Here is a 72,089-nt window from a genome sequence, read left to right as displayed (position 1 = left end):
TCATGTATCCATTTTTGTTCTTCAAGTCTTTTGGTCAGTCCATGGAACACATCTGATAATCTACAATATTTCTTAATTTAGTATAATCTGACAAAAATAGGAGAAGTACAAATTGTTATAGTCAAAGTATGGTACATGAGATTTACAGGTATTAGTGTTCCTAAAACCTAATAAACCCTGCCAAAAAGTACTTTATTTCAGTAAAATATTGACCTAAAATAATGGATTTATATTTCAAATCCAAATAAATTATGAAAATATATTAAAATTCAAAAAAAATTATGAGTTTGGACTTTTTTTAAGTCACACAAATGACATATCAAAAATTTTTAAGAGAAACTTCTAGGGAATCTGCTCACTATAGAAGTATATAAAAACTAATTTTTATTGCCTTAAGATAACTATAACTGTGACTATTGGTTTAATAACCTAAAAGAATTTGACTGGCTAATCTTGGCCAATATTTGATATGAATATTAACTATATACCAATAAGGCACAAACTTCACATCTTTAGCTCCCATCCCTCCCCTGCACTCCAGACCAATTTATCTATTTGTCTACTTGATATTCCCACATGATATGTGAGGGGGGAAAAAGTGTTCATATATTTTTTTAAGATTTTATTTATTCATTTGACAGACAGAGATTCACAAGTAGGCAGAGAGGCAAAGAGAGAGAGAGGGGGGAAAACAGGCTCCCTGCTGAGCAGACAGCCTGATGTAGGGCTCGATCCCAGGACCCTGAGATCATGACCCAAGCCGAAGGCAGAGGCTTAACCCACTGAGCCACCCAGGCACCCCAAAAGTATTCATATTTTATACACAACATGTATAAAGTAGAACTCTCAATTCTCTACGCATTCATATTCCACTTCAGAAATTTGTTGTACTTAGTCATTCAGTCATTCACTAAGTCATTTACTTAGTCATTTTAGTCAGCTAAAATAAAGGATTCATTCTTTATTCCTCACGTTCTTTTATTCTTCACACCAAGTTCAGGTTCCTTCCCTCTCATAACATGTTCCAAATACCTCCCCGTTCTCCATCTTGACAACTACCATGTCAGCACAAAGCTACATTTTCTCTCTCTGCATTTCTCCAATAACATCCTTGGTGGTCTACCTGCTTCCATTTTTGCTTCTCTAAAACCTGTTCTCATCAAAGAAGCAGAAGTAATTATTTAAAAAAAAAACAGACTCATAATCATTACTTGAACGAATGATATTCTACCATAATATAACATATTTATATTCTATGCTATAATTATATACCATAATTCATTCATTAAAAAATATTTATTAAACAATCACCATATGTTACAAGTTTCAGTTCAAGGCACTGAAAATACAGTACAAAAGAAGACATAGTTTTTTAGTCTCTGCCCTCATTAAGGTCACATTTAAGTAGGAGAGAGCAAACACTGAATTATCAATTTCAAATGCAATATAATATGAAGGAGGAATCATTAAGTGGTGCCATGGGTTTAAAAAAAAAGGTGATGGGATTATGATAGTTTGAAGATTTCATTTCCTAATATATTATCTTACACCTGTGATCTAGTATAGAGGTTTTCTAAGAAATGAAAATTAAAAGTCTCTTCATTATAGAGCATAGTATGGGTAAAAGAATTTTCTATTTGAGGAACTGAAAGAAGGCCACCAGATTTTAAGTGGGGCAAATATTTTTTTTAAAAATACATTTGCAGGGGCACCTGGGTGGCTCAGTGGGTTAAGCCTCTATCATCAGCTTGGGTCATGATCTCAGGGTCCTGGGATTGAGCTCTGCATCGGGCTCTCTGATTAGTGGGTAGCCTGCTTCCCCTTCTCTCTCTGCTTGCTGCTGTGCCTACTTGTGATTTCTCTCTCTGTCAAATAAATAAATAAAATCTTTAAAAATAAATAAATAAATTAATAAATTAATAAAACATTTGCAAGAAAAAAAGAAAATACATTTACTTTTGTTGCAGACTTTTGAGCTCAGGCTTTGTTATTGTAAATTAAGGCTTGAAAAATGAAAGCAAATTCTAACTAGAAAATTTGTCTTATTCTAAAGTTATGTAAATGAAATTGTATAAAGGAAAGAGTGCCAGGGCTCCACATCCTTCCAGAAACAGAAAACCTTTGTCTAGAGCCTTTTTTTAATCCATTTTATTTTATTTTATTTCTTTTTAGTGTTCCAGCATTTACTGTTTATGCACCACACTCAGTGTTCCATACAATACGTGCCCTCCATAATACCCACCACCAGGCTCACCCTACCCCCCACCCCCCTCCAAAACCCTCAGTTTGTTTCTCAGAGTCCACAGTCTCTCATGGTTTGTGTCCCCCTCCGATATACCCCAACCCACTTCTCCTCTCCATCTCCTAGTGTCCTCCATGTTATTCCTTATGCTCCACAAGTAAGTGAGACCATATGATAATTGATTCTCTCTGCTTGACTTATTTCACTCAGCATAATCTCCTCCAGTCCCGTCCATGTTGATACAAAAGTTGGGTATTCATCCTTTCTGATGGAGGCATAATACTCTATAGTATATATGGACCATATCTTCTTTATCCATTTGTCTGTGGAAGGGCATCTTGGTTCTTTACAGTTTGGCGACTGTGGCCATTGCTGCTATGAACATTGGGGTACAGGTGGCCCATCTTTTCACTCCATCTGCATCTTTGGGGTAAATACCCAGTAGTTTGTTCAGAGTCTTGACCTCTGTTAGTTATACTGGCTCCATGCAAGGTCAGCTCCTTCGGTCAGGCACCTCAAGCCTCAGGGTTATTCTTTTTTTATTTTTTTTTTAACATTTTATTTATTTATTTGACAAAGACAGACATAGTGGGAGAGAGAACACAAGCAAGGAGTGTGGAAGAGGGAGAAGCAAGCTACCCATGAAGCAGGGAGCCCAATACCGGGCTCCATCCCAGGACCTCGGCCAGGATCATGACCTGAGCTGGAGGCAGATGCCCAGGTGTCCGAGGGTTATTCCTGGTAGTTTTTGAAAGTAGACTAAAGTCCATAGTCCTCGATATTGTAATACAGAGGGAAGTGAATGTGATTTGACTTAAATATTGAAAGAGAGAGCATTTTGGTCTATTTTTGGTAACATTTTTTGTTCGATTGTATATTGCAAAGGCATTAGCAAAACTGTACTCTTACAGATACAATGAGGCAGAAACTAGTTGGTTCAAAATATTACCTTGTTTTAGCCATGGCCCAATTATTTAAGAAGTAAGATTTCAAAGACATGAATAGAATAGGATCTAAAATACAGGTGGAGGAAGAATTTACCTTAAATGAAGGAAGGACATTTAATCCTCTGACATTAAAAAAAGAAAAGAGAGAGTTGAGGAAAAATGGATTCAAATGTATTTGAAAGTTTGTGAGAGATGTGGAATTGAATCATATATGATGTTCTCAATTTTACTGATGCAGTAGGATAAAACTATGAAAAAGTAGAATTCACAGGTAATACTGAGTGACTTAACTAGCTGAACCATCCCCAGTTTTGCTCTACAAAAGGTTAACTTGTGCAGTTGTGTTATTTCTTCAGAACTAGGCCATGATTTAAGAAAAAGGTACATTTATTCTTGGTCAAGGCTATCTAGAAAAATAAGGATTTTACAATTAAAAAATGCTCCATCTATGTAGGATAATAGATTGGTAGCTTCTCTCTTCTTTGCAATACTTTAAAGATATCACAGGTCAATAGACAAAAGAAAAAAACACACACTATTCATATCTTTAAGAGGCTTTCAACAAAGATTTAGTCATTTGTGACTTTAGAATATTTTCTAATCCCAAATAAGTACTTTCTTATTTATACAATCTTTAGTTTACAAAGGAAAATGCTTGACTTTCTAAAAGATGAATTACCCTTGGGTTTTTTTTTTTTCCCCCTTTGGTCCCAGAATGGGTTTGTTAAGAAAGAAATCTGCCCATGTTTGCATTGGACTAGATTAATCAAATATTGTTGTACTAATTTGCACAATTCCAGACCAATTAGGCAGAGTCCAAGTCACAGCAAGCAACTGATTCTCCTTCCTCCTTCCTGGAACAACGCAAATTACTGCCTTGGCACCAAGGAAATGACCACTTGCTCTCCCGAACAATCGATTCTATTTATTTCTTGGAATATCAGTTAGTCTAACCTCAGAGGTAGGATGTATAAACATAGAAGGAATCATAGAGATTGTGTATTGCTCAATCACCACCTTCTACAAAAGCAGACTTGAGTTTTACTTTGCTTACACCATGTGTCTTACCTCCCCTTACATGTCCTAACATTTACTGAGTTTTTACTATATGACAAAGATTGTTTGCTTTATCTTTAATAACACATTTAATCCTCAGAAGAACTCTGTGAGATTGGTACTGTTATTTTCCTTATTTTTGCAAATGAGGATATCAGTTTCCAAGAGGTTTCAACATGCCCAATATCAATCCATTTGTAAGTGAAAGAGCCTGGATTTGAACCCTGTCAGGCTCCACAGCCTACGCTTTAAACATAATATATTCTACTTCTGTTAATACTAGCAATATTGCCTAATGAATTTACTCACATGTGTAAGATTGTACACAAATATTTTCACTACTATATCAGTGTGACTTAGTCACATTTTACCTCTTATCTGTCAGTGTTAAGAACATAATTTAAACTATACTTACTTAACTTTAATAAATATTGTATTTATAGGTTTAGACAATTATGAATCCCTACCCAATGTCTACTCATCCCACTGATGCCTTTATGAAATGTAGCAAGGTACTAACACTGAATCCATTACATATATTACACCACAAAGTAAGCAGCAGTGTTTCTTTAGAAATTTTATACTACAATATCTTCCCCCTTTTCTAGTCAGATAATAACAACAAATCTTAACTACAATCATTAAAGCATTTTTCCCCCAAAGCATAAACAAAACCCAGCTTATTTCTTTCCTTTGCTATTTAAAAGGATGATCTCCATTGCCAGGCATATAGCAGGCACTCAATAAATATGACAAATTAATGCATGGAGAGAAAAGAACAAATTCATGCACATCACTGAAATCTGAATTTTTTCCGGTGTGATTACAATCTGTAGAATCTTCCACCTAAATGGTAGTGAAAAATATATATCTGAAAGTGTCATTATCTGCAGACAATATTACTCAAAGGAATCATTTGAAATATTCCTATAAAACAAGTCAGCAAAATATAAAATGAATATTCAAAAATGGTAGTGAAAAATATATATCTGAAAGTGTCATTATCTGCAGACAATATTACTCAAAGGAATCATTTGAAATATTCCTATAAAACAAGTCAGCAAAATATAAAATGAATATTCAATGGTCTTCATGTGCAAAATAAAAGACCTCTTGTGACATATAATAAAAGATACCATTTTAGTAGTAACAAAGAATAAAATAAAATAACTCAGAATAAACTTAATAGAATAAACAGAGTAACTTATTAAAATATCCCTGAAGGTAACAAAGGAGACTTGATGATTGAACAGACATGCAATGCATTAAATGGGAAAATTCAACATTAAAAAGCATCAGTTCTTCCTAATTTAATGCAACTCCAATAAAACCGACAACAGATTTTTCTTTTATCCTGGAAATAAGCTGTCTCGAAAAAGGTTATGGTAAAAGAAACAGTCAAGATGAGTCAAGAAAACTCTAAAAAGCAAAAGCACCAAAGTAGGCATGGAAATTAGAGAGAAGGCAAGCATGACCAGATATTAGAACATATTAAAATTTTTGATCATGTAAGTGCGTGCTTGTTTATTTTGCATGACTGAGTAGTTAAACTAAAGGAAAGGAAGAGAAAAATAAGAAGTAAACTAATGTATGCATGGAAATTAAGTACTTGATATAAACAACATCCAAAAAAGCAACAAGGTAATAAATACTTGAGTTAGAGAACTTTCTGAAGATAATTCATAAAAAACAACAGCACAGTGAACCATAGGGGAAGGGAGGGAATACTGAATGGGAAGAAATCAGAGAGGGAGACAAACCATGAGTGACTCTGGACTCTGGAAAACAATCTGAGAGTTGCAGAAGGGAGGCGAGGTGGAGGGATGGGTATGGGTAAAGGATGAAGGGGGACAGGGTGGTGGGTATGAAGGAGGGCATGTGTGGTGATGAGCACTGGGCGTTATACACAACAAATGAATCATTGAACACTACATCAAAAACTAATGATGTACTGTATGTTGCCTAATTGAACATAATAATAAAAAAATAAAATAAAAATAAAAAAATAAAGATAACTCAACATCTAGAAGCCAAAAGAGAAAAGATTTTAAAATTCATCTACATAAAAATAAAGGTGCCTGCATCATTTAAAGAAAAAAAGTCATAAGCAATGTCAAAGACAAATGAAAACATCACAGCACATTTCTTTTGGGTATAGAGATTTTCTTTGGGTATAGAGAATTACCAGAAATGGAAAAAATCAGAACAACCCAATGAAAAAAATAAACAAAAAACGTTAAACCAAAACTTAGCAAGTAAACAAATACACATGGCGTTTAAACATATGAAAAGATGTTCAATTTCACTCATCATAAAACACAAACCAAAACTACTATTTTCACCTACCATATTGGGATGAGTCTCAAAGTTGGGCTGTACATTCTATTGACAAGGCATTGTACATTCTGTTGACATCTAACAGGCATCCCTAGTGGCAATGTTAAATGCTACAGCACATATGCAGATAATTAACCAGTCTTTATTCCAATAGATATTACATTAACTTTGACCTAGTCAATTCCACTTCTGGCAAAGTTTTCCAACCGATAACACTTGTCCATGTATAAAAAGATTATATTAGAAGTTATTGTAGCACTGTTCCTAGGGGCAAAATATTCGAATTAATCTAAGGGTCCAGATAATTATATCTCTGCTTTTGTAAAAGCCAATGATGACGCACTCCATGTAAGATTTCTAAAACAGATTAGCAAATTAAAAAAGAAAGAAGCAAAACAATGCATACAATATACAAATATTACTGGTAGACAACTGTCCACAGGTTTCTCTGCACATTGTGGGAATAGAGACACTAATAATTTTTTCTCCCAGACTGTCTTTTCAAGATACAGTGGACAGCCTTGGATAATACAGACCATGTCTTCCTCCAGAGCAGAAGGAAGATTCATTTGCTGTCCAATATAATAAAAGTAAAGTCTCTTTTATTTAAAAAACATTATTTAAGCTATTTTCAGTATTTAAAAAGAATAACCTTTGTCTGAAGCAAAGATCAGGTAGGTTTGTTGGAAGCCTACTGTAAAAGATCAAAGTTACTCTTTTTTAAGAATTTATTTATTTATTTATTTATTTGACAGAGAGACAGAGAGAGAGCACAAGCAAGCAGAATGGCAGGGAGAAGGAGAGGAAGAAACAGGCTCCCCACTGAGCAGAGAGCCTGACACAGGGCTCAATCCCAGGACCCCAGGATCATGACCTGAGCCGAAGGCAGACACTTAACCAACCAAGTCACCCAGGTGACCCAAGATCGAAGTTTCTTATGGCTGGGGCTGCTGAGCTGTGACTCACACCCACTACCTATGCAGTATCTCTCTGGGTCACCCAATGTTGTCCCAATGGAACTGGGAAGGACCATGGAAACCAAAGTGAATATGTGATTTAAACTGCTTACCATGAATTATAAAGTTGTTTGTTTCTGCTCCAGGAGTCTAGTGTCTTCTGTGGGCATTCATGAAATAGATAGCTAACTTTCTTAGCTTGAAAATAGGATAAAACCTCAGATTCTTCACAGTTATTTGACACTTTTGGAGGATGAAAATGGGATACTCACAGGTCATGCCCTCTAAAAGAGAAAGAACAAGAATTCCATGGGTCAAGCTAGGACAGTAACAGAAATGTTCAGGTGGACGGTGGTTCCAGCAAAGAATCACATAACTATGAATACTACATCGTATTATCATTCTTATGCATTCTTCTTCCATCTCATCCACCCCTCACCTCAGCCTTTGTCTCTAGTAAAGAAAAGGGTTGTAGAACTGAAGGTGTCTGAACCCCCATATGGGTGGTAGCATTTGGTAAAGACTCCATTTGACAATTGTCTGTAAATTTATTTGTCTGTTTGGGGGGATTAATATTATTTAGGAGTGGTAGCGGGTGTTTAGGCAAATGGAAGGATAAAACTGCCCTAAATGATCTTGAATAATCTCATCGTCGACCCTGATGATTTTTGTTTGCAGAGTTGAAAACTATGGCTTTGTAAGCCTAGTCATATCATAAGTATTCACGTGGCCATTCATCATCCATCTGTTTTTCCCCATTACTTTTATTTTAATCACTTATCCACAGGTGGGTATTGTGTGGTTAGAAATTTCTTGGCAACCTTAACAACCAATCAGTGATGCAGAAGATAAACATCTGAGAACAAGAAGGGCAATTTCACTTGTCAAACAGGTTGTTTTAGGAGGAGAAGGTGATTTCCTTTTCAATGGATTGCAACATCAGGAACTGAATAGTTTTATTTTAAAACATAATTAACTGTCTATATATTACTGGTCTTGAGAAATACTCTTATATGTAGTGTTGACTTAAACATTGCATAAAAGGGAGCCAGAAGTTCAAGATTTTCTCAGGAACTCTGAAATATTTTAAATTTCTGACACTTAAATTGACTATTATTAATTACATAGCTAAGAAAATCAAGAAAATTTTTCTTGTGGCTCAAAGAATTTGTGCGACATATAATGTCAAAACATTTTAAGGCATTGCCTCAGATCCACCTCAATGGTGCTAGGGAAATAAACCAATATTGCCCCATGCCTGATAAATATCACTCAGCTGAAGTAGCAGAAAAGCTAGATCTTCACCAGGATTTCTGATACCATTGGCTACCTTCCTTCTCTTTGTTAATGATTTTCCTCTGGAACTTTAGCAATCCATGAGATTTAACATCATATATGTGATGTAATGATTTCCAAATCTATATTCACATCTCCAACTTTTTTCAGGCCACCAGATTTATTATTTAAACTGTCTACTGGGTATCCCATCTTTATTGCACTGTAGTTCCCTCATGTTTAGTATATACCAAACTTAAATCATCATTTCATCTACATATTCATTTTGTCTTTTCTATCTTGTCTAATTGCAATGTCACTCAACTGGAGTGTAAAAAATGTTTCTTGAGGAGATACTGCCATTGTCCAGTCTCTTACCTTTGTAACTTACAATAGTCTTTGAGAAGACTTATTTATGGCTCTCTTGCCATATTTTTACTCCTTTCTGTTTTCCATGGAGTACAGTCATTATATCCATTACCCTTCAAGATAACATTCAGTCTCCTTAGCACAAGAAAAAGACTTCTCACAAGCCAACCACAACCTTTTTCAATTTCCTTATTGAATGTCATTGCATGCCACATTGCTTTCTCCACTAGTAGGACCTATCATTTTAAAAATATACACAATATTTGATTGTAGTTTTATAGTTTTCTTCAAAAAGCTGTTATTTTAGAAACAACAAATGTTGGTGAAGCTATGAGGAAAAAGGAACTCTCATGCATGGTTGGCGGGAGTGCAAGCTGGAGCAGCCACTGTGGAAGAGTGTGGACACTCCTCAAAAAATTCAAAACACAGATACCATATGATTCAGTAATTCCACTACTGGGTATTTGTCCAAAGAAAACAAAAAACTAACTTGAAAAGGTGTATGGACCCCTATGATTTTCACAGCATTATTTATAATAGCCAAGATATGGAAGCAGCCCAACCCAACCATAGATGAATGGATACAGAAGCTGTGGTATACACATATACAATGGAATACTACTCAGCCATAAAGGAAAATGAAATCTTGCCATTTGCCACAACATGAACGGATCTAGAGGGTATAATGCTAAGTGCAATAAGTCAGTCAGAGAAAGATAAATACCATATGATTTACTCATATGTGGAAGAAACAAATGAACAAAATAAAAAAAGACACAAACAAAAAACCAGATTCTTAAATATGGAGAACAAACTGGTGTTTGCCAGAGAGGAGGTGGGTGAAGGGATGGGTGAAATCGATGAAAGATGAAGAGTACACTTATCATGATGAGTACTGAGTAATGGACAGAATTGTTGAATCATTGTATCATACACCTGAAAATAATATAACACTGTAGAGTGATTATACTTGAGTTTTAAAAAACTCTCTTAAAGCTGTTACATCTGTAATAGTTTCTTCAATTTCTACTATACCTGGAAAATTCATAATCATGTTAATATTCCCAACTCAAAGCCTTCTTATTAAATTCTTTTCCAACTTTCCAATTTATTGTTTTAATGTGATTCCACTGAGCATTGCTCATGGTTTCAATATAGGGTAGTTTTAGCAGCACATGGCATTGCATTTTGTGTTTACACATTCTGCCGAGGGAACAGTGAACTATTCTAGGAAAAGAAATGGGCTCACTCACTCATCTGTTCATCACCAGGATCTGGTTTAATACTAAGCACTCCTCAACACGTATTCCCACGGTGCCCTGTTGTTGTTCCTCTTCTGTGATACTTACCATGATTATAATGAGTAACTAGTTATTGAGCCTCTGCCCTTCCTGATGGAATGAAAACCCCAAAACTTAAATTCACCTCTTCATTCCTACCATCTGCCACAATTCTGGTAGATAGTAGCTACTTAATAAATATGTACTGAATGAATAAGTAAATAGAAGTAATTACTTATTATTATATTATATATATTATATTTATTATTACTTATAGTAAATAGCAGTAATTACTTATTATTATTATAATAAGTAATTACTTATTATTATTACTGTAGCAGTAAATACCAATAATTCAAATAGTATTAAATCCGCCAAATGATGATGTAATGTTTTCCATTGCATATGCCTTTGCTTAGCAGAAACCTACTGAGAGCTTAGAACATAGTATATTAATCCATGTCCTTTCACATTCTTACATATGAACATACCCGTTAATGTCATTCAATTTATGATTGTTAAAAGAACTTCTTCCCAGACTTACTTTCTGAGAAACTCCATGAAAATTAATGACTTTTTCTGAGACTGTATATCTTTATCTGTAAGATGAGAAGAAGTAATACATATTGTCTGAGGATTCAGTGAGATACTGTCACCATCAGCCCCTAGTATACTGCCTGCTACATGGTGAGTACTGCAAGTCTGTAGTTCCTCTCTTCCTTCATCCTTTCTCTCCTTCTTCCCTTCTCCCATGTCCTCCCCCCTTTCCCTCTCTTTCTTTCTTCCTTCCCTTTCTTTTCTTTCTCCCTTCTCTTCTATCCACGCTTCCTACCTTCCTTCATTCTCTTCTCTACTAGAAGGTAAACTGCTTTAGAGAATTGATTCTTATCTGTCTTTTGACCTCTAGAACCTAACACTATTGCTGATACATCACAAGTATTCAATAGGTAAGTTTGGATTCATACCTGAAATCTCTGGGAGAAGAGCCCATTAACCTGAAGACCCCCTTAATCAGATAAAATTATATTTGGGGAAAGAGATATCATAAAAACATGTTAGTCCTGAAGATGAATGAAGACAATTGGGTAAAACATACATTTTTGTTAGCAGTAAATTGCCTTGATTAAAGTTAAGATAAACAGTGTCACTTAATCAGCATAAAAGTTTTATATTTGGAAAAATGCAAATTTTTTTTTGTTTTTTAAGATTTTATTCTGGACGGGAGGGGGACCTCTCAGTCAGTGGAGGGTATGACTCTCTTTTTTTTTTTTTTTTAATATTTTTATTTATTTGACAGACAGAGATCACAAGCTGGCAGAGAGAGGGGGAAGCAGTCTCCCCACTGAGCAGAGAGCCCGATGTGGGGCTGGATCCCAGGACCCTGGGATCATGACCTGAGCCGAAGGCAGAGGCTTTAACCCACTGAGCCACGGAGGTGCCCCAGAAAAATGCAAATATTTCAGAGAAGTTTCAATCCTTTGGATTTATCAGCCATAGGAATAAAGAATTAGTTGCTTGGATATCTAAGCAATTTGCTTCATGGAGCCTTTATCTTGAATACTAGTGAGTAAAAGCTCGTGAGCTTTCATTGTTTGGGAAGTTAATGATTTCATTTATTTTGTGAGTCTGGGGAGTGGAGTGGAGAGAGTGTTCCAATAATAAGCCTGAGGGGATATCAGAGGTTAAGGTGTTTGTTATTCAAAAACAGAGATGAACAATTTGAGGTTCCAGGGGAAATAAATTAAATCATAAATCTGGCAGGACGGGTCAAGAATTGAGCATTAGCGCTGAAGCAGAAATTTCAGGGGAGCTAGTTTCCTTTGCCAGGTAGAGAAAAGACAGATAAAAACCAAAGTCCTATATAGAAATGAGGAAGGGAGCAATGTCTCAGTTGTACTGAGAGAGCAACAGGGTCAGAGCTTTTGTGAACACACTTCTGCACTGGAGCACAAAGTGTGCTCCACTAGGAGCCCTCGCTCTTACATTCCTGAGGCTTCTTACTACCTCACTACGGATCCTCATCTGTATATTTGCTATCTTTTTTCCCTTTGGATTTGCCTTTGACCTGTTGCCGGCCAGCCTGACTGAAACCAGTTCTCTCTTCATGACACAACGTAACATTCTTCAAACCAGATGTTTTAACTCCATCAATCCTTGCAATAAAAAATATGTTTTTTTAAAAAAGAAAGGAAGATAAGTGGGAAAATTAACACACAAGAGACACAGTCAAGAGGTGGTCAGTTTCTTTGGTATGGCTCATTTTCCCTTTAGAAACATTTTACAATCAAAATTATGATAAAACCCCTCCTCCCTCTTTTTTTTTTTTTTTTTGGCCAAGAAGTGATCAGTAGGTGTGTACACACTCACACATAAAGTTATTACCTTTTATTTATTTGTTTTTATTATATTTGGGGTAGAAAAGGATACTGAACATTGTAAAGAAAATCTTCCTGAGAAAATCGTAGTAAAAGTTGACTGCATATCAACATTGTAAATGTTGTATTCTGTATTAGGAATTTATAAAAGAATAACAGTTCCAATTATCTGTAAAATGAGCGTATATTGAGATATCTAATTGCATCTATGTTTTGACAACATCAGATACATTACTTTTCTCAGCAGCCTGAAAAATTTACCTTTTGGCAATTGGGATGGTAATAGCTCTTTGAAGAGGTATTTTTCTTCCAAGTGCAAACTTCTGTCTATTAATGCTTTTGATACTGCAGTCAGCCCTGGAACGGAAATGCTGAATTAAGCTAATGAACCTCCACATGTCACACAACCGCTTTCTTTGTTTTCTCTTTCTTCCTGTACAACCTGTGCTGCTGATTCCAAAAGCAGAAAGCAGCATCCAGTGAACTTGAGAAGGAAGTTGTGTACAAAATGACAACCACCCCCCCCTCACACACCGCCCAGCCAAGTAATGGGAGAGGCCATTTAATTGTGATTGGTGGGTCCCTGTGACTTTTTCCAAAACATAGCTGATCCTTCATTGACTTTAAAAGCAAAGAGGTACAGAGAGAGGCAGAGTAGAAGGAAGAAGAGAAAGTGGATAGTTGGGACAGCTAACATCTACTAAGAAAAAAAGAGAGAGAGAGATTAAATATTTACCTTGAAGTCTTTATGTGTCAGACCCTGGGATAAAATGGAGCCCATCATTTTTCTGAACACCTTTTTGCTTCATTTTGCTGTTTCTGTGGCTTCAGAACCGTAAGGAAATGTTATATCCTTTATTCTTACTATAGTACTAGCAAAGTGACCTTATTAAATGCATTCTATGTTAAAATTTGACTGTAGTTCACCATTTCAACTTCTGAGACTGAGTGCTGGTTTGACTTATAAATTTTGAACAAGTGTAAGAAGGGAATTGACATTTTTTTTCTTAAGATAACCCTCTCTGCATACTCAAGTTTATTGTATGTAATACCATGAAAATATTTCAGGAATATTTCAGTAAGCCAAAATTGTTTTTATGTTTTGCATTTCGGCTACACTTGTTTAAAGTGTTGATCACTTTCTTTGTGTAGACAGTATATCCTATGGGTCTCCTCCGTGATACAGAGTCATTCTGCCGAAAAGGCTTGTCTCCACCTTTCAAATCTCAATGAATCTGTATCCTTGAGTGTCGTCTTAGAATCTGATGGCTACAATACCACTATTTTTGACCAGTCTGTGGAAGAGGCTAACTTCTATGCTTGTGCAGATTTCCAGGTGAGGCACTAGATTTGCCCCTTCTGATTTTCTGTTAGGGTGATGAAATTATGACATAAAAATCATTTTAGGAGAGATAACAAATCTCGATTTGGGATGAATTGTGGAAGCTAGGGAGTAGAATTAGAGAATTCCTGAGAGGAACCCATACAACAAAATTTGTGAAATATTGCCATTTTTCTTTCACAGGAAGTGATAATAAAATGCAATCACTTCTTTTTTTTTTTTAAGATTTTATTTATTTATCCGACAGAGAGAGATCACAGGTAAGCAGAGAGGCAGGCAGAGAGAGAGAGAGAGAGGGAAGCAGGCTCCCTGCTGAGCAGAAAGCCCGATGTGGGACTCGATCCCAGGACCCCGAGACCATGACCTGAGCTGAAGGCAGCGGCTTAACCCACTGAGCCACCCAGGTGCCCCCAATCACTTCTTTTTAGATAGAACCATTTAACAATATTCGGAAAGAAAATCCAGATAGAGAGAAGCAAGACTGGGACTCAGGACAATGAAAAAAGAAAACAGAAGACTAGCAGGCATAAAAATAAGTTTATTAGAAACTGCCCTAATGCTATTTAAATAAAGGAATTATAAAAAGTGGTGTCCATATCTCCCATTAAGAAATAATTTACTCTCTGGAGGCTCTCAGCTTGAGAAACCAAATTAAGACATTGTTTACAAGCTTGATGTCTAAAAATTGTTTTCCCATTCTCTGCTCTTTAACATAAACAGGTTTCTCAGAAGTCGTCTGAGCAGTTGGCTTTTGTGACATTGCTGGCTAAGGGAGAGACACTTAGAATCTTTGAGAGGAGATCTGTAGCACTCACTTCAGAGGAGACAGTAACTTTTATGCAAACAGATAAACCCATCTACAAACCCGGAGAGAATGGTAAGTCAGTGTTCGTGTTTCCTTCATATCACTGGCCTCAGGAGCACATCCTTCAGATTGAGAGCAATCCAAACACATGAATGTCAGAGTCTTCGATTTAAAATGTTACGGGATCAGGATGCCTGGGTGGCTCAGTTGATGGGGCTCCCTGCTCAGCAGGGAGGCTGCTTCTCCCTCTCAATCTGCCTGCTGGCCCCCCTGCTTGTGCCCTCTCTCCTGCACGCGTGCTCTCTCTCTGCAAATAAATAAAGTCTTGGTGGTGGGTATTATGGAGGGCACGTATTGCATGGAGCACTGGGTGTGGTGCATAAACAATGAATTCTGTTACACTGAAAAGAAATTAAATAAAAAATTAATTAATTAATTAATTAAAGTTACGGGATTGTGGATTTCTTGAATTTCTACTGGTTGTCTAGATCAGTTATGAAACAGTTTCCTCCAACTCCATTAATTGAATGCTTCACTTCTTCAACTCACGCATGCCACTTTCGCTGCTTAAAATTCTAATGACAAATTTCCATAATACAATCACTACAAGCATGGGACGTGGAACAAAATTATTTGGTTTCATTTGTTTCTCCATAATTTACCAATTGGGCAAGCTAATTAAACCTGTGTTTAAACTCATTTCTTTTCCTCTTTAGAATAGAGATACTAAAAATGACTCACTTGCAGAAATATTGTGAGAATAAAATAAGATAGTCAATGTAAAGTAGTACCTAGCACCCAGTAAAGACTCTGCAAATGATATTATTAATTATTATTATTATTATTCATACCAGTAGAAATAATCACAATCTGATAAGCTAAGCAGAGTCCTTCTAATTTTCTTTATTATTGCATTAAGTAAAAGGTAGCAGAAAGAACACCAAACTAGGATTCTGAAGGATGTGGTCTTTGTTTTGAATTTGTTGATAAATTATTGGGTTTTGTCAAGTAAATTCAGCTCTTTGAGACCTTCAGTTTTCTCATTTGTAAAATTAGGAGGTTGGATGACAGCATCTATGTATTTTCTTCTAAAATTATGTACTTGTATGATTAATTTAAAAGAAATAAGAGTTAAAACAGAATTCGTATTGTGAGATTTTTTGCTGCATTATATTCTCTCAGGTTGTTAAAATGCTTTGATGACAGTTATTATACAAAGGTAGTTAAAATGGTCTTTCTGGAATTCTGCTGAAATTAATTTAATGTTTGTTAACATTAATAAATTTTTCCCAGAAAATTATAGGAGGAATGTAACTTCTACTATATGTATTTCACATTTGTCTTTCTATGATTAATTCCAGCACCAATTTTTAAGGTATCCCTGTGGGCCATTAGGGTAGAAGTTCTGGTGGTGGCAGCAGCTAGTGTCAGCTTTGGTAATAATAACAGAGCGACTGACAACAGAGGAATTACAAATGTATTAATAAGAGATCGTTCCAAATAGAACCCAAATTTCAAAGGGTTAAGTGAGAGCTGGGGAGATGGGAGTATAGCATTCTGTAATAGCAAGGTAATTAATTTCTATATCTATTTACAAGCAATCATACCTGGGAAGGAAATAACAAGAAAAAATATTGTCCCCTCTTCCTCTTTTCTTTTAGTTCAAATTCGCATTGTGACACTGGATACCAAGTTCAGACCTGTTGAGGATTTGGTGAGTTCAATAATTGTGAATGGTACAATGAAATTGAAGCAAATTAAACAAATCCATTACTGTATAAAGTGTCATCAGAAAGTTTTCCGTAAGTACACAAATCAGTTCTAGCATGGAATACTATACAGGTATACTTTCAATGCTGACCACCAAATTTAAAACTTCCCTTTATAGTGAGTTAACTGATACTTTTTTTAGGTCTTCTTATAATATAAGGGGGAAAATAGGTTGCATGGAACCTGCTTTCGACTTCCTGGTGAAGGTCAGGATCTCCTTCACATTTGGGGTTTTCTTGGAAGGCTTAGTTGTAGAAATTTTGTCTACAAAAAAGCACTGTTACAAAATTAACCTGCATTTTTTTTCTTTTCAGTATCCATTGATCACACTTCAGGTAAGCGATCTGCTTTATCACAATTTCTCAAGATTATTTTCTGAAAGCACTCGTTTTTTATTTTTTTAATTTTATTTATTTATTTTTATTATGTTAAGTTAGTCACCATACCATAAAACGTCATTAATTTTTGATGTAGCGTTCCAAGATTCATTGTTTGTGTGTAACAGCCAGTACTCCATGCAATCCGTGCCCTCCTTAATACCCACCACCAGGTTCACCCATCGCCCCATCCCCTCCAAAACCCTCAGTTTGTTTCTCAGAGTCCACAGCCTCTCATGGTTTGTCTACCCCTCTTATCTCCTCCCCTTCATTTTTCCCTTCCTTCTTCAAATGTCCTCCATGCTATTCCTTATGTTCCACAAGTGACTATTTTCTGAAAGCACTCATTTTTTAAAATAGTCAGATAAATTCCATGTAGTTAGAAATTAAGATAACTGAAATAAGGAGAAGAAAAACCTTTATCTACATACGCAGTGTAAGGCATCAGATGAAGATGTAAACAAAGGGCTCCCATGTTTAGTGGAGGTCCTGTGTGGCAAGCACCATAATGAGTTTTCATGGAAAATGAAAGATTGGGCTCCTTCTAAGGGAGGTTTATATTTAAAATTGTTTAGTTTGGGTTATTGGCCCTTTTCAATCTTAATTTAACCATATCTTGTCCTAAGGAAATAGAAAACCTAAACATCTAAAGATTTGAAATAAATTAGGTGATATTATTACAAAATAGACACTTTGCTTTCAAATTTCTATTGCAGTGTGACTTTCAAACTCATTTCAGATCTCATGTCTGTCAGTAAACCATTTGTAACAATCAACTCCAACATAAGCATTTTAATTTCTACATGCAATATGTACCATTACTATTAACTCAGTCTAAATGTTGTTACATTGAGATCATCATTAATGAACATGTATGTAAATGTCTACTTCAAATAGGCTTCTTTATAATTTGAATTTTTTTGACTCTGTTATATGGGTAGCAAATAGTTCATCCTTCTAGTAGGATAAATATCAAGTTGGCCATTTTCATACGTCATTAGTAATCCATGAATAGTACTATCTTCAGATCCTAATTCAGCTAGTGTCTGTTCCACTGAAAGCAACAGAAAGCTTAACTAACATTGGCTTCAGAGAGTAAAAGGTTTATTGTTTTCAAAAACTGCTACGTCTAAGTGTAGGTGCTTTGGGATGGGGACGGTAACAGCATAATATTACCAAGGATCCAGGATTCTTCTACTTAACCTCCCTGCCATCCTCTGTGCATTGTTTTATTCTCAATGCCAGCTGCATCTGATTCTTGTAGAAATAATCTCCCAGTGACTTCTACTTGTATTCAGTTGGCCATCACTTGGTCATATGGGCAATCCTTACTGAAAGGATGCCTGGAAAATTAATTTAGTTTTCTAGACTTTATCACAGAGGAAAGGAAAAAGAATTAAAACTAAGTGAGTAGTAAATACTATTTTTGTTTCTTTGTAGAAACCTTTTTATCAGGAGTTCTTTACTCACAACTGGATGATATCAACAAACTTATGGAACCAAGCTCACATAAGCTGCAGTATACTAAAAGCAAATAAAGGAGAAAGGGTGGCATTATCTATCCTTCTTTTTTCTTGGGTCAATCCTTTCTTATTGTAGAACTTCCATTGAACCGCTGTTGCATGCAGTGTGAAAATTCATGACCAATTTACTTACCAAATAAACACCAGGGACAACCTGTATAACTATCTGTGAGGATAAATACCTCCTTATGCATCTGTTGGTGTGGGTCTATTCTACTTTGGAAAACACTCCACTGGAGCAGGCACACTGAGTTTTAAATTTTTTAACTTTGCAGCTCTGGTTCAGGAAGATAAAAATTCAAAGCACTCATTACAGGTTGTTGTTCTTATCTTTTGGGGACTTACCAGAGATATACTATATCAGTTGAATATTAATATTAATTAAATTTGAGTCCTTGAGAAAGTTATGTTATTTTTACAGTGTGAGATATTAGTTCAATAAAATGGTAGTTTTTTTTATTTACAATAACTACAGAACATACCCAAAATAAAGAAGGAAAGACTAATACTCTTTATGACCTCTGATTTTATTTCTTCTTTATTTCCAGGATCCTCAAAACAATAGAGTTTTTCAATGGCAAAATGTGACCTCTTCTCAAAATATCACCCAACTCTCATTCCAACTGATTTCAGAACCAATGTTTGGAGATTACTCTATTTTCGTGAGAAGAAAATCAGGAAATACATTGACACACCAATTTACTGTCGATAGATATGGTAACCAACTACTGCTTGGTTGTTCTGTATAAATGTAGAGCTCAAAGGACTCAACAAAACAATTCTTATGTTAGATTTAAGCAAAAATCAATGAGGCTTGATTGAGTTTTCTGCTATTTTCCTTCCTTGGGGTTTTCTGCTTTATCATCTTTCTTTTCTTGTTCCTCACTCCTGGTCCCATCACCTGATTCTAACCTCTGACTCTTCTAAGAAGGAAATATCTTCCAGAATCCAGACAATCTTCTACATGATGTAAAAGATTACAATAAATAAAATGTGACGTTCTGAGAGCAGGAAAGAGAAAGGAAAGACAGTATCACTTACACAGAATTTGGGGCATTTGAATTGTGGTTTATAGAGATGCATACATAGGACAGTGTTGTGCACGGAGGCGTACTTAGTTACATGATTGCTCTAAGTTTTTCTCACCAGTGATTGTAGGGACTGAAGTCTGTTTCTTTGTATTTCCAGTGTTGCCCAAGTTTGAAGTTAAGGTCAGTGCACCACAAACAATAACTATTTCGGATGATGAATTCCAAGTGAATATATGTGCTAAGTAAGTATTAAGGAGATTTGACTACACACGTCAATACAAAGCTCAGAAAGAATGAGAAATAAAATTAACCATGTAACTTTAATTACTTATATGCTTACATTAAGATTATTAGAGAAGTAATGAATTTTCATTGTAAAATATTTGGAAGAGATAAGGAAAAATATAGGAAATTACATATAATTAATCCTACCAATTGCCTTTTACGTTGTGATTTATTTTCTTCCAAACTTTTGTGAATATTTTGCACAACTGCAATCATACTTTTTTATCCATTGTAATTAAGAAAACATGTCTTCATACTCAGCCACACTTTCATAAATCCTAATTCCTTGCTGCATAAACATATCACTATACGGTCATACCAAATTAACTCTTCTTTTATTGTATAACATAGGGAATTTGATTTTGTTTTCCCAGTAACAAAAACTATTATAGCCTCTGTCTTTGTGTATAAGTGTATAAGAACTTCTGAATTAAAAAATACTTAAGAAAGATGTCCAATATTGGAATTATCAAAACAAAATGTATATGCTCTTTCAAGTTTTGATTGCCGTATTACCCACTAAATATGTTGTGTCAGTGTGCAATTCTAACAACTGATACCAAAGTACCTGCCTCATTAAATCATCACCATAATTGGAGTTTTCATTTAAAAAATAAATGAAAGAAAAGAAACTCTTGAAAATGTCATAGTGGGGAAAAAAGATATTTTATCAATTTAATTAGGATGAATTTGAATCCTCTAAATGTGAAAAAAATTCCTATATGATTTGAGATATTTTCATTTTCTTTTTGAGAACTTGTTTCTAATGTCATATTTTTTTTAAAAGTGTGATGCCTTTTCTCAGATTTCTGATAATAATTAATATAGTTACTATTTACTGAATGCCGATTACTGCATTGAGCATTGCATTCATTATATTCTTACCACAGTGCTACAAAACAAAAGCTATTATCATCTCTATTTAGAAAGAAAGATAATAAGACACAGAGAATTAAAATAATTTATCAATTAATGGAGTTTTGGATGGCAGACCTAGCATTGGATTTAGACAAATGCTATTTGGCTTCAGAGGTAATCTCCTACCAAAGACCTCTGTTATAATTTATGTAAACAATTAAAAATGTAATATTTGACGTATTTGTTTAAACTGTTTATTTAATTGAGGACATGGAAATTATTTGCTTTTGAGCATTTTCAAACTATTTAAAAATTATTTTTAGTATTTTCAAATTATTTTGAGAATATTCAAAGTATCTTAAGGGCATATTGGGTAAAATGCTGACCCTTTTTACAATGTCCTTTGGACTCTAGGAAAATCATAATAATATTTTTGTTGTTGTTGTTTCAGGGAGGAGTAGCTGACATGTGCCAGAATTTCATAAATGTAATATATGAGAGATGGAGGTTATATGAGTTAAAAATAAGGGAATAATCAATATAATCTTCAAAAATCCAGGGTCCTAACCTAGTTCTGCTAGTAAAACCCTACTGGGAGCCAGAATTAATGAGATTAACCCCTATAATTAACCTGCCCGGTGTTATGCTAAAAAAGTACAAACCACCTATCAGGAGAGCCAACATATTTATCAAGTATCGCCTTCATAAGAGACGTACTAAGCTAAATGCTGATACAGAATTGGGACTTCTTGACTCTTCTTTAACATTACATTCCACTTAGATTTGACATTAAAGAGTATGTCAGTATCAGCAGTAATGATATCCCACAGAAGGTCTGCTGGCTACAAGGTTATTTCTGGGCAGGCTGCAGGAACAGGAGAAACGAAATCAGGATGTCCAGGAGTGAACAGGAGTGAACGAGTTGCCTCCTTCAAGTTGTATGTACTGTGCTCTGTGCATTGTTTCTTTAGTATTCCCTGGAACCTAACTTGGGACAGCTAAAAACAATAGCAAATCAGATTATTTTAGCCAACAACTTTCAAAATAAATTAAGCTTTTAGAAGGGAAGAAAGCTTGTCTACAGGCAAAGGCATTTTAATAAACTGCGTTAGTATCCACCAAAAACTTTTCAAATCACAAAGGGATAATATTTATTCTTTCTGGTCTGTTTAAAAATTTGAGCTACATATTTCATGAGCCTGTGTTAACCCATAGATAACACTACAGTGAGAGTTTTCTTTTATAAGCAAAAGACGGTAAGAATAACTATAAGACGTGCAGGTAGAACATTTGTGCCCCGATCTTAGTTTTCCCTCTATTTTGCATGTAATTGATATTTACAGCTCACAGATGATTTTAGTGATTTAGGTTGAGTCTCAGAAGCATTGAGAATTTTTAAATAGAGAAAAGCCAATTAGCGGAATGTGAAGAGCATGGGCTATGGGAAGTGAGGAAGATGGAATGGAATATGGAATTTCAATTCCACATCTTACAATGTGGAGAAGTGAGTTGCCTGATCTCATTTCACTAACCTGCACAATGAGATAATACATCTCCATCTCAGGATCACTTAAAAAAATAAATGAGATAATCTATGTAAACACTGGGTATATACAAGTGTCCAACAATTAGGAAAAAATATTATAATTGGTAAATGGAATTATATTCAGTTTTACTATTCACTAATCTCACATTTATTAACTGTTTTTCTAAACCTTAGTGGAAACAATCCTCAAGTAACAAAAAAACTCAAATCAACTGTATTTGCCTTTGACTGAAACTTTAAAAAAACTTGTGTTGTAGTTTTTTGTGTGTTTTAGGAGAGAGTGAGATATTTATTTAACCCTACCCCTAAGATGTTATGTGTTTCATCAAAGTTTATCTAGTTTATGCCAATCTCCATACCTTCTACATTTATGGAATGCACAATGAGAATTGTTGTTTACAGTATTGACCTAGAAGTAGTCTAAGATCCTGAATAATTCATGTGTTACTTATATGCATATATATTTTCTGCTAAAGAAAAAAAGTGCTGCAAATTTTATAATTTTTCTAACAGACTAAAATATAATTTAAAAAATATCAATTTAATCATTAAATTTGATTTACTGAGATTTTAGATTCTACATTACCTTGAATTTGATTTTTGTTGTTGTTGTTGTTCTTTCTTTCTCTTTTTTAAAGTAAGCTCTAGACCCAACATGGGGTTTGAACTCAGGACCCTGAGAACAGGAGTCATATGTCCTACCAGCTGAGCCAGCCAGGTGCCCCCCTGAGTTTGATTTGTTAAAAAGCAGCTGAATCCTCATAACAAAATCATGTGCCTAATTTAACCCAAATTCCGTGGGGGAGATAGCACTAATAGATGAGGATTCCCAATTGAATTTGGTCATTGGAATAGTCCTAGATTACAGATTTCATATATAATTTCTGAAGAAGTCCAGCAAATACTCCCATGGTATTGTTCATCTATAATTATGTATACTTCCTCCTACCAGGTACACGTACGGCCAGCCTGTGCAAGGGAAAGCCCAAATCCGGGTGTGCAGGGAATTTTTTTCCTCTGGGAATTGTGAGAACAACAACAATGAAATATGTGAACAGTTTATTGCACAGGTACAGATCATCATGTTTATTTTTTAAAAAAATGTTCTTTTTCATTTCATTCTGTAGAGAAGGAAAAATTCTCCCTCTACCCTTCATGGTCTTCCACTGGACAAAGAATTAAATTTACATGAAGCAGGTTAACAGGAGGAAAAAAAAATGGTTTTATTAGGTGCACATGGAGGTCCCATAATGAAACTGAGATCTAACAAAGTGACCAAGGCAGGTAGTTTTTATAGTTTTTAGACAATAAATTTGTGAGGAATTGACAGGGTAAAGAAAACAGATGTTTGGGAGCTTTTAATTAGTAAGGAATTTTCATCAGAATTTGGTCTGAAGTAGTAGATTAGAAAAGAAAGTAACAAGGTTTGTTTCCATAGCTTCCTTTGCTTCAAAGTCTGTTCTCTCTAGGGGTAAGAATGTCTTTTTACTTTTTAGTGCAGTGGCCATGCCTTACATATGGGAGACCTGTTTCCTGCTTTTGGAGGTACCAACAAGGGTCTGCGTGTCCTCACACTGGCTGTTTCTTAAGTAACTTTTATTTAAAATAATCAATATGCCAAAGTGGCATGTTTGGAGAAGCCTGCCCTCAGCCTCTACAATTTCATTTTTAAGAGGGACTTAACAACACTATTTTCATTTTGCGGATAATGGGGGTTTCAGCTAGATAAAGTGAAGGATGACAAGCAAATACAACGTCCTCCAATAGTCTCTTATTCTCTAGGCCATGTAGATTCTTACCCACCTATAGATTCATAGAATTGTCAAATTTGAACAATCTTATTGGCTTTCTTGCTTTATATACTGTCTACTGACCTCTCTGATCTTTCTGCGTGGAATGTTAAATAAATGAATCCCTGATCATACGCACCATGCAACCTAGAGCTGTCCTTGTGGAAAAAGTTCATTTGCAAACACCTGCAATTTAGAGTATCTACTTGTATTACTTTAAATTTGAGGTTCATTTGTGAAGGCATGATTTGTTTTCCCAATCTGTAGCATCTTCACATAAGTAAACAATTCTGCCCATTTCTTTGAGAAGCAACTTTGGACTTTGTACATGAAATCTGTATACAGTTCAGTTTATAATTTAAGTCTGATTGTCCTGAAGTTACTCGCCAAAGTGATGAACATCCTTTAGGTAAATATCAATATTTGGTCAGGACAAGCAGAAAACTTTTAGATAGGAATGCAGGTGAAGAAAGGCTGAGTGGAATTCTTCCACATAAGCAGCACATTTTCCCATGATGGGATTATAATGTACATTAATTAACTATTTTACCAAGTGATAGGTGTTCTCTTGGCTAATGCCTTTTTCCCCCATTGTGAAAATAGAGCAGTAAATAATCTGCTAAAACTATCATCTGAGTGGTTTTACTTATTTGATATAGATTCCTTGGGGTGGGTCCATTAGTCAAAGTAGATAGATGATAGATAGATAGATAGATAGATAGATGCAATTATTTATACATACAATTTTAATTTTAAAAAATATTATATTATTGTCCAAAAAGTTTTCAAGCATTCAAATTCTTGTCAGCAACATGTGAGAACATTATATTTCCCAAATTACTGTCATTTGCATATGTAAAGCGGTTTTTAAAATGTTGCCATTTCGATAGAAATTTATTTTGTTTTAATTGCATTACTCATGAGTTTGAGCATATTTTCATATTCTTGTTATCAGTTTGAGTTTGTTCTTTTAAGAACTCTTAATTATCCGTTTTTCCTGTTCATGTGAAATTGAAACTTTATTTTATTATAAATATTACCCTCCATCCTCTAAGCAAATCTTTTAAGTCTGTTATTTAAATACCAACTTTGACTGTGTTATTTTTGAAATATCAAAGTTCCTAATGTTTATATGTTCTCGGCCTTAGAAAAAGTTCTCACGTACCACCGTGTTGTATATACAGCTATTAAAGCACTTTAAGATTTTAAACATTTCTCTGGGGCACCTGGGTGGCTCAGTGGGTTAAAGCCTCTGCTTTCGGCTCAGGTCATGATCCCAGGGTCCTGGGATCGAGCCCCGCATCGGGCTCTCTGCTCAGCAGGGAGCCTGCTTCCCTTCCTCTCTCTCTGCCTGCCTCTCTGCCTACCTGTGATCTCTCTCTGTCAAATAAATAAATAAAATCTTTAAAAAAAAAAGATTTTAAACATTTCTCTAATCAACATAAAATAGTTTTTGATTATATTCTAAAATAAAACATTTTGTTTTCTCCCAAATGGATGTTCAGTTGTATTAGCACCTAATCTTATACAACTTTGCTCTCCCTCTTTATTCTGTATCATGCTCATAAAAGTTTTATCTATTTTATTGGCCTTTCTTTGACTTTCGTTTTATTATTTCCTTTCTGATATTATTTTTGTGTCCTAAATAACTTATTTTTATTTTCAACATATTCATTCTTTTCTCTAAAATTTCATTTTGTTGGTTTTTAAAAATGCCTCAGTTCTTTCTTTTTGTTAAAAACACATTGTGTGGGGTTCCTGGGTGGCTCAGTCGGTTAAGCCTCGGACTCTTTGATTTCAGCTTAGGGTCATGACCCCAGGGTCCTGGGATTGAGCCAGGACCTTCAGAGGAAGGTCTGCTTCTCCCTCTCCCTCTGTCCCTCCCCTCTGCTCATGCTCTCTCTCTCACTCTCTCTCTCTCAAACTAAAAAAAAAAAAAAAAAAAAAAAACAAGAAAAAAAACACATACACACACACTGTGTTTTACTTTTTCCTTTAACCATAGCTTAAAACCATAGATTTTCATGCAAAGCACTTTTTTCCTTGGTATTAATGTTGGGATTCTTATCTCTTTGTCTCGGGGATGACTGAAAAATATTTTTCTCTTAGTTTCAAGGCACTTAAGATTCTTCTGATGACATTTTATATTTCTTTTTAATTTGAATTGTAAATATATGAAGTAAAATTATCTTTTTGTTATTAATGTTATAGTTAATAATTTAGAGGAGCACATATTCTCAGATCAGAATTCCTAGCTACCACTTTCTGTGTGACCTTGGGCAGGTTATATAATCTTATTTATCCTTATAGTGGAGGTCTAGCTCATGTGGGAGTTTTGAGAATCAAATAAGTTGCTATATCCCTCTAACATCTTAAATTTAGAATTAATAGACACTGTTTATTTTAAAATAAAACTAAATCTATATTTCTCTGATTCTTGATGTCACTAATGAAAGATTATCTATAGATTTTTCCTTATTTTCAATGAACAGTTTACCTTAAAAAGTGTTTTGATGTTACACACTTGAAGACTCAAGATGATTTTAATCTCTAATTCTTAAAATATCATTCAGTTTGAGACTCATTCTTTAATTTGTTTCCATCCACATTGTTTTTGGTAGATTATCCCTGAAATCTATAAAAAAATACATTACCTCCTTAACTCACTTTAGTTGCTGGTGAAATCCCACCCCTTTTGTAATTCTTGGTCATTCAACAAGTTTATGGGGTGGTGTGGGGGAGTTAGAAATCTGTGCTAAAACTCCACATCCTTTTAAGACTTTTAAACCCTAATCTTTTCGTTATACCTTCTCTTCATTTTTCAGTTGAGAAATGGTTGTGACACTCAAACTGTAAACACAAAAGTCTTTCAACTCTACCGTTCAGAATTTTTCATGTCATTTCATATCACTGCAACAGTTACGGAATTTGGGACAGGTAATGACCACATTTTATGGGCAACCTGGGGATATATGCAGCTTACTGGAGAGAAGTTTATCGAGTTAGCAATATTCACCAAATAGAGATCATTCATTCTTCAACATTGTCAAGAAGAGTATGTTTGTCAATAGGTCAACCTGAAGGTTGCTTTTGAAAAGACTTTCTACGTAATATGTAAAATAAACAAATTATGTAAATGCTACGTATTTATATCAGCTCTGTGCCTGCATCAATCAGAACAAGGAGGTTTCTCCTGAAGTAGTAGAGCTAAGCTAATAAATTATGGATCTCTCTTTAACTTTGTGTAAATCAGTTGATAAACAATTGCCAGGGTCTAGTCTTTGATTTAATGCAGGAGATCATGGGCGCCTGGGTGGCTCAGTGGGTTAAAGCCTCGGCCTTCGGCTCAGGTCATGATCCCAGAGTCCTGGGATCAAGCCCTCCATCAGGCTCTCTGCTCAGCGGGAGCCTGCCTCCTCCTCTCTCTGCCTACTTGTGATCTGTCTGTCAAATAAATAAAAATAATGCAGGAGATCATGATTTATATCTAGAAAGTCAATCCAGCTCCATACTTCTGATGTCAAGTTTACTTGAACAGGACCACATATGTTAACCTTGCTTAAGAGCTGTAGTTACAAGGTTGAATAGCTGTGGACCTTGTGGTGCAAAGGTTAGAATAATAACGATGAGATTGTCTTCACAGAGAAAGTTTGTCAACCTCTAATTTGATACAAATGGAGACAGTTGCAAGTGTAAAATATTAATGAGACATTTACACATAATAAGTGCTCAATAAATAAAGAATGGAAAAGAAAAAGGGGGAAGTGAAAATTAATTTGGGATGGAGAAAACCAGATTCAATTACTAATTATTTCTTGTTACTTAAAAATGATTAGGATAATATTATTTATAAAGTGCTTTATAGAAATGTACTTGATCAGTAGTGTATGACATTCATTATGGATGTTTGTCACATTCATATTATAACTTAGCTAGATATGTTTACCTCTGCTTACCACATAGTTTGCTGATACCATAGTGCATTTTTATTTACTTTGCTTTCAGGTATTGTTCTTATCTGGCAAAAGTCTAAACGCATAGTTATCTGGTAGGCTAAGGAAAGGTTTAAAGGAAGTGAAAACCTTATTCTTGAGATGTCTATGAGATTGTGTCATAAAAGGAGTTACAAGCCAGAACTGAGTAGAATGGTGAGAGGAAGGAAATTAAAAGCATTTTCTCCTGCTTCTGATTCAAATACTTTCATTATTCAGTTTGACATATACTATAACTACATAGATATGGAGCATTCTGGAACATGCTCCAAAGCACCCACATCTCCCTTTCAATGTAGAACAAGAATGTAATTCTGTGTACAGAAGTTTGCCATGTTCTCTAAGCTGTTCTTTCTTTTGAGAGTCTTGATCAAACAATTATCCTCCCTCACACTATTTTTCACTTCTTACAGGTGTGCAAATCAGTGAAAGAGCTTCTACCTTTATCACTCAATTGCTTGGGAGTGTGAGCTTTGAGAACATGGATCCTTTCTATAGAAGAGGAATTTCTTATTTTGGAACTGTAGGTCTAACTTAAAAAATACATGTTCTCTTTTCATTTTCAGGTATCATGGATTGCTCTTTGAAAGTTTCTGGAGATATTTTTCCTATTTTCATAACACATGTGTAGCCTTACTGCATCTGATAGATGAGGAAAAAGTCCCAGGGGGAAAGAAAGCAGTAGATAAAATTGTATCTGTTTCCATTTTATGTATCTTTTAGTATAATACCTTTCTGTCTATAGGAATTTCATAAAATTACAAGTCAATAATCACATTAAGGAATAGAAAAATTCCTTCTCTGTAGAAATGTGATGTTTGAGTTTTAAAACTTAATTTTTTTTTTTTTTTTTTTTTTTGCACAGCTTAAATTTTCCGGTCCTAATAATGTGCCGATGGCAGACAAGTTATTGCAATTGGAGCTCAATGACAGGATTATAGGAAACTACACCACAGATGAGAATGGGGAAGTTCCTTTCTCTATTGACACCTCAGATATATTCGATCAAACATTCAACCTGAAAGTAAGACATCAAAAGTAGACAGGACCCCACAACGTATTTGAGTGTTAGGGATTTTGAACATTGGGAATCGCTTAAAAGATTATTTGTCTTAAGAATATATTTTAGGGGTACCTGGATGGCCCAGTCAGTTAAGCATCAGGCTCTTGGTTTTGGCTGAGGTCATGGTCTCAGGGTCATGAGACAGAGCCCCCTTGGGCTCTGTGTTCAGAGTGAAGTTTGCTTAAGACTCTCTTTCCCTCTCCCTCTGCCCCTCCCCACTCTCTAAAAACAAATAAATAAATCTTTTTAAAAAGTATCTTAACAAAGTTTTAAAATTTAAAGTATTTTATATGCTTGTTCGTTCATTAAATTATATGTGAAAATACTTATTCGAGAGGATGTTGTTGTAAAGTCTACCAACCAATAGTTTCCTCTGAGAAGTTAGAAAGAGTTCATGCAGTTGAGTTGGTTTTTTTTCCCCTTTGATCATTTGATGCATAGATAGGGAAGATACTATGATGTCTCTTTTTCTGCTTCCTTCTCTTTTTTCCCCATTTTTTAAATTAACATATAAAGTATATTTGCCCCTGGGGTCCAGGTCTGTGAATCATCAGGCTTACTCATTTCACAGCACTCACCACAGCACCTACCCTCCCCAATATTTTTCTGCTTCTTAAACAGAATTTTGGAGTTAAACAATTTGTCCGTGCACATAGATAGCTGAAAGACACAGGGTGTAAGGCTGTCCCCTGACTTCAATTACAAAGTAAAAAAAAAAAAAAAATCAACAGAGGCCTAATAAAATATACATACAATTATGGTCATGTTTTATATACAAAAAAGAAGGAAGTGTTATTATTATTTTACTCCCAATAACTTGATACTTGAAACATCACCCACAAGCTAAGATTCCTCCCTACTTTGAAGAGTTAAGAAGCCTTCCATTCTGGAATAATCCCTGTCTTTAAAGGTCTTTATTGCCCTAAGATCCTTTGCTTTCCTTTTCTTATCAGGCCACATACCTTCGACCTATGAGCTGCCAACCCTCCAGCTGGCTAACACCTGAGTACGTGGACGCTCATTTCTCAGTTTCACGCTTTTACTCCCGAACCAATAGCTTCCTGAAGATTGCTCCTGAGCCAAAGCAGCTTAGATGCAACCAACAGAAAATTGTTACTGTGCATTACTCCCTAAACGGGGAAGCATATAGGGATGATTCAAGTATCAACTTCTTTTATTTGGTAAGTCTCAGTTGATGGATCCTTGGGTCTTGTCTAGTTGTCTGCTTAGCACAGTGCAGGTTGGAATGGGTATGTCCATCATCCCATGGCATCTGAGTGAGTCGACCTTCTCACTTTGCTGGGAATGATATTGGAGCTATTAAGAACAAACAGAAACTAGTAAATGAACCTCTAAACATAATCCAACAAACACATAAAAAGATTCAAGGCAATTTCAATTTCCCTAAGGTTGAAAAACTTGCTATTCAGGTCTACAATTTTAATCATTTGATTATAACGTATACCGAGCATTTATGATCCTTCATGAGACTGCAACGTTAGGTGGATACCAGAGAGTAAGGCACAAGGCTGCTCATTTTGATAAGCAGTAAAAGGAATTCGCTTTTTTGGTTCTTTCCCCATATTTATCCATTCTGTCCTTATAAAGCATATTGAAAGGTGGAAGAGATAGACTTTTCCACCCGCAAGGATGCCTCCGTTTTACAAATAAGGGAACGGTGATGAAGAAGTGAAATGACTTGGCTTACCCAAAGCCAGACAGTCTAAATAATTCAGAGATCTGTAAACGCCCTTCCACAGTACACTGCATCATTCATGAAGTTTCTAACACATAATGGGCTTTCAACTAATCATAGTTTCTGTGTCCTTTTCCAAGTTGTGCAGAGTCTACGTTTCACACTTGTTCACAGAAACTACCTTCTCTTGGGAATGGAATTCTCATTAAGCCATTCATTATCCATTTTTAATATCTGTGAATTGAGTGATGTTACTCATTTTGTTTTCTTTGTTCTACACAGGTGATGGTGAAAGGAGCTATCTTCCTCAGCGGACAGAAGGAAATCAGAAACCAAGGCATACTTAATGCATTCATATTTTACTATGTACTCTGCTTTCATTTTTCTTTCCTTTTAAGGAAATGTTACAGGGATAGAGTCAAGAGATTAGGAAGAGCACTTAATGTTAACCATCAGTGGCTGGAAAGCAGTAGTTACGGCCCAAGGTCTCCTTCCCACTATTTCAAAGAAAGATTTCTACTTGCTTCTTTTATTGCCAGGTCATCAAGCACACTAAGAGAAAAGTGGTGTCCAAAACCCAAACATTGTTAGTGCCTAAATTATGCAGTCTTTTTTATTTGTGTACATAGTTCCCATTATTTAAGTGCTTTGCCTTTAAAATAAAGCCCAATTTGCTCTTCCTTTCCATAAGCCATTCTCTTTTAGCTAAGTGTAGTCAGTGAGCCTGGAAACTTTGGGCACTGTACCGGTTAATGACGTCTCCTATTCACACAGCCTGGAATGGCAGCTTCTCATTCTCGATCGACATCAGTGCTGATCTGGCTCCTGTGGCTATCATGCTTGTCTACACTCTTCACCCCAGTGGGGAAATTGTGGCCGACAGTGCCAGATTCCAGGTTGACAAGTGCTTTAAAAACAAGGTGATGTTTCTTCTATTTCTTGCTTGTCTTGAGAGAGAGAGAGCAGTGAGCATTTTTCTCCCTGTTGTCTTCTAATATAATTACTATGACCTTTATGTGGTGATCTCAGAGTAAATGCTGGTATAATTAAATTATTAGGGATAAGGGAATTGCCAGCAGAATGAATAACTTTTGGTAGCAATGCCAATCCTGAGATGAGAGGAGGATGGTGAAGATGTCCTCGTAGGGAGAGTTGAGGGTGAGAACGGGCAGGAGAAACATAGGTACAGAAATCTATAAACATTTGTTTGGAAAAGATCGCATTTATTCAAATTATTTTGAATGCATTCAAACGTATTTATTCAACTTATTTTTAAAACAATCTTACTCTCCTTTTCTTCCTCCACTGCAGGTTAGCATAAAGTTCTCTAAGGAGCAGGCGCTACCCGGTTCCAACACCAGTCTCTACCTGCAAGCAGCCCCTGACTCATTCTGCGCACTCCGGGCTGTGGATAAGAGTGTCCTTCTGCTGAAATCAGAACAACAGCTGTCAGCTGAAAGTGTGAGCTCTCTGATTTCCTCATTTTCATCTGGACTCCTTCCCTTCAGCTTATATTTTTTAGTTTTTTAAGATTTTATTTATTTATTTGAGAGAGCGAGAGCGAGAGAGCATGAGCAGGGGGAGCAGCAGGCGGAGGGAGAAGCAGACTCCCCACTGAGCAGGAAGCCTGATGCGGGACTCCATCCCAGGACTCTGGGATGATGACCTGAGCCGAAGGCAGCTGCTTAATGGACTGAGCCACCCCGGCATGCTCGGCTGATGTTTTCATTTGAGATGAACATATTGAGAATATCAAATATTTTCTTCCTTTGTTCATGGGTTACATATTTGATTTTTCTTGAAACCTAGAGTTAAATCTCTGTGTTGAAGGATAAGTTTGGGTACGGCATCCAAAGTTGTTATCTATGAACAGATCTTGTATTGTCATAAGCATTTCCAGACCAGCCACTCTTGAGTTTGAGACATCAAAATTATTCCCATTAATAACTGTTGGATATTTTCCCTTTATTTTTAACACAAGAACATATAATTATTGAGATGTATGATCCTACTCACAACTAATTTAATAAATTAAATATTTTCTTATTATTAAATATACCTATTGCTTTAATCTTTTTGAGCTGCTACCAAAAAAAAAAAAAGAATGCCCCAAATTAGATACCTTACAAACAGTAAAAATACTTCTCACACTTCTGGAGGCTGAAATTCTGAGATGAGGGAGCCAGCATGGTCAGTGAAGTCCCTCTTCTGGTTTGCAGATTTCTTGTGTTCTCACATAGTAGAAGGGACAAGAGACATCTCCCAGGTATCTTTTATAAGGTCATGAATCTCATTCTCTACTCGTTCTACTCTCATGACCAAATCACCTCCCAAAGTCTCCACGTCCTAATTCCCACAATGGGCATCAAGATTTCAACGCATTTATTTTGGGAAGACACATTTAGACCACAGCAGCGGTGTAGTATAGAAAATGATAAAGTACACAAAGAAATAAAGAAGAAAATGTTCAAAATCACTCATAATCTTAACACTCAGACCTTTTTTATTTCACAAAATGGACTTTTATTTTACAGAAATGAACATTTATGATACTATTTTTTAAATTTGTTTAATGAGATCGTAACCTGAGTGGAAACTTAAGAGTCAGAAACGTAGCTAACTGAGCCATATGGTTGTCCTCATCTTTTAAAAAGATTTTACTCATCGATTTTACTTTGGAGGAGAGGCAGAAGGAGAGGATAGAATCTCCAGCAGAGAAAGACTCCATCTCTCACTGAGCATGGAGTCTTAAATAATTTTAAAAGATGTAAGAATCATACAGAGAACTCTCATGTACCCTTTACCACAATCACCAATTTTTAGCATTTTGCCACATTTGTTTTCCCTTTCTTATTCTGTCTCCCCACCCCCCACACACACATGCCCCACATATATGTACATAGCATTTCCATTTTTTTTTCTAAACCATGTGAGAGTGGGTTGAATACTTCATGCTACATTATTCCTTAATATATCAGTGTTCATTCCCAAAGAGCAAAAATATTCTCCTACATAATTACAATACAGTTGTCAAATTTAGAATATTAAACATTGATTCAATACTTTGGATCAGATGTCCTCTTTACCACATATTTTTCCTAATTTAGTACAAGATCCAAAACAGGTTAACATACTGCATTTGGTACTCATGTTTCTTTGGTTTCATTTAACCTAGAACACAATCTTTCTTTGTCCCTTCTGAAATTGATATTTTGGAGAACTTAAGCCAAGTATTTTATTTGTTTGCGTTTTTTGTTGTTGCTGTTGTTGTTGTCTTGGGGTTTTGTGGGGGATTGTTTGGTTTTTTACTTTTTTAGAGAAACAGTACAAGCAGGGGTACAAGGAAGAAGAAGGAGAGAGAGAATCTTAAGTAACCTCCATGACATGGAGCCTGACACAGGGCTCCATCTCATGACCCCAAGATCATGAACTGAGCCAAAACCAAGAGTCAGACTTTTTTTTTTTTGAAGATTTCATTTTATTTATTTGACAGAGAGATTACAAGTAGGCAGAGAGGCAGGCAGAGAGAGAAGGGGAAGCAGGCTCCCCACTGAGCAGAGAGCCCAATGTGGGGCTCGATCCCAGGACCCTGGGATCACGACCTGAGCGGAAGGCAGAGGCTTAACCCACTGAGCCACCCAGGTGGCCCAAGAGTCAGACTTTTAACAAACTAAGCCACCTAAGTAGTTTTTGACAAATGTTCCTCATTTTAAGTTTGTCCGATGTTTCTCATGATTGGGTCAAGATTATACATCTCTGTCCAGAATATCACATACACGATACTGTGTACTTTTCAAGGTATGCAAGATCCATCTACCCATCATTGGTGATGGTAATTTTGATCACCTGATAAATGTGTTTCCATATATCTCCATGGGCTATTTTCTTCCTTCAACTAATAATCAATTTGTGCTTATTAAAACTACTTGTATACCCTGCTCCTCATCAAAATTTCCTTAGAGTTAGCATCCATTGATACTTTTTGCCTAAACCAATATTGGTGTGATAGTTGAAACATGATTTTCTAATTTTCCCTCTTCCTCTTTATAATGGCACAAAACTTGTCAATTTTGTCAAAATAAAAGGAATGCTTAAAATCATTGGGAACCATGTGATTTTTTTCTCATAGGTGTACAGCCTGCTTCCAAATATAGAACTGTATGGTTATTTCCATCATGGGCTCAACCTTGATGATGGCAAGCTTGACTCCTGCATTCCTCAAAAGGATATGTTTTACAATGGTTTGTATTATGTACCTGTAAGCAATTATGGTGATGGAGACATCTATGATATTCTCAGGGTAAGATCATTTAAGATTTTAAAAATTATTTCATCTCAATTTTAATTTTAGTAATCAGAATTCACATCTATGTCTTATTAATTGTGTGCTTTTCTTCCTATTCTTGGAGACTGGTGTCCATCGTTTGTTTAAAGATCACTCTGCAATTGTCTTATAAAAAGGAGATATTAATTTTTGTTGATTTTTCTCTTTTTTAAAAAATAAATTAGTTGCTGTGAAGTTATAAAAACCTTATGTTTGAAGTAATGAGACAGTTTTCAATTTATTGCAAGAGATGTTATGCAAAAATCATCAAATCAGGAGGCTAAAATACATTCCAAACTCTAGCTATACTGAGGCTATCCATCGGATATGCTGAGGCCTCTACAAAATGATCTTTACAATTGAGGTCAAAGGTATAGAAGAAAAGGGGTATATAATTGGGCAGACTTTATCTTAAGTCCCAATTCTCCAAAAAACTGACTGCATTTTGTGTGTGTGTGTGTGTGTGTGTGTGTGTGTGTGTGTGTGTGTGTATTTGGTGTTAATTAGGATGATGATGGTGCTTATATCAGAAGTATTTTTCCCTTTGAATTAAGTGGGGAATGATTTAAAATACTTATCCAAATCCTAGCACATAAATGCTAGATAAGCCATAGTGCTTATCATTTTTTTCCAAATTAAAGACTTTCCATACATCAAATAGTGGTGACTTGACTTCTAAAATTCCAAACCCTTGCTAGCAGAGGAAACCTCTTTGTGTCATCTCCTTATGATTATAGTAGAGTTGATAGGCTTTTTTGGGTCTTAACATGAAAGAAATGCACAACTTTCTTTTGCTGTTTTTTTCTTTGAAGGCTATGGGTCTGAAAGTCTTTACCAATCTTCATTACCGGAAACCAGAAGTATGTTCAATGGAGAGAAGGCTGCCATTCCCTGGGCCATTGTATCTAGCCTCAGAAGAATATGCACCAATGTACAGTTATGCCCCATCTAGAATTGTGTGTGAGTAACCTAGAATTTCGTGTCTGAGAGATGGCTAAAAGAATTCATGGAATTGGGTATATTTGGGATAAAACTATACAAATTGGGATTTGAGTGTGAATTTTACCATGGTTTTGGCTACAACTAGACATCTTGCAAGTGAACAAAGCAGGATAAGGCAGACTGGAAATGGTTTTTGTTTTGGTTTGGTTTTTGTTAAAAAGAAGAATTAGCTTCAGCTATGAAAGGAAGTTTATTTTTATTGGTAGAACACAATGTCAGAAGAGCATAGGAAGCTGGCAATGTGTGGGGATATGGGAAGACAGTCATTATAAGTGAGTGTGATACAAGAGAATGAGGTGTCCTGATGCAGCCCTTATATCTTTATTATGTATACACCATAATACACAGAGTTCAAGAGAAAGGGTATTTTAACTCCTAGATAGCCAAAAAGCTGGCATCAGAGAAGTGTGTTCAACTATTAGTCCATTTTCTATTGGAGAGCTTGTAAGCACAAAAATCAGCCATAGTCTTAGATGAATAAGGTATAATTAATAGCAGATCTTCAAAACAGAAATTTACTCAGGGAAGCAAAATGAAACAAATCATCAAAACAGAAATAAAATCAAAGCTGAATTCCAAGTCTGAAAATACTTGAACAACTCTCTTAAATCCTTCTATGTAACGTTGAATTAGTCCATTAACTAAAGTGGGGCTGATCCTGAAGGTGAGTACCAGAAACTACTTGAGAAAAATGAAAGGCCTGACAACTTTATACAAGTGTGGACTCAGGGGGTAGTCAAGAGGCCTTAGAAAGTCGAGTTTGAAACCACTTTGGAGTCCTAGTCAAGAGGTTGAAGCTTTCCACTTTTCTGCTCCTCGATGATACCATATTCAGTAAGCCTTATCAGAAACATTTCAACTTTTTAGTATCTTTCAATAAAATGTGCTGAAACCTAAAGTCATTCATTTTAATCTCTTCTTTCTTCTGTTATGCATTTGTTAAGTCACTCAACAAACATTTACTGAGTTACAGGCACTGAGTTACACGTTGTAAAGGCAGTGGCTTAATCTTTACTGTCCTGGATCTTTTAGTCTAACAGGGAAGTATTACAACGAAACAGGTAATTCCAAAAGCCTTGGGAGAATACATTACATGGAAAGAATATGAATAGAAGACGTAAATTTCTCAAGGGCCTCTTATATCCCCCTGAAGGAAAGAGCATTTATACCAAGACCTCAAAGATGAATAATAATGCACCACAAAAAGAGATAGAAGGGCATTCCAAGCAGGGAGGAAAATATCCTGAAACACTAGCTAAGAAAATAAATTCCAAATGTCAGAAGGGTGGCTTCCGGGCCAGGGTGAAGACAGCCAAAGCAAAGAGGGGTAGACAGCTCGTGGAGACCTTGTAGGGCATTTAAAGAGTTTGGAATTCATTTTCATGAATAATGCACAATTGACATGTTTTCAGCCAATAATCTAATATGTGTTTTTCAAAGTTATCTTTGGCTGTTCTGTGGAAAAGGAGATTGGGATTCGGGCTGTTTGTATGAAATATTCTAAATGCTACTAATTAAGTTGAGAGAGGGTGATGCTTGGACTACCTTAAAAAGGCATGGAACACTGGGTGTGATGCATAAACAATGAATTTTGGAACACTGAAAAAAAATAAAATAAAATAAATTTTTTAAAGGCAGTGGAAATAGAGAACCATGGATAGATTTGAGAGCTGTTTTCAAGCAGTTTTCATCAGATTGGTTAGGATAGGAAATGCGGGATGGAAGTGCTGAATCAAGGACAACTCTTAATTTTCTGATTGGAGTGAGTGGATTTTGGTACCTTTAATGGAGATAGGAAATACTGGAGAGAAGTAAGTGAAAGATATAATGTGTTCACTTTTGGAAGAGTTTCTCTTGAAATGCCTGAAAGGCAACTGAAAAGAAAATGTGTGCATAAGACTATGACATGCACAAGTCTGGAACTCGGAAGAGAGGTCCAGGTGGGAGACACAGAGGTGGGGGGTGGGAGGGCAGACCTCAGCTCACGTACTGTAATGGTGTCATGTGTGAGGATATCAATGGGGAAAGAGTGAATAAAGAAAAGAAGAGGACCTAAAACAGCTCTTAGGAACAAGTCAAAGAGGGAGAAATTATATCTTCAAATGAGAATGACAAAAAAGAGAACTAGAAGGATATGACGTCACAGAGGTTAACATCAGGGACTATTTAAAAAGAACACTGTGATTAAGAATGCCAAATACAGCCTAGAGGCAAAGTAAGTGACAGGAAGTGTTCTTTAGAATTAATGATATTGATGACACTAGAAATTCTAGGGAAGGTAATGTTAGCAGAGTGGAACTGGCAGACACCAGAATTTCAAATGAGAAACTCCATTCATGGAATAATCACTTTCTCTAAATTTGGTTGTGGAGGAACAATGTAGGCTGATTGTTGTTTTGTCTGTTTGTTGTTGTCTTTAGTAATGACAGAGATTTGAACAACAAAATACTGATGCTTTGGTTGAGATGTACATTTATTGGCAATGAGCTCCAGGAGCAAAGCATGTGTAGTTAAACTTAAGGCTAATAGATGTGTGTCATTGAAGCCATACCTTCATTGTTTCCTAAGAAAGCATTTCTTTTTCTTTTAGCTCATGGAAGCATGAAGGAGAATTTTGGCTATGTAGAACAGGCTATAAGAGAAACAGTAAGAACAAACTTTCCAGAGACATGGATATGGGACCTTGTCAGTGTCGAGTGAGTTTTTGAGTTTTACATATCTTTATTTCTATTTTCTTTTTGTTGTGATCTCTTAAACTTTACTCCTGGATATATAAAGCAGTACCATATTTGTAAAAGACATTATACTACTCATTTGTATGTACTGACCATGTATTTTTTCTATAGCATTGTTTCTCATTTATTAATCTCATGCAGATAGATGTAAACTGCCTCAATTTAAAAAAAAATAATGCACTGTTTAAAGAAATGTGATATTTTTAAGGATAAATTTCATAGAAATCCAGCTCTGAAGATTATTAAACGATGCCTTGTCTAACCATTTTAACTTACTTTTAACCTTCAGTTAAAATCTTTTTGCTTATGGGACACTTGGGTAGCTCAGTTAGTTAAGCGTCTGCCTTTGGCTCAAGTCATGATCCCAAGGTCCTGGGATGGAGTCCTGCATCAGGCTCCTGGCTTCTCCCTCTGCCTGATGCTCCCCTTGCTTATACTCTCTATCTCTCCAACAAATAAATAAAGAAAATCTTTAAAAAAAAAAAAAAAAACTTTTTGCTTGCTCTGGACTAAATTTAGTTTCCTCATTGAGACAAAGAATACATTTCATCAATGATCTCTCCTTAGTTCCTCAGGCTCGGCAAATTTGTCCTTCCGCATCCCTGATACTATAACCCAGTGGCAGGCAGATGGCTTCTGTGTGAATGGTGATGCTGGATTTGGCATTTCATCAACAGCTACTCTGGAAATCTCCCAACCATTCTTTGTTGAAATGACCTTGCCCTTTTCAGTTGTTCGAAATGAACAATCTGATCTGATTGTCAATGTCTTCAGCTACCTGAACACATGTGTAGAGGTAAGTTGTTCCCTTTGACCTAGAGACAAAATCTACAAGGTCAAAAGATCCCTCAATATTTTCCTTTAATATCACTGTATTCTTTTTATTCTCAAGGGCAAAATGGTACGATAAAGTGATAAGACCTGTTTCCATATTCCTTAGACCAAGACAGTTGCTTGAATTCACAGCAAAGATTTAAATACCGCTTTGACAATGTCATTTCATTACGATGTGTGTTCTACCTTATTTTTCTTCTTGTGAGAAGTCATTTGGTATCTTTAATTTTTGCTAACTTAAAATAGTTAATTTCCTCAATATGGGAAGCGGATTAGTAACAGCAAAGTGTTTGGAGTGCCACCCTCATTGCATGGCAATTTTTTTAGATTTCTGTTCAGCTGGAAGCATCTCGGGATTTTGAGGCAAATATCAGCACCCCTAAAAACAATGGCAGTGAGGTTATCCAACCTGGAGAGAGGAAAACATATGTCTGGACTCTATTACCTAAGATATTGGGTAAGCAGCTATGTGTATGCCAATCTCTCATGGAAAGTCAAGCTTTTTTCCTTTCCTTTTTTTCTTTTTTTTTTTTTTTTTACTTTTATTTCCAGTATGGTTAACATATAGTGTTATATTAGTTCCAGGTGCACAAAATAGTGGTTCAATAATTCTATATATTAGTCAGGGCTCGTCACAATAAGTATACTCTTAATCCTTGGGGTGGGTGAAATAGGTGAGGAGGAAAACCAGCTTATTTTTATTGTCTTCATTTATTTTCCATACATCCTCCATACAAACATAATTTTCTCCCTCTCCTTTTTTAAAATCCTCAGTTAAAAATCCTATTTTTATAACCTAGTTTCTGGTAGCTCATGCTTGTGTAGAGCAAAACTATCATTCATTTGTATAAAAGTATTTGTATTTGTATAATGGGATTGAAATATGTTATAAATGCCAATTTTCATGATCTATCAAATCCATACATCATATCCTAAAAGAAGGTGGTATTTTCATTAATTTTGCCCAATTCCTTCACTTCTAACTTACTTCTTCACCTGTCATCATGAACGGGTGTCACCTATCCCAAAATTACTCCTCGATCACAAATTGCCAGGATTTGCAGATTTACTAAATATATCCTGAGACATCAAAAATACTGAACACTCAGGTGGAGATAAAACACTGAGAAGAGTAACATCTTCATGCATATATTATTGCAATATAGAGAAATAAATTTGGAAGTAAACTGTTGAAAAATATAAGGGAAGGGTTAAAAAAGAGTCTAGTAAACAGAAAAAGCTAGATGTGGTAGATGCATAAGACTTATTATCATTCATGTAAAAAATTGTCATTAAAATTTCCTTTATTTCATGTCCCCTATTCATTGTATTTTGGGGGCAGCAAAGAGTTTATTTATGAGATTATTTTAGTTCACCTGTGAGATTGGTCTAAAAATAGTTTTCCTGTTAGATTTTGTTTCTCAGTTGTTCTGACTACACTAGGTCTTCAAAAATCCTCCCCTAGCAATTAAGATAGAACACTGCATGGCATTTTTTACGGCAAGTTTTATGGCCTTAAGTGGGGAACACAGTTCTAAGATGAAGAATTGACGGCTTTCTTAAAAAGAAACAAATGAGGCAAAACACAGCAACAAGGAAAAACAAGAATAGTAAATTGTTTATATATATATTGGTATATAGGTATTCAGTGATAGTAAAACAAAAGAAATCTCTTTTCCAGTCTTCTAATTTTTACAAGTAAGGAAACTAAAGATGAACTTTAATTGCATGACCTATGATTCACAAGAAGTTAAAAAAAAAAAATGGATTCCTTGCTAACACTCATTTAAATCCAACGTCCTTTCCACTATGGCATATTTTACTCTTTTTGCTTGTTCAAACTTGGGATAAGTTAAGAGTCCTGGTGATTTGATGTTATGTTCCCATATGGGCATATGTAACCTTTATAAACAATCAGTTATCAAGGAATTGTCTCTGTTGGTTTTGTAAATTATTATTTTTCCTTAAAATTTCTTACTTTTTAATTAAGTAAATGAGTCATTTAGTTTTTGCTTGGTTGGTTTTCAAAAACTTCTTTATTTGATTATAGTTGGCCCACCATTTTCTATTAGTTTCAGGTGTACAAATAGTGATTCAACATCTCTATAGGTTATGCTGTGCTCAGCACAAGTATAGCTACCATTTGTCATCACATAAGGCTATTACAATATGTTGACTCTATTCCCCATGCTGTACCTTTTATCGCCATGACATTTTCATTAACTGGAAGCCTGGATCTCCCTTTCCCCTTCACCCATTTTGCTCATCTCCCCTACCCCTTTCCCTCGGGCAACCATCAGTTTGTTCTCTGTATTTATAGGTCTGATTCTGGTTTTTGTTTGTTTGTTTACTTATTTGTTTTGTTTTTTTAGGTAACAAATCATTTACTTAATGTAAGGAATCTTGAAACAGATAAAACAGAAAATGCCAAATTATCTTCAGGCAAGAAAAAGAGCAAGTTATTTTGGCTTAAGCATAAATATGATTCAGTTCATAAATAGTATTCAGTTCATTCAGTTCAAGATGTGGTTCATTAGACTCTAATCATTTCCCATTACAGAAGGGGCCAATCGTCATTTAACTTACATTTGGGAATGTTTTCCAGGGAAAGTGAATATCACTATAGTTGCTGAGTCCAGACAAAGTAGTGCCTGCCCAAAAGAAGGACCTGAGCATCAGAATCTAAACTGGAAAGATACTGTAGTCAAAAGTCTGTTGGTAGAGGTATGTACATGTGAAACTCTCAAGCTCTTCCAAATAAAGTTAAATATGAAAAGACATTCTTCTTGAACAGGCTAAATTAATGGACTCGGGTTACTTTTACGCAAGATATATCATTTTATATGAATTAAAACAGCAATAAAATTCATCCTTTCTTTAATTAATACCTGAATTAATTAATTTAATTCATTTTATTTAATTACATTTCTTTAATTAATACCTGAACTAATTAATTTAATTAAAAATTAATTTACTGACCCCAGGAGAGTAAAACTTAATACTTGAAACAGGCTTGAGGGCATTAGCTTGCTCCTGACTCGTGTTTCCTGTAGGCCTGTTGCTCTTTCCTTCCTTTTTTTTAACGGACTCTCAAATCAGAGACAAATCTTCTTGTCCTACACTACCATGTGGTTCCCATCATCTTCAAAAAGAACTAACACTCGCCTGTGCATATTTCTCAAGTTGCCTCTTGGCCTGTCCCTGCTCTGCCAAACACTTTTGTTTATTTATTGGAGATGCTAGACAGGATCAGAGGAGTTGAGAGTGTACCACAATGACATCAAAGTTATCTCTGTCCGACCTATGGGAACACAGGGTCTAAAGTGGGTCTTGGAAATAAATGCACGGTGACTTTCAAAATTTAACAGAGGGGAACAATGAATGGATCGCCTCCCAGAGACAAACATGTGCCAACGATGCCTACATGGAAGGTGGCCCAGACTCATTATTTTGTGCTTGTTTTTGTTTACTCTCTGACAGCCTGAAGGTATTGAAAGGGAAATGACTCAAAGTTTCCTCATCTGTACAAAAGGTAAGAGGATCTTTTAGGTGGTCAAATTAGTCCCAAAGAAAAATTATCAAGAGGATCAGTTTATTTCCTCTCCTTCCACATTGGTTCCTTTGTCATACTGAGTCATTTCAGTGATTCCCTTTTCAGTAGCTAGTGGAGGATTACTTCATTTCATGCCCTATCTTCATCGTATAATTTTGGCTAACAAAAAAGTTTATTTATTTATAAGGGGTTTTTTAAATCACTTATGACATTGGTCTGCCTCAGCCCATCTCTCCATCTTAAATTTTTGGCTCCCCTTGTCATGATTGCAGCAAAGTATTGGACAGAGGAAGATCAGGATTAGGCCCTCTGTATTCCTGGGATAAAGCAACTGAGAAGTACATCACTGGCCCCCGCCCCCCATCTCTAGCTTTGTGGCCAACTTGTTGATGATGATCTGATTTCAGTGGGAGTCTCCAAGCTTTTCCTTTTGAGTGTGCTGTTTAATCTGTCAGTAGTTTTTTGTTTTTTTTTTCTTGTACATAAGTAATTGAGGCACTAAACTAGTGGAAAATAAGGGCCACATTATCCAATACATACATATATATCATTTTCTGAATATACCATTATTCCAAACTAGGTCAGAGATGGCAATTTCATCTTTTCTAACAAGCAACTTGTGAAATAAAAGTAAATAATGGAATCTATTTCCTAATATGTTTGTCCCACACATCTGCCGCTATTGTTTAGAAAAGAAAGTTGTCACACTATCGTTTTTTTTTAAAGATTTTATTTATTTATTTGACACAGTTAGAGAGATCACAAGTAGGCAGAGAGGCAGGCAGAGAGAGGGGGGGAAGCAGGCTCCCCGCTGAGCAGAGAGCCTGATGCGGGGCTCAATCCCAGGACCCTAAGATCATGACCAGAGCCAAAGGCACAGGCTTAATCCTCTGAGCCACCCAGGTGCCCCCACACTATCGTTTTTATCAATATTTTCCTTTTTAGGGACCAAAGCCTCCGAGCAGGTAGTTTTGGACTTGCCAGACAGTGTGGTAGAAGGATCTGCCAGAGCCTTTTTCACTGTTGTGGGTAAGTCGGTTAAGTATTATCTTTCACGACGACTTGAAAACTTTAAATGAGGTAATTTAAAAAAATAATAATCCTTAAAATAACAGGATGGAGAGATTTTTCTGTAAGTATTAGTTGGAGAGAAGTACTATTGAAGGTCATCCCTATGCTTGTTTCCATGTGGGATCTGAAGGGATTACATACCATTTTCAAATCCACGTCCCTAGGAAACACTTGATTCGTTGGATGAAAACTGGTATTTAGAAAATAAAGACTTCTATTATATAACCCATGCATCTGAAATATTAAATTCCCCTTTTTTAAACATTCCATTTATTCATTTGACACAGAGAGAGAGAGAGAGAGAGAGAGCGCGATCACAAGCAGGGAGAGTGGGAGAAGCAGGCAGAGGGAGTGGGAGGAGAAGGATCCCAGCTGAACAGAGAGCCCCACTTGGGGCTCAATTCCAGGACCCTGGGATCATGACCTGAGCCAAGGGCAGACGCTTAACTTACTGAACCACCCAGGCACCCCTTAAATTCCCTTTTGAAGAATCAGAATAAACCCTGCTTGTTAAATATGGTGGGAATTTCATCATAACACGAAAACTCATGCATAATAATAATAACAAACAAGCAAACAACACACACTGTTCTAATTTCCCCCTCTCTCTGGTAATGAGATTTCCAGAACTGTTTCCATACCATAAATTCCTTTCACTTCAAGCTTCATGCCTATCTCCTCTTTAGAATTACCTCACGAAAACTTTTCTTGTCCCCACCTTTTAAATGCAATTTTAAATATCTCCTGCTTTCGTTATGCCTCTTTTATCCACAGTTACTAAGGCTGAGATGCCAGCTAGAAGCAGTAGTAACCTTCTGCTTTTCTTATTTTTAGGGGATATTTTAGGACTTGCGATGCAAAATCTGGAGAATCTTCTCCAAATGCCGTATGGATGTGGAGAGCAGAATATTGCCCTGCTAGCATCGGATACCTATGTCCTTGACTATCTGAAATCTACTAAACAGTTAACCGAGGAAGTTAAATCTAAGGCTTTCTTTTTCTTGTCTAATGGTGAGACCATTTAAGTAATTTCTGCCCTTAAAAAATAAAATCAATTTTTACTAAGATGTCACGAAGTTATCACTATAAGCTCTCATGGGGAGAAAGTGGATCTGAACTCTGAACTGGGGTGTCCTGAGTCCTCACTGTTTTGTTTTTTTGTTGTTTTTTTTTTTTACTTCAGTATATGTGTAGTCATTTAGCTTCATAATTCAGAATAATAACATTTCAAATTACGAGCCCAGTTTTTTTTTAATCTGAATATTTTGCCAAGCTACCTAGTTTGTTGCTACTAATAGTAGTTATAAATAGTTCATTTATCAACTGCTATATTTGTTGGCTCAGTGGTGTTCCATTTCAGTGAAGTAATTGGATTTGTATGTAGAAAAGAGGTATATAAATCTTGTGAAATGTGATATCAAGGAAAGGCTCATGGGTACAATTTCTTCAGGTTTTCTTTTCTGAAAGATAACACAGTAGTCAATTAACCTTAAGGAAAAGGTATTAAACAATTAGTTAAGTGCCAGTTACTGAGCTGGGCATAGTCACATGTAACATCTTGTCATTAAAACCCTTTAAAGTAGAACTTAGTTTTTCTCACTATGAATAGGGACCCTGAGTTTCAGAAATTAAAAATGAAATGATCAATCTAGTAATTCGTCTGTCTAAAACCCAAACACAGGGCTTGCAGTATGCCATTCTTTTTCTTCTAATTTGCTTAGTTTAAAAAGATAATCTCCTACCATTTTGTACTTTAGGTTATCAAAAGCAACTGTCTTTCAAAAACTATGATGGTTCATACAGTGTGTTTCGGCAGAGGAATCAGAAAGGAAGCATGTGGTAAGAGATGAAAATTTTATTTTAAATAATAGAGGGATGATCTGAGAAGGGCTTGGGACAGGCTGAGAGAGTTGAGTGTGGTGGGATTTGGAAGCAAAGTGGGTTTCAAAGTGAATGGACAGAGAAGAACCAGAGAAGCTATTATTCTTAATTCTGATGCAGCCATATGCCTGGAGTGCCCTGACAATTTGCCTAGAAGTCTTATCATTTACTGACAACCCCCTGTACTTCCACAGCCTAACTTTGTGGAAAATGGCACAGGCTAGTCCACACTTCTCAGAGACCCATGTAGAGAGTCAGTGGAGAGGAAAGAAAACTAGAAGGCCCCAGAGGCACCTGGATGGCTCAGTCAGTTAAGCATCTAACTCTAGATTTCGGTCATGATCTCAGGGTCTCATCCGGCTCTCTTTCTTCCTCTGCCCTTCCACACCCTTCTCCTTCCCTCTCTAAAAAACAAACAAACAAACAAAAAATCTAGAAGGCCCCCCAGCATCAAATTATACTCATTCCATCTCCATGTATAGATAATCCAATGAACCACAAAGCAAGAAGCTTGTTTGTAAACGTGCTGAAAATGACCTACTTTTCTTTTTACATATTGATATTCATAACATTTTACGGACCCAAAGGAAAAATGTACTATCAATAAGGATTCCCTACAGTCAGCATTGGCCAAATTAGATGCATCCATTATCCAAAGGGAATGAGGATGCTGAACCCGTGGATTTGATGACATTTCTTTTTTATCTAACTTCTGTCTAACTAGTGATTTGTATTACAGGCTCAGTGCCCTTACTTTTAAGACATTAGAGAGAATGAAGGAATATGTCTATATTGATGAACAAGTTCAAAAAGAGACCTTAGTCTGGCTTTCAAGCAAACAGAAAATAAATGGCTGCTTTGAAAGTGATGGCAAGATTTTCAACAATGTCTGGGAGGTGAGAAACGAACAGAACAAGGTTTCCTTGCCCCTTTGCATTGCCTACCTTTCCTATGTCTGATTTAACTAACCTGGAACAAGAATATTTTTTCTGGGACCATTACCCTTTCTGAGTCTGCTGGAGTCATAGGCCCAGGGCATACTGGTCAAGAGCATCATTCCACGGTACGCACGCTAACACTAGCTAGACTTAGCTTCCTGAATATGTGGTTTGCTTCTCTGTGTTAATTCTCCCATACAACTAGTCTCCTTTGGGGGATAAACTGAAAACAGGAGCGAAGGAAGAGAAAAGAAACCAAGGAAGGAAACATTCATAAATTTGGACAGACAATATGTCAAGGGTGGGCATTCTGATTAGGAAATTCATTCCTATTTATGGATGGCAAGAAAGTCCAATACTTAGTAATTTACAACATTTCAGTGAAACACTCTTCTAATACCTTCTCAAGTCAAATCATAAAGGCCTCGCTTGCTGTGGGTCAAAATTCAACTGAGATGAGTTATGTCCTTGACGGTACCCACGGCTTCCCTTCCCCTGTCCATATTAAGGTAAATCACTAGGCTTTTTCCCTTCTGATTTCCTGTCTTTGCAGATAGCTGTCCACCTCCACTCCATCCTCTGTGTTCTTTATTCTCCTAACTTTTGTATTTGCCTCTGAAAACAATCCCTCCGACATGATGCTTTAGCATGCCCTCATATCACCTGAAATATTCTGGGCTTTCCCTCTGGATCCTTCTTAATCAACACTCCTGTACTGGGATTTTGGAACATAAAGCTAATCCTCTTCAAAATATGGTCAAATGTACACTTTGTGTGGTATTTAATTTAATGCCAGTTGTTTTCAAATTGTTACACTGTTTGTGGCGTAGAAAAATGTCTTTAAATTATTCCCAATCTGTTCTTCACTACAGGAGCTCCCTGGTAGAGAAGAGTTCTTGTTCCCATGTAGAAAATGAGAATTTTTCATGTTCTCTTCTAAAGCCTCTCGAAATCTTTCTTCTTCCTGGATTCATTACTGATCACTGCTTCAGTTTGTCTGATCTTACCTAATCCCTTTTCCATAACTGTGTGTGTGAACAAGTGTGTGTGTGTGTGTGTGTGTGTGTGTGTGTGTGTTGAGTAAGGAAGAAGAAGCAAAGGAAAAATAAAAACTTACACTGCAGAGGAATAGCGATAGAACTTGTTATAATTTAAATGGATGCCCACATATCATTTTAGTGTGTCCTTCTACAGTTATTTGCACCTTGAAAACTGAGCTCCTTGGATATTCATTTTCTAAAGAAGAAAGAGGTCACCTTTTGCTTAAATAGAGAAAATGAAAGGTTTATACCAGATCAGTGGATCTCCGATGCCCTCTGAATGCTGTTCGCATTAGTATCATTAGAGCACCCACTCATGTCCCTGGGTCTTGTTCCTGACGGAATCCGAACCTCTTGAGCAGATGCTGGTTTATTTAAGGCTCATGTTCCCCACTGCGTTTTTGTGCACTGTCAGCTTACAAATCGCCTAACTTAAAAACGCTTTTACACTGTAAGAATCTATGAGCCTTTATTATTACCACTTAGGGTACTTTTCCAGGGAAGTTCAGGCAGCTTCACAGAAACTTTCTGCCCCGAGGCAGCAGAAGTTCTTTGTTTGCTTTTCCAAATTAACAACAAATAGAGTAAAATAGAGTCATATGAATTGCTTGGAATTCCTGTCCAAGAGTAGGTCACATCAGTAGATGACATATGTCATTAGTATACTTGATGGTATTTTTTTTTATTTCATTACTATAATGAATCCTGTTGGATTCTTAGATAGCATTGTTATTCGCCATTTAATTTTAAAGTTACATTTTAGGTGTTTGGCTTTTGTTTTTTTTTTTTTTTTTTTTAAAGATATTTCTTCCAGTGTTTCTTTCATACTGCATTTCACTTCAGAAAACTAGCTCTTTTGTGTGTGTGTGTGTGTGTGTGTGTGTGGTCTGCTGTTCTGTCTGGTTAATTGTCCCTTTGTGTTTAGGGTGGAGAAGAAGAGGACATTTTACTCACTGCATACGTTGTTGGAGCCTTCCTTGAAGCTGGACTCAATGTCACCGTATGGCTTCCCATCATTCTTGAATTCCAGTCACTTAAATGAACGTTAAATCAATTATGGATTCAGAGTGATCTCAAATTCTCAGACTGAATGAAACATCAAGAGAGCACTTAATTCATGACCATCCCTTAAGTGAATGCTGCTCAACATTTTTTTGATTTGTAGAAACTGGTGATGGGCACTCTTGAGTTTTTCTCTAGGGAGAATACACAACTACACACACACAAGCTTTTCATACCATTTCCGGTATTGAGCTAGTGCCTGAAGTTCAGCCATGAATTCTAGGTTAAGAACCCCTATTCTGTGTGTAGACATAACCAATATCCTGTTTGTCAGAATATTGGGTGTTTGCACACTCAATTCAGTGTGTAAACATTTTCGAGTTAAGCATGATTCATATTGGCTACTCCCCAATCCCAAATTCAGATTATCAGACTCAAAAATCTATTCCTAAACTAAGAGATCAGGAATTTTCACTGTCTTTGGTATATCTCGAAAATCGTCTTTAGAAATATAAGCCTCTATTTTAAGCATTAGAGTAAAATACCTTGGTCTAAAAGTAAATTCATTCATATGCTTTGCCACATAGAAGAAATACATATTACTAATTAAAATATAACTGATGAGATATAAAACTACTATTTTCATATTACTTACATTTTCTTTCCCAAATACTAATATTGCCATTAAAAATGAATTTCAACAATATTTTTAAATTGTACAAATAATACATGTGTGTATATGAATAGGTTTCTATGTAAACTATACCTCAAGGATATATACAAAATATACATTTTAAAGAATGGTTAGTTTAAATATTCAGCAAGCTTATAAAGCATTCAGGTATTATTTTAAAATATATTATCCTTCTCTTGACTAGTTTCCTGCTCTAAGAAATGGGCTCTTTTGCCTAGAGGAGGCCCTGGAAGTTGGTGTCACTAATGGCTACATCCATGCGATTCTAGCTTATGCTTTTGCATTAGCGGAAAGAGAGAAGCAAGTGGAATCCTTACTCAAGATCCTGGATCAATCTGCTACCAAAACAAGTAAGTATTATTCACTTTTACAACTGATGGGGATGACCTTGAGAATAAAGTAATGAAACTTACTTAGCAATCATATGAGAACCTGTCATCACTGGTATGCTTCCATTTCTCTTATGGAATTTCTCAGTGGCCCCTTTGTCTTTAAAGAACATTATATATATTCTACTTCCCTCTTTCTCCTTTCTGCTAATTTCTTTTCAAATTAGTGAAGTAAAGGAAACCAAGCATGGTGACCATGCCATAGACCAAAAATACTGTTTGTGGGACCTCATCACACATGGCTTTTAACCTCAAGAAGTTTTACTGGACGCTATATTAGTGTGCTAGGGCCGCCATAACAATATACCACAGACTAGGTGGCTTAAACAACAGAAATTTATTTTCTCACAGTTCTGGAAGCTAGAGGCCCAAGATTGAGGTGCCAACAGGTATAGTTTCTTCTAAAGTCTCTCTCCTTGGCATATACTTGGGTGTCTTCTTCCTTTGTCTTCACATGTGCTTCTGTGGGCCTGCCTACCTGGTGTCCCTTCTGTGAATCCAAATTTCCCCTTCTTATTGGAACTCCAGTCATACTGGATTAGGGTGCACCCTAACAGCTTCATTTTAAGGGAATCACCCCCTTTTTAAAAGGCCCTATCTCCAAATACAGTCACATTCTGAGGTACTGGATATTAGGACTTTAATACGTGAATTTTGAGGGGACATATGCTAGCCCACAGCAGAGGCCAGGGATGGAATTTGCACTGTTCTTATGTGTAATTCATGGTGTTTATTCAGACTGTGTGAAATTTTTTTCTTTTCCTCAGATAATTTAATATATTGGGAAAGAGCAAAGAAACCCAAAACAGAAGTATCCCCATCCTTTATTCCTCACGCACCATCTGCTGAAACTGAGAAGACTTGTTATGTGCTGTTGGCTGTTCTTTCCCAGAAAATTCCTGACCTCACCTATGCGAGTAAGATTGTGCAGTGGCTTGCCCAACAGATGAATTCCCACGGGGGCTTCTCTTCCACTCAGGTGACTGATGTGATCCCGATATTAATAAAAATATGTGTATTGCAAAAGATGCTTCTCTTCAGTTATCTAGATAGCAAAGGTAATCATAGAAAATGTCTCCTGAGATGAAGAATATTTGATATTACATATCCTATTATTCAGTCAACAACTATTAATTGGGCAGTTCTTGTGTAACAGACACTAGTGAGAATTCCTTATATACAAATGAATAAATTAAGGTATCTTTTCAAGGAATTTATGACTAACTTATACCTCCACTTACACAGCAGAAGTAGAATATAGGACTAGAAGATATTGTTGTCATAGAGTCTTGATGATAAGTTAGATATCCAATGATACTATGATACTACATATCAATCAGCAAAGAAAAAAAGATTTCTCTCTATTTCTGTGTTGTATACATTGGGAAACACAAATGAAAGAAAAGAGTAACAGAAGAAAGGGGTATAAAAAGAATAGTGGTTTATGTCTTAACAGAAAAAAAAAATCAAAATTCAGAGAAACACAGTTTCATTCCCACAAAGGAAATGTTCACTTCCCTCCTTACTTTCTTTGGTGTAGTCTTAGTTTCTGAATAAAACCATATGCTAGTGAATCTGCCAACATCATTTTCTGATTCTGACTCCTGTCCTTGAAGATCAATGGGCATAAGCATTACCCAAGGCAGCCAAAATACTTAGCAAATTGACATAATGGAAATATTATTATGTGATAATAATGTTATATAAACAATATTACATTATGTCAATTTTTAGAAGCGGTTGGCACTATTCTCAACAACAGAGATGACACTTTGTGAAATCCTTTAGACTACTAAAATCTAAGATTTGTTGAGGGAGACGAAATGACAACAATTGCATGAGCAAATGTATTGTCCTGTTGTTTAGGATTTGATTCTTTGTATTCTGTTGATTTAGGAATATTTTTATGGATTGACTTAAAGTTCAGGGTCAAATGATGACTAATATTGCATCGCAATGAGCTTAGATCTTTGCTTCTACGGTTATTTGCAGGATACTGCTGTCTGTCTTCTTGCCATAACCCACTACATGAAGTTCACCTTCTCTAATGATCAAAACACTGTCACCTTTAGTAATGAAGAATCCAATGAGATTTTCCAGGTTAACAATGACAATCGCTTACTGGTCCAGCGTTCTGAACTAACAAAAGTTCATGGACAATATACAGTAGATGTAGAAGGACAAGGCTGTGCATTTATCCAGGTAATAGAAATCTACTTGAGGGGTGCCTGGGTGGCTCAGTCAGTTAAGTGTCTGCCTTCGGCTCGGATCATGATCCTGGGGTCCTGGGATCGAGGCCCACATGGAGCTCCCTGGTTGGCGGGGAGCCTGCTTCTCCCTCTCCCTTTGCCTGCTGTTCCCCCTACTTGTGCCCTCTCTCTCTCGCTCTCTCTCGCTCTCTCTCTCTCTGTCAAATAAATAAATAAAATCTTAAAAAGAAAAAGGAAATCTACTTGAGACAGAGATATTTGCCAATTAAAGAGCTAGATTATCCTTTCAGTTATAGATGGAGTGTTCTCTTACCATTGTGTATTTCCGTTGTTATCTCTGTTCTTTCTTTCATTGCTATTTTCTAATCAATAGCTAAAAATTAAAGTTATTTTATGAAGAGATACTTACTCTTAAGCATAGCCAGATAACTGAGGAGTTTCTAAAAGAATGTCACTGTTAGAAAGTATTCTGATATTTCCATTATGTCAAGATTATTTGTTTATAAAAATTCTTGCACCTTCTAAAAATTGAACAATTAAATTTTGCCTTATTCCTTGATGGTGAAGATGTAAAATAAAGTGCAATAATAATGAAAATAGAGAAAAAATAAGTCCTTCAGTTCTTACTACAGGATAAATGAATGGATTGTCTTCTGACTTGCTATTCTTTCAGAGTATCCTGAGATATAATGTACTACTACCTAAAAAAGCATCTGGATTTTCCCTTTCCTTGGAAATGACCGAGAAAAACTCTTCAGATACATTCCAGAGTAATTTTGACCTGACAGTAACCATCAAGTAAGTGTCCCATTTTGATGTCAACTCCTGGGCTAGAACAATGGTAATAGATGAAAAAAATAATTGTTTTAAACAGTAGCAAAATCAATATTAAGATGGTTACCACAATGAGTTGATATATTGGTGGTGATATTTCTAGAGCATTGTCTCTTTCTAGCTCTCTGTGTGCACACCACAGTTTAATATTTATGCAAGTAAGATGTATACTATAGGCGGGTATAAATTTGAAAGTTTCTGCCTCACTGATACTCCAGCAATGCCTCCATTGTTTTGTGTGTATGGAAGTACTGTCGGATTTGGACAACGGAGAGCGTATTTTTCCTTCTAAAAACAAGCACAGGTGGACCAGCATGAGAAAACTTAGAGATGCTTATTCTATAACTGCATAGAGCAAAACTTTAGATTTTTATCTTTTGGAGTAGACAAAATAATCCTCTTGAACTAAAATATAATTTATAGCTGCCAGATTTTTAGCCCTTGTTAATATGTGGGGAAACACTGAGTAAACTTCCTTTGGGAGATTTTTCTTAGGATTTCCAAATGAAAATCTCTTAAACATCTTAAACATCAGAGCTAAGATAAGAACTACATACACCATGGAACTCTCAACTTGCTTTCTAAACAAAGATATCCTTTAAGTATGGTGGAAATCTAAGACTAACATAAGTATAAATTTATCAGCTTTGTTTATAAGCTAGGACTTTGAGGCCTCGGGTAAGCTTATAAGAGATTTGGGAGATTTCAGGTCCAGATAATTCGCTCTTTATTCCAACTTGTGTGTCCCTTGTCTATCTAGCTGTGCCTATTTTCAGATGTTTAAGAGTGACTTTCCTCAGGTGTTCCCTCTTCAGCTTTTTGCCTCTGCTCCAGACGTCAAGCCACTTGGTATCTATGTATTCGCCATCCTTGCTGTAAGATAGGTCATTATTCTAGACTGCTGTCTAAACTTGTGTTTGTTTTTAAATTTCAGGTATACTGGAATTCGCAATAACTCCAATATGGTCCTCGTTGATATAAAAATGCTGTCAGGATTTACTCCAGTCATGGCATCCATTGAGGAGGTAAATAACAGGAGCCTACCCTTTCAGCACAGAAGCAGCAGTAGCGTGCAGATAAAATAATTCATCAGCCAAACAAAATCAGGTAGTTCTTCCTTTAAACAGATTTATTCAGAGTTCATGTTTATTTGTGCTATTATGCTGAAGAGACAGTGTTCTTAATTTGTAGCAATTGGCAGTCATTTTCCGATAGTTCATAATTTAGTTCTTTATTTAGTCCCTACTTGTGTTTATGAAAATATCATGGCACAGGGAACATGCATAATATAGATTCCTAACAATCAGTTAAGTAAAAAGCATGAAACATTCAATACTGGAAGGTATTCTTTAACATTTATTCTCCATCCCTCCCTGTCAATTTCTATAAAGCTTGAAAACAGTGGCCAAGTCATGAAGACTGAAGTCAAGAATGACCATGTTCTTTTCTACTTGGAAACTGTAAGTTGAGCAGTAACTGGTTGTTGTTGTTGCTTTTTTTCCCCCCATGGCTTTCTCTTCTTTTCTGGAGGTAACTGATGCTTTTATTTTTTTCACATGTAAATGAATATATCCAGTTGATCCTTGAATGACATAGGTTTGAACGCCTGGGTCTGCACACACAGGATTTTTTATTTTTTATAAATGCAGTATGATCCTGTAAATATATTCTCTCTTCTTTATGATTTTCTTAGTAACATTTTGTTTAGTTTGTTTTATTGTAAAAATACCATAAAAATACATATATCCTACAAAATACGTGTCATGTTATCAGTAAGGCTTCTGATCAACAGTAAACTCTCAGTAGTTAAGTTTTGGGGAGTTCAAAATTTATATGCAGATTTCCAACTGCACAGGGGCTTGGTGTCCTTAAGCATTGTTCAAGGATCAACTGTATATAAGATAGGGTTTCTCTGAAAATACGAGACATTAAAGATGATCGGTGTTCTTCAATCCCACTGATAATTTATCTTCTCCCTGTTGACTCTCACATTATTTCATATGCTTTGGCTACTTTACTAGATGACTCTCAAGTCAGAAATATCATGACCCTGTTTTTCATTCTTCACAGCATCTAACATAGCATGGCCACAGAGCAGATGTATAATTCTTTAATAGTCTGACCTGAACTCCAACTAAGGCTGGCATGAGTTTTAGAGTCATCCCTTCTCTGTGTACACCACTACAGTTCACATAAATGCCTACATTACCCTAATGCTTTCAACTAGATTTCTTGCACCTCAGTATAAACAATGGAACTTAAAATTTCATATCATTTAATGTCACCAAACTCATTATTTTGTCATTATGTAAGATCCTGATACCCTAGATGTATTTCATGGGGTAAATCATGAACTTCTGGAGATCATTTGCCCCGTGATTTTCATTTTGCAGACCTGCTGATGTATTTATACCTAATGTATTTATGTTTTGTGTCTTTGTGTGATGCAGACCTGATGTATTTATACTTTGTACCTTTACAGGTTTTTGGTACAGCAAACCATTTCACTTTCTCTGTTGAGCAAACCAACCTTGTGTCCAACATTCAGCCAGCCCCAGTTATGGCCTATGATTATTATGAAAAAGGTAGGCAAGCAATGCCATGCCTGAAAGCTACGGGACATGATATCTGTATCTAAGACTCCCTGAGCCACTAAATTTTTCAAAACTATCCTTCATCATGAAAGACTAAATGATGACCGGCTTTACTTTATATACTGATATTTTTTCCTCCCTGATACATATTCTGACTCAGTCATTATCCAGTTAGCAGGGTTTTTCAACTCCTAGAATCCTTTTGATATAGTATGAGAGGGCTCCCCTTCAACTTGAAATGCAAACCATGCTGAGCCTCAAGTTCTCTCTGTTGTTATTTTTTCTGTTGTTAATGCCAAGACTTAACATTTCATGCAGCCTTGATAGACGTTGATTTGAAAAGGGGAGCAGGCAATATTCTGAAATATTTTAAGAAAGTCTTGATAGATTAGATTCCAAACAATTACTAGGATGTTGTAGAGACCATAAAAATTTTCCCTGAAAGATCAATGCTGTTAGTTACTCATTGAATGTCATACAAATTCTGTCAAGAAGTATTTGAATTCCTGATTGGTCATTTACTAGTTGAATATACTTCATCAAGTGCCTTAAAATTTAATAGGACATTTTTGGGTTTAGAAAATGGAGAAGTGATTGACTGTCTTGGAAAATTATTGGAAAGATTAGACCTGATGTATCTGTACTGTCTGACATAATCTAGCTGTTGGAGATTTAAAAAGGGTGAACTTTCCCCCTATTTTCCAGATGAATATGGCCTTGCTTCTTATAACATCAACAGTGTTTCAGTTTCCCAGTGAGACAGATAAAGGACTAGGAAAAGGTAAGGAAATTACAAATATGAAAAATTTTGAAACCATTGAAAACACATCTGTTACTAAAGTGAAAACCTAAAAAAAATAACAATGGGTGAAGCAAGGAGAAGTCTGTGATAAGTCACAGGGTTTGACCAGCTATGTGCACCAGGTACATATTCTGATAGTCATTAAGATTTTATTTCTTTCTTGGGCGCCTGGGTGGCTCAGTGGGTTAAAACCTCTGCCTTCGGCTTGGGTCATGATCCCGGGGTCCTGGGATCGAGTCCCGCATCGGACTCTCTCAACATCGGGCTCTCTCAGCGAGGAGCCTGCTTCCTCCTCTCTCTGCCTGCCTCTCTGCCTACTTGTGATCTCTGTCTGTCAAAAAAATAAAGATCTTTAAAAAAAATTAAAAAAAAAAAGAAACGACTTGCCAAAAAAAATTTTAAAAAAAAGATTTTATTTCTTTCTTTAAAATAGCTTTAGAGAATTTACAACTATATATGTGGCTTTTATCCATGTCTCATTTTTAAAAATCACTCATCTTTGTTTTATAAGTTGATAGGTCATTAAACACATATGGACTTACATGTATACATATCCACATACAGATGACATATGTATGTGTGTGTTTGTATATGTTTGTATATATTTGTTCTTGCTTAGCTGTATCTATGTATTTATTTATACATAAATATCCACAGTATTTATTGTTTAAACTATGTTTTTAAATCCCAGGTGGAAACCTATTTACTTTGGACAAACTCATTCATCTGTATCAAACCTGAAAGAAAACCCTGAACCACCTCCCATACTGAATATACTGCAGTCTGCCTCTGACTTCTTATCAGACTTTATTTCTTCATTATCCCATAAAATGCTCTCATTTCTCATCTGACTCTGTGATTTTTTTTTTCTTTCAGTATACTATACAAAATTTTCATCCTAGAAAACTCAGGACTTTCTTTGATGACAACTCTCATAATTTCCTTTATTGTCATCAATTCTGAGTTTAAGCTTTTAAACATTATGGTGTACATAATATGGAATATTCCAATATCCAGAGAAAAAGAGAGAAAGCCATGGTCAGTGGACCTGAGGGAAGAGACTAAGTTGGAAAGGACTTCATATAAGCTCAAGGAAATAAAAGAAACACCCACAACACAAAACACACAGACTCTTCTCCATGAAATACCATCAAAGAATGAGGGAGAAGAATTTAGAAAATCATAAATTAATTGATGGATTTATTGAGTTCCCATACTTGATTGAGAGGGTAATCCAAGGGTATTTTATCTTTTTAGAAAGCATTTTATTGTACTGATCTTGTCACTAATTCCTGAAAAGCAATATTCAATGTCTATCCTTTGCTCATTAACACTACTGATAAAACAATAAAGTAATATTGAGAATACTGAGGCAGGAAGAAACTGGAGAAAATAAGGATAGAAGTGAAAATTAATTTCTCTACCGACTTTCATACAGGTTTCTAACCCTGCTGAGATACTGCTACAGGCAAAAAACAGATACAGATCAATTCTCCAGTCATAGGGTTAAAAAAAAATGGAAACTGAGTGCCCTAGAGTCTATCAGTGCCCAATAAATTAAAAATATAGTGTTTTAATAAATGATGGTTAGACTTTCTTATTTCTGTAGGCTCCCTGCCCAGGGTATACTGCTAATAGTGCCTAAATTACAATCAGATCCTTAATAAATGTTTATTAAGCATACCTAACTTTTGTATCAACATGGACAGGACTGGAGGAGATTATGCTGAGTGAAATAAATCAACAGAGAAAGTCAATTAGCATATGGTTTCACTTACTTGTGGAGCATAAGGAATAACACGGAGGACATGGGGAGATGGAGAGAAGTGAGTAGGGGGAAATCAGAGTGGGGGACAAACCATGACAGACTGCAGACTCTGAAAAACAAACTGAGGGTTTTGGAGGGGAGGCAGGTGGGGGGTTGGGTGAGCCTGATGGTGGGCACATATTGCATGAATCACTGGGTGTGGTGCATAAACAATGAATTTTGGAACACACACAAAAAATAATAGAATTAAATTAAATTTTAAAAATAAATTGTTTATTAATTGATTCATCATAGATTAAACTGCTGGTGTCAACCCACATCTGGTGCTACAAAAGTTTATTTCACTGTGCTAAGAATTTCTTTATATCTTCTCAGTTCTCTTATTTTACCAAACACTGCACATCAGAGGGGTATGTATGACATCACTGCTCAGAGTTTTGAAAAACACCCTACGCTCTATACATACTGGGGGATTTCACTTAAGGAAAAATAGGACTCTTCTGGTACATTTTGGGCTAAAGAGTCAAGTAAAATAAAGGAAGTTACTTTGTGGTAAATAATGTCTTTTGTGGGAAACTTTTTTGTTTTGCCAAAATAAATAATTTTCAATCCTCATTTTACTTGGCATATATTAAGTAGTTAGTTCTCTGATGTAATAAAATTTTTTCTCAAATTCTAAGCTTGCAAGAAGGGTATGGGAAGGTCTGCCACTGGCTATACTTCAAGGCACAGAAAAAGTCTAGAATTTAATGTTTACATTTGCAAAATTTCTTGGTGAGTATGGGAGGTGACAGGGACCTGAGATCTAAATATCTTTTTATTATTATTATGTTCAGTTAGGCAGCATATAGTACATCATTAGCTTTTGATTTAGCGTTTAATGATTCATTAGTTGGGTTTAACACCCAGTGCTCATCACCACATGTACCCTCGTTAATACCCATCACCCGGTTACCCCATCCCCTCCCCTACTCCTTTCTGCAACCCTCAGTTTGTTTCCCAAAGTCCAGAGATCTAAAGATCTTCTAAAGAATAAAAGACTATTAATGAACAATAGAGCTCTGTTACTTGCCTTTTGCATTGAAACCTCGTTCCAGCTTATGTTGGACAAAAAAACAAAATCATTTCCCTGGCCCAAAGTTTTATATAAAATGGGGCATATCGGATAGTCCAGTTTAGGAATGTTGAATGGGAAATGCCAAGTTTTGATGTGATAGTGTGTGTCTATGGGTACATGTGTGTATTTAAGAAGGGATCTTTGGTGAACTAGACCACCATGGAATATTTCATGGAGGATGTATGGTTCTGATCTCGACAAGGCTCACATTATCAAGGCATCACATGACACTTGCCCCTCTTGCCCCTCAAAACAAAAGAACTTGGACAACAGGAATAATTCATTCCCTCTATCATGTTTTGATGTAGTAATCACACTTTCTTTGCATTTTGAAATAAGTTATGTATATACATATAACAAGTACATGAAATAATTAACCCTAAAATTCCCTTTACTGTCTTCAAGAACTTTCATCCTCTTTGACTTCCTCCTCATTCTATCAATTTTTTTCTTATTTCTCTTTTCTTGGGTCTCAGCCTCTTTCCTTTCATTGTTCTATTTTTCTTCCATCATCACTTAAAAGTTTGATTCCTTCCTCCCCATAATGTACACATTTCCTTGTTACTGTCTATATACTAACTGATCTTCTTTTCTTGGCTCCACTTTCTTTTCCCAAACACTAAATTGTTTTTCATCATGATTCTAGCAAGTCCTTTTCTCTTCTCACTATACACACTAAAAATCCTGTGAAATAAAAATATACATCTGTAATTTTAGGATTCCCAAATATATGTCCGTCCATCTACATTTCAGCCCCATGGATCCCACTGTGTACCATACCTTAGCCAAATGTCCCACAGGCACCTCAATAATATCCACCATTTACCCCCAAACCAGGTTCTTTTACTGAGTTTCCCATCTCAGTGTATGACAATATCATCACTAAGCAATTGCCTGACTATCAACCTTAACCGCTTCCCTGTCTCATCTCTCACATTCTACTGGATACTGTTGATAATGGACCAGTGTTGACCTACCACATGAATGACTCATTGATCCACTTGCTTTTATCCACACTGCCATGCTGCCCTAGTTCGGACCACCAGTCTTGAGTGCCTATATGTGCCAAAAATCTCTTCTAGATGGTCAGGCTCTATCATTGATTGAGAATAGTAAGAAATGGCAACACTTGCAGAGCTTACATTTTAATGGGAGAGATATACAATACATGTGATATAGTCCAACAACAGATGTAGGCATAAAATCAGCAACATAGATAGGCAAAATATAAAAAATTGGAAGGTGCTGTGTTATGGAAAATAAAAACTGTAGAGATGAATGGGAGGATCCAGAATGCCCAGGGAGATGGGAAGAGGAGAAGGACTGAAACACTAGGCAGATTTACATTCAACCTCATTGAGGCAGTGACATTTGAGAAAAAGTTTGAAGCAGGTGAGGAAGTTAGGTACATAGATGTCTGAGGGAAGAATACTCCAGGCAGTGAGAGCAACTAGAAAAACAGGAACTTGTGTTTTGCTCCGGCCTCACGGTGCTTTTGAATTAATCATAATTGTTAAGCCAATCACAGTATCTCAGTTCCCTCTGGCAGTGAGTGGTGTCGATGGGGTCAGGTTTCCTAGACTATAGACTCTAAGGTGGAGATCTCCATGTAGGGGGTTTGACTGAGGAGGGCTTTAAAGAATAACACCAGTGAAGGATAAAAGAATCTGGATTGTACAGTGAGAGGAGCTGAGCTTCGAGGGATCCCAATAAAAATTGCAACCCAAAGAGAGCTTTGCCGCTGGGATGGACTTTTAGAATTCTCCCATCTTAAGGCAAGGGAGCTAGGTCTTTATACCACCACAGCACCCATTATGGGAAAGCAAGCTGCCCTTCAGGAGAAGGGGAAACTTGGATGAAAAGTTTCTCTGGGGGCGCCTGGGTGGCTCAGTGGGTTAAAGCCTCTGGCTTCAGCTGAGGTCATGATCCCAGGGCCCTGGGATCGAGCCCCACATTGGGCTCTCTGCTCAGCAGGGAGCCTGCTCCCTCCTCTCTCTCTGCCTGCCTCTCTGCCTGCTTGTGATCTCTGTCTGTCAAATAAATAAATAAAATCTTAAAAAAAAAAAAAAGACAAGAAAAGTTTTTCTGATACTCAGGAAAATCTTCAGAGCCAAATTCATCTAAGAGCCAACAGCCACCAACATTTCTAGAAGCTGGTGTTAACAGAATTGCAGGATTCTTGTCTCACAAAGTGGATGAATAAATCTCAGGGACATAAAAGAGTGAAGTGACGTGGAAGATTATTAAGTGAAGGGGAGAGCGGAAAGGAAAGAAAAAGCTATTTAGATTGAGAGGGGGCCTGAATGGGTTACCACTTAGAGATGTTAGTGAAAGTCTATTATTGACAGCTTGGCCAGGAAGCTTGTGGCCCTGAGATTCTTAAACCGCCTTGGTTTTGAGCAAGGACTATTGATAACATCCTTAATGACTTACTTCTTTGAGGTCTGGTCATTTTCTGTGATTACAATGTAGCTGCCAAAGAAAAATACTCCCTAACATCCAGGGCCAGGTAGTCTGATCTATTCTCTAACCTCTTCCTCACTCTGGCGTCCACTTCTGCCTGCCAGGAACAGTTTCAGAGCCCAGCAAGGGGCCCTACCTCTCCCTGCCTATACCTTAACCCTTTCCTTACTCATTGGGATTATGAGTATTTCTGCCATAGAGAAGAATATGTAAAGGACACACTACAGATCACTACTCTGGTCTAGCAATGAGATATAAGAACCAAATCTGACTAAGGACCTATACAGAGATGTTTCTTGGGACAGCATCTGGATAATTTTGCTCCTTGGTAGAAAAGGAGAGGGAAAGGGAGAGAGAGGCAGAAGATTCAGAAGAGGAAAATTCTTTTTCTGCCGACTCCTTTGTTTAAGATTGAGATATTACTGGGAATAAATATCATTTGGTAATGCAGAAGGCAAGCTGTCACTAAAATGGCAAACAATACTGATTCACCACGTGGTGGAGCAGAAAGAATGAAAGAGACCCCTTGGAGGCATTGGTAAACTACCCATCGCCTGTACCACCTTCCTGAGAATTTGTGACAGAAGAGAGAAATGCTGACATTTCCAAGTCTCTATTAGTTAGGCATTCTGTTACTTGCAGCTGATAAAGATTTTCTCATCATTTTTTCCCCAGTTCTTCACCTTTTCTTTTCCTATCATATCTTTATATAGAACTTGTGATATCTCCTTTTTTAAGTTCTTTCTAGATTACTAATCCCAGGGAAATCATTCTAGAGAGGGGCCAGTACAGGTGCTAAATGACTGAGAGGAGTCACCCATTGTTCACAGTAATGTTCCTCACAATTAGAAATTTGGGTGTGCAGGTATGTATGTGTGTGTGTGTGATACTAGGTCTCAACAGGGACTTATCCAAGGTTTTCTATGTGTCAGGTGCTGTACTGATCACTTTTTTTTTTTTTAAGTGAAAGAAGTTAATTAAGTGAAAAGACAGAAAAATTTCTCAAGAGTGAGAGGGGTCCCAATAGGGTTGCCCAGGAGGGCCTTTAGGGTTAGTCTTTTAAAAAAAGCTAACCAGGACCTTAAATCCTTCTTAACATCTCTATTGATAACACCTTCAAGGGCTTACTTCCTTTTTAGGGTCTGGTTTTCCTTTGTTGGTCACAGGTGATTATCATAAAGACACCCACCGACACACCTAGGGCACCCCACATGCCTTATCTCTGATTTCCCCACACCTCCACATTTTGGGGGTTTCTGTGTACTAATCACTTTAAATATATTAATTTATTTAATCTTCACAACAAACTTATGAAGTATTGTTATTATCATTCTCATTTATGGACAAAGAAACACAGGGAATTTAAGTAACTTAGTCAAGGTCGTTCCTCTGGTAAGAACTGAGATCCAAACACTGTTTTGAGGCTCTCGAGCCTTTGCACTGTAACAGCATTGCAAAGACAGGAAGGAAAATTCTACACACAAATCACAACCTTAACATACTGATATTGAAAAGACAAGGTGAGTAAATGCGGTTTCCTGTGGACTACAACAAAAGTAGGACTTTATTTATGCAAAGGGATTGCCTTTACTGCAAACCTTTCCCAGCACAGTACATTCATTCCCAGTCACGCTCTGCCTGAAAGAATAAGTCTGACTCCGCTGGAAAAAGATTGTGGAAATTTTTATAACTTGCTAGAAAAACCTTGATGCCAAAACCAAAACAAGTTTACAGACACCTTATTATTTTCAGTAACAGTAACTCAGAAGAGAACACTGTGCGTTTGCTACCCCTGACAGAGCCCCACCACAGGTACATACTCCGTGGTCTTTACACAAAGAGAGGTCTGAGGGGAGAACACAGATGAGCATCGCTTACCCTCTACTGCTTGAAATATCTGTCTACTGAGGTTGTGGATAGAATTCTCAGCAAGGGCAGGTTCCACAGAGGGAAGGACAAGTTCTCATTTGTTACGTGACTCATAGCACATTCCCTGAAGACCTCTCTCAGCCCTTTAGCCTCTACCCTAACACCGAATGTTCTGCAAAGTAATGATAGTCAAAGTTGGCAAAATGGTGAGGTTTCTTCCCAGAAGTTTCATATTTTATATTAAAAAGTATAACTACCACCTGTACTTTAAAGAAAGTGAGGCAAGGAAGGTGGGGAGGACAAAACAGAAGTTACACTTCAAAATTAACTTTGGAACTGAGAATATGTTTTCACTAAGATGGGAAACATAATTTTGTCTTTTTCTTTCTTGTTTTGACTTTTCATGAGTATTTATTACCTATTACTTTTTAATAGTATATATTGCTTATATACTTTTCAATAATTTTCCAATGTAGACAAGAGTAACTGGATATAAAATGTCTTTGTATATTAAATACATAAATATATTGAAATAAAAGCACACAGTATCTATGAATAACATTGCAGTATATTCACAAATATACGGACTTGGACTTGTGTCTTCTTTATATTTCATTTTGATACTTACTGGACTCATTCTCCTGATTTCATAAAGGAAGTCGCTGCTCTTTTGAAGATATTTTCCATAAAGAGAACCCCAAGATGCATTTTAGACTAGAGCAACAATCTTGAAATTAAGAGAGTTAGTTTATTTTATTTTATTTTATTTTTAAGATTTTATTTATTTATTTGACAGAGAGAGATCACAAGTAGGCAGAGAGACAGGCAGAGAGAGAGGGAGAAGCAGGCTCCCCGCAGAGCAGAGAGCCCGATGCGGGGCTCGATCCCAGGACTCTGGGATCATGACCTGAGCAGAAGGCAGAGGCTTCAACCCACTGAGCCACCCAGGTGCCCCAAGAGAGTTAGTTTAGATTTTGTTTGGACCTCTTTATTAGTAACTATGAGGAGGCCTTATCCCAACTTTAAACTTTTATACTTCATGATGAAACGTATCTCTGCCTTACAGGGGGCAATGGAGGGGCACCTGGGTGGCTCAGTCAGTTGAGCGTCTGCCTTCAGCTGGGTCATGATCTCAGGGCCCTGGGAATGGAGTTCCACCTCTGACTCTGCTCAGTGGGGAGTCTGCTTCTCTCTCTACCTTTCATGTTTGTGTGTGCGCATATGTTTTCTCTCTCTCTGAAGTAAATAAATTAAAATCTTTTTTTAAAAAAATGTACACCGGAACGTATATGAATAGGAAAAGGGGGATTTACCATATATTGGAAGTGTGACACCAGTTTTGTCTGATGAAAAACCCAACCTGGGAATCAGAAGCAACCATTCAGCATTCCCTATAGAAATAACATTCTTATTCATTGAATTTATCCTAAAAACCTTGTGTGTGTCTGTGTTTTAGGGTACATACATATTTCTGTTGTTGTTACTACTTCACATTTAAACAGCTAGATAACTGTTACCAAATTTAGAGGGTGTGTTTGAGAGATATACACACACATGTGCATGCACACATATACACATACACTGGCTACTCCAAAAAATTCACTTTGGAGGTTCCGGAGAGACATCACAAAGTGATAAGCAATCATATTCTCAGTCAAATGCAACTGATTTACAATCAGAGGCAAGTATAAATAAGGTTAGGAGAATCATTCTCTGAGTATTATAATTCCATGGAAAAAGAAAATAAACCATAATTTCAAACATGAGCCCCAGATAGAAAATTATAAGGGTAGACACTACAAATTTTAGTTGCTAATTGGTAATCTAGAGAATTCTCATATGGGGAAGTCAATTTAGTGAGCTTAAAGGTAAATATATGCTTATTTATCAGAAGAGTAGCATTTTAAATATTTAATAATTATGATTGTCTCTACCAAATCAGGTTAGATTACATGTATATGTGTAAATATAAACTCAGCTCCTCTTTTTTTTTTTTTTTTAAAGACAGATCACAAGTAGGCAGAGAGGCAGGCAGAGAGAGAGGGGGAAGCAGGCTCCTCACTGAGCAGAGAGCCCAATGCAGGTCTCGATCCCAGGACCCTGAGATCATGACCTGAGCCAAAGGCAGAGGCTTAACCCACTGAGCCACCCAGGAGCCCCTCAAATCCTCTTATTAAAAGGAAGTGTTATGGAAGTTTTTCCTCATTCAACAAACTTAAACATTTATAGTAATTACCTTGTGTTTTCGAAACTCCTCATGTTGAATTTCCTCTAACTGATGTTAGATTTAAGGCATCAAATTATAATATGTTAATAAAACCCTAAAAAACATGTGACTTCCAGATATGCCCCATTGCTGGTATGACTTATATTCTGCATTTAATGATAAAAATGTTCTGAATGTAATTTAGAGTCATAGTGACATTGTAGAATTATATCTTGGAGGGAGTGTTATGACAAGGGGCAAAGAAATGCCGGGGTAGGAGCGGGGGGGGGAGGGGTGCCTGGGTGTCTCAGTTGTTATGCTTCTGCCTTTAACTCAGGTCTTCATCCCAGAGTCCTGGGATCAACCCCTGCATCGAGCTCCCTGCTCAGCGGGAAGCCTGTTTCTCCCCTGCTTGTGTTCCCTCTCTCACTGTGTGTCTCTCTCTGTCAAACAAATAAAATCTTAAAAAAAAAAAAAAAAAAGTGCCAAGGGATCTGTAATGGGAAAACATGTTATTACTTTTCATAAGGGATAACGTACATGATCACCAATCTGAAACTCCTTCCTATCTGTGAGGTAGAGAAGTCTTAGGTTAAAGGCATAAAGACAGTCTTGGTCTACTAAGTGGGACCAATTTTCTTTAGGTTTGGCCAAAATCTTCAAGGCAAAGAAATACACAATACAAGACTATCTTTTTAGAAAGAGGTGAGCAGAGGCGCCTCGGTGGGTCAGTGGTTTAAAGCCTCTGCCTTCAGCTCCGGTCATGGTCCGAAGGCGCTGGGATCGAGCCCCACATCGAGCCCCACATCGGGCTCTCTGCTCAGCAGGGAGCCTGCTTCTTCCTCTCTCTCTGCCTGCCTCTCCGCCTAATTGTAATCTCTGTCTGTCAAATAAATAAATAAAATCTTTTTAAAAAAAGAAAGAAAAGAAAAGAAAGAGGTGATTGAAAATTTGGCAAGAACAAAACATAGGTCAATGCTCCTTAAGCTGGCCATACACTTTGTCAACCTTGTAAAAGAAAAAAGGTGAACAATTCAGCCAGCAAAATTGAGATTATTCAAGAATAGCAGAGGAGTTATAATTTGACACAAGCAAATAATGGTGAACCATAAGCAAGTCCAGAGAACAAAGGAGAACAATGTCATTTTATGGAGGAACCGGGAAGCTGGAAGGAGTTGTTTTGAGCAAAAGTTTATTGGAGGAAAATGAGAGTTTGAAGCTGTGGTAGCTTCTCATTTGCTGCAGACAAGGGCAGCTCTCTGTTGCCGCCAAAAAAAAAAAACAACAAAAAACAAAAAAAGTATCCTTCTTCCTGTTGGACTGCGAAGCTGTGACAAGTGTCACATGCATAAAAGCCCTCTTTTCTTGGCTTGCCAACTGAAATTGTTTTTTAAGATTTTATTTATTTTTCAGACAGAGAGAGTCCAAGCAGGGGGAGCAGCAGGCAGAGCAGGCAGAGGGAGAACTAAACTCCCCACTGAGCAGGGAGCCCAATGTGGTACTCGATCCCAGGACCCCAGGGATCATGACCTGAGCTGAAAGCAGACACTTAACCAACTGAGCCACATAGGCATCCCACCAACTACAATTTTTTTAAAAAGAGATATTTATTTATTTGAGAAGAGAGCAGGGCCAGGCTGGGGGAGGGGGGGTGGGCAGAAGGAGAAAGAAAACTAAAGCAGGCTCCACACCTAGCATAGAGCCTGACAGAGGGCTCCATCTCACAACCCTGAGATCATGACCTGAGCAGAAATCAAGAGTCCAATGCCCAACTGACTGAGCCACCCAGGTGTCCCCATCCACTGCAATTTTTAGTTAGGTTTTCTTAACATATTTTCACATCTGAACACTAGAAGATGACTGGCTTTGGTCCTTTTTTTTGTCTGAAATGTGCAACGGTGAGAACCCAGCAAAAGACACTATTGGTTGGAAAGGTGCATCTTTCTCCATTCAAAGAACAGTGTCTAATTCTGGGTTACACTGTCTCACCACTGTTAAACCACTGTGTAAATAGGTTTTTGCCTAAAAAATCTGGGGATCAAGAGTGCCTCCTTCATTGTGAGGTGATAGATGGATGAATAGATAGATAGATGATAGATAGATAGATAGATAGATAGATAATGAAAATTATTTGACTATTAAAAAAGAAGGGAGTCCCACCGTAGGTAGACCCTGTGGGCATCATGCCATGCTAAATGAAATAAGTTAGGAAAAGACAAATAGTGTATGATCTCCTATATGTGGAATCTAAAAATAAAAAAAAAAAAAAATAGAAAAAGAGATTAGATTTGTAGATACCAGAGCTGAGGGATGGGGGAGGGGGATTGGAGGAAGGCAGTCAAAAGGTACAAACTTCCAGTTAGAAGATAAATAAGTCCTAGGAATGACAATAGTTAACACTGCTGTATAGTGCATAGTGCATTTGAAAGTTGTTAAAGAAAGTAAAGTTGTTAAGAAAGTAAATCCTAAGAGCCCTCAGCTTGAGAAAAAAATGTTTTTTCTTCTTTTTCCTTTTTTTTTTTTTGTATTTATACGAGATGATGAATGTTCACAAAACTTAATGTGGTAGTCATTGCATAGTGGATGTAAGTCAAATCATTATACTGTACACCTTAAACTTATACAGTGCTATAAGTCAATTATATCCTAATAAAACTTAAAGAAAAGAAGAGTGTTTACTTCAAACACATCATAAGGTGGGCTCAGTGAATAAGAAGAAGCTATCTTTCTTGCTAGCATTAAACTCTCCTACTTTACTTCCTAAGAATATGCTTAGTTTGAGCAGAGACAAAATCCTATGCAATCTCTGAAACTGACTAAAGCCATAAGTAACTCTAAAGGTGCTCGCATTTATTAAATATTCAAAATAGCACTGGCATCTATTAAGGGCTTGTAATAGTCTCACTATTAGAAAGTTAACCATGAATAAAGCATATCAATGGTGCCTTTGAAATTCTGACAGCCACATGCAGATGTAACATAAAAGCAAACATTTATACAGGAACACGATATTCTGTAATAGAGACATGTACCCGAGTTATGGGAGTTTAAAACAGTGCGTGCCAACTGATTTCATCTGGTGATTCATGAAAGTTTGAAGTGCACCATGAAGGAGGAGATACAGAGCTGACAGAAAACAAGCCATGGAGAGACATTCTAGAAAGAAGATTTTAGATAGACACATATATACATGGAGAGACCGAGTGTGTGGCTCATATAGGAAACTGTTCATGTTTTCATGGAAATTAGCAAAGCGCGTCAGTAGGAAAGTGGGCAAGGTAGGAAAGAACCTTCTTAAGAAGAAATTTGCTAAAGAGTTTGGAATTCATCCCATATGTAATTATGGACCGTTAAAGAGTTTTTAAAGACATATTATTACTAATTTGCATTTTAGGGGCAAAAAAGTTGTTCTATTGCCTGTGTAAAATGATTTCCCACTGTTTCCAATAAAAGGACAACATTAGAGGAAGAGCTCAGCAGAAGAAATCGTTCGTGATACATGACAAGACCACAGCAATCATGAGATTGTCTTCTAAGAGCTTCTTATTTAGTGAAAACCCTATAGATAAAGTAACACAAAATACTTGGCAATCATCTTGGAAAGGGAAAGAAGCAACTACAATACAAAGAAGGGGGTAATTCTGCAGTGTCCTGTTGGGATACCTTTATTTCACGGATCACTGGGGCTCAATAAGGCTTACCTCACGCCACTCAGACATATTTTTACACAGTTCCCTAGCGGTCAATACTACAGTGATCTCTTCACCTCCCAGAAGTCCTCTTAAGTTTCTAAGGCTACCTGCCCCACTATTTTCCTGAACTCGGCCTACCAAGGAATATAAAGAGATATACCTTGAAAAAGTAATGGGGTGGGGGACAGGAAGCACATCCAGGTTGCCCTCACTTCATATGTGACCTAACTGCCTTTTGATATTGATGCAGTCATCTCTCCCTCTTCTTCTGCGAAATTCCAAAAGACATAACATCAGTCCACACTGAAAATCTTACAGGCAGTTATTGATGGCAAAATTGTTCAAATTTTAAATCTTAAGATTTAGATTTTAAATTCTTTTTTTTTTAAGATTCTATTTATTTATTTGTTAGAGAGAGAGAGAGACAGCCCAAGCAGGGGGGCCAGCAGGCAGAGGGAGGAGCAGGCTCTCTGCTGAGCAGGGAGCCTGATGCGGGGCTTGATCCCAAGACCCTGGATCATGACCTGAGCCTAAGGCAGACGCTTAGCCAACTGAGCCTGCTGGGTGCCACCCCTTCATATTTTTTAACTGACAAAAATAGTTCACTTTTTGTAGTTTTAAAGCTGGCAAAAATAATTTAATTTAATTTAATTTAATTTAATTTAATTTAATTTAATAATAAAATAAAGCTGGCAAACTGAGTGTACTTTAAGCTATTTCTGCTATGGCCACATGGGGACTAGACTTTAAGTAGTCCACAAAAAACACATGTCATCTTTTAACAGGATAAGTCCTGAAGTGAATAAGCTTTACACTGAGATTTTCAAGAATGTATCTCTTACAAGAAGGGTGCCCTCTTATTAAAAAAAGAAAAGTAATAAAATTAACCTATTGTGATCGAAAATTACACAGCTGTCTCAAATATTTCACAAGGTGTTGACACAATTCAAAAACACCTAATTTACTCTGCGTAATGTGTTAAAAGAAGGGGAAAATACAGTATTGTTAAGGTGAGTCTACATGGAAAATATACACACACATGTAAGCACCCAAACCACAAACCACTTTCAGATACTGTTTCTGTAACTGGTTTATAAGGAATTTGTTTTTATCTTATATCTTAGGAGTTTTGTCTTAATTTTCTTTAGTGACTATGTGTTAGGGAACATTAAACTTTTATAATAAAATTTAAATATCACCTAAGCTATTTGACATTATAAGAAACATTGATTCATAATTCCATAGAAATCTGTCCTTCAAATCAACAGTGAATAATGTCATAGGAAATACCCGGTATTTACTATGAATCTTCATATTTTAATATGGTTGAAACAAATCAATGTAATCAACAAGCGTATTGAGCTCTTGTTACATTCTGGGTAATCTGATTTGGGATAGCAACAAAAAGGTGAAGAAGCAATGCAAAATTCACAAGCAGGAAACCCATCAGGGTACCTAAATAAAAATATGTATAATGCACTGTGGTAACTGCTCTATAGTGGCATGGACAAAGAATAATGGGGAAAAAAGTACAACTGAAAGAAAATAAAATGACAGATTTTTCAGGTAATAAAGACATATGTCAATGGAATATAGGAGTGAATTCAGAGAGATAAAGGATGAGGTAGTTAACTCATACACAAAGTCTTCACACAATGTCAATTCCAGTTGTGTTTGGAAGAATTAAAGAAGGGGCTGCCCCGTGCTTCCAACAGCAAGGTAAGAGAGAAAGCAATCCCCTGTACGGAAGGGAAAGGGCAGAATACAACCTATTAATATCAATGAAAAAGTGCAGGTAATGTTAATGAGGAAATAACTGTAGGAAAGATATGGCCTGTGGCTTCAGGTTAGGCAGCATCACAGGGAGTGACAGGATAGCAGCTTTCAGAAGACAGGCCAGGATTTTTTTTTTTAAGATTTTATTTATTTATTTGACAAAGAGAGAGAGATCACAAGTAGGCAGAGAGGCAGGCAGAGAGAGAGGGAGAAGCAGGTTCCCTGCTGAGCAGAGAGTCCAATGTGGACCTCGATCCCAGGACCCTGGGATCATGACCTGAGCCGAAGGCAGAGGCTTGACCCACTGACCCCACCCAGGCGCCCGACAGGCCAGGACTTTAACAAAAAGCAATGTATGACCAGCTACCTCCCAAGATACG

General features: G+C 36.5%; 1 protein-coding gene across 1 annotated transcript; it reads left to right on the top strand.

Moving 5' to 3' along the window:
- Window positions 1-13,607: 13,607 nt before the first annotated feature.
- Window positions 13,608-57,668, top strand: LOC308348457 (ovostatin homolog 2-like; the record flags this gene model as incomplete). Its single annotated transcript, XM_080812519.1, has 36 exons — window positions 13,608-13,672; window positions 13,990-14,173; window positions 14,900-15,056; window positions 16,646-16,698; window positions 17,069-17,089; window positions 19,203-19,371; window positions 19,843-19,927; window positions 23,327-23,444; window positions 26,990-27,101; window positions 28,570-28,679; window positions 29,022-29,180; window positions 30,173-30,400; window positions 31,198-31,252; window positions 31,690-31,835; window positions 32,227-32,376; window positions 35,045-35,215; window positions 36,052-36,199; window positions 38,832-38,937; window positions 39,544-39,772; window positions 40,138-40,267; window positions 42,416-42,534; window positions 43,291-43,342; window positions 44,309-44,392; window positions 45,269-45,445; window positions 46,192-46,273; window positions 47,055-47,211; window positions 49,219-49,293; window positions 50,174-50,339; window positions 51,146-51,357; window positions 52,371-52,580; window positions 53,262-53,386; window positions 54,357-54,447; window positions 54,814-54,882; window positions 55,905-56,007; window positions 56,722-56,797; window positions 57,510-57,668. The coding sequence occupies 35 exons, from the start codon at window positions 13,608-13,610 to the stop codon at window positions 56,772-56,774; spliced, it is 4,371 nt and encodes a 1,456-aa protein (XP_080668645.1). The 3' UTR covers window positions 56,775-56,797; window positions 57,510-57,668.
- Between the last annotated feature and the right edge of the window lie 14,421 nt (window positions 57,669-72,089).

Source organism: Martes martes (genome assembly GCF_963455335.1).
Source record: "Martes martes genome assembly, chromosome: 8".
Taxonomy (NCBI): domain Eukaryota; kingdom Metazoa; phylum Chordata; class Mammalia; order Carnivora; family Mustelidae; genus Martes; species Martes martes.
The sequence above is the reverse complement of the archived record's forward strand: the minus strand, read 5'-3'. Positions and strand labels throughout refer to the sequence as shown.